The 72,089-nt window shown below is 35.5% G+C and overlaps 3 protein-coding genes across 5 annotated transcripts; 2 read left to right on the top strand and 1 right to left on the bottom strand.

Moving 5' to 3' along the window:
• Nucleotides 1-28,351: 28,351 nt before the first annotated feature.
• Nucleotides 28,352-31,080, top strand: Hat1 (histone acetyltransferase 1). Of its 2 annotated transcripts, none has more exons than XM_090163914.1 (11): nt 28,352-28,467; nt 28,722-28,793; nt 28,866-28,938; nt 29,002-29,125; nt 29,189-29,336; nt 29,398-29,554; nt 29,622-29,726; nt 29,787-29,893; nt 29,962-30,113; nt 30,686-30,802; nt 30,857-31,080. In XM_090163914.1, exons 1-11 carry the CDS (start codon nt 28,458-28,460, stop codon nt 31,031-31,033), a joined length of 1,242 nt encoding a protein of 413 aa, XP_090020040.1. In that variant the 5' UTR covers nt 28,352-28,457; the 3' UTR covers nt 31,034-31,080. The 2 variants fall into 2 exon arrangements, with proteins under 2 accessions (XP_090020040.1, XP_090020041.1); XM_090163915.1 differs by lacking the exon at nt 28,352-28,467 and adding an exon at nt 28,618-28,637.
• A 164-nt stretch (nt 31,081-31,244) lies between these two features.
• LOC149922248 (cytoplasmic dynein 1 light intermediate chain 2-like) lies at nt 31,245-32,531 on the bottom strand. The gene has a single exon (XM_090162272.1). It carries the CDS (start codon nt 32,529-32,531, stop codon nt 31,245-31,247), a length of 1,287 nt encoding a protein of 428 aa, XP_090018398.1.
• A 143-nt stretch (nt 32,532-32,674) lies between these two features.
• Nedd4 (E3 ubiquitin-protein ligase Nedd4) lies at nt 32,675-40,586 on the top strand. Of its 2 annotated transcripts, XM_090163912.1 has the most exons (23): nt 32,675-32,784; nt 33,618-33,719; nt 33,805-33,883; nt 33,958-34,037; nt 34,145-34,171; nt 34,261-34,342; nt 34,421-34,459; nt 34,592-34,645; nt 34,712-34,818; nt 34,893-34,992; nt 35,053-35,255; nt 35,319-35,448; nt 35,513-35,542; nt 35,747-35,797; nt 35,860-36,148; nt 36,589-36,647; nt 36,707-37,002; nt 37,070-37,191; nt 37,249-37,319; nt 37,383-37,552; nt 37,609-37,837; nt 37,899-38,068; nt 39,037-40,586. In XM_090163912.1, the coding sequence occupies exons 3-23, from the start codon at nt 33,818-33,820 to the stop codon at nt 39,137-39,139; spliced, it is 2,478 nt and encodes an 825-aa protein (XP_090020038.1). In that variant the 5' UTR covers nt 32,675-32,784; nt 33,618-33,719; nt 33,805-33,817; the 3' UTR covers nt 39,140-40,586. The 2 variants fall into 2 exon arrangements, with proteins under 2 accessions (XP_090020038.1, XP_090020039.1); XM_090163913.1 differs by lacking the exon at nt 34,145-34,171 and having other exon boundaries at nt 39,037-40,585.
• Nucleotides 40,587-72,089: the final 31,503 nt, after the last annotated feature.

Below are 72,089 nucleotides of genomic sequence, written 5' to 3'. Positions count from 1 at the left end.
GTATAAACAAGGACGGAAGAGGTTTCGGCGTATTCCTATGCTTTTTAAATGAAACTTCGTTAGTTGTCGGGTCAAAGGTTTAGCGTTTCCTCTCGGAATACGCGATGCCTTCTAGCTTCTGATCAAAGAGAATGGCAGAGTCAGTCAATGATTAGCGAAGCTTCTTTCAGCCCGCAAGTTCCCTCGAAAGTTAACTTCGTTCGCTCGCTGGCCCTACAGTCCCCTACCCACCAGTTGGGATCGCTGGTACATGCTAAGATTTATCCAAATCGCGTGCCCAAGAACTTTTACGACCCCATTTTCTTAAAGCTTTGTGTTGTATTGTGTTAAATTTGATTTCTTACTAAGGCGTGTTTGTGTGTTGATAAGGTCTTGTTTGACTCGACGCGGGTCTTAGAAATAGTGTTTGTTATGGTCCAAATTTCAACATGCCTTAGAAACGATAGAATCAGAATTATATTGGCCAAAACAATGGAACATCAATAGGTAATTTCGGAAAAGCTATCGCAATTTGTATTTGGATTATAATTTTTAATTAATTATAATTAATTAAATAAATTAAATCTGACTTCAAAACTACAAATACGTTAAATTGTTATAACCTAATTGAGATCTCTTGTTATCGATAAAGTGTAGAGATTATATTAAAATAGTCAAATTTATATTTATTATGATATTTTCAAATAGTGAACTCTACATATCGCTTCCGGACTTCCAAAGTCAAGATACGTAACTTTTGAAAAAATTCGAAATAAGTCTTCGAGGGTTTTTACATTAAATTGACTGAATAATGAATTTTTCTATTGATTTAACTTAATTTTTTAGCATGATGTAATAAATATTATTGAAATTATCATAGATATAAAACTAAAAGCTTGCTTTTCTTAAAATGGAGTGTTTTGACTTGCTTGACTTTTGCTCTTAGGTAGCGATATATAATACCACCTTAAATTTAAATGAAAATTGTTACATATGCCTAAAGTCTTAAGTTTCGAAGTAGGCGTGAACAAGATATTACTATTTTCAAATAGGTAAATAGTTATAATAAATTTAGACAACAAATATACACGTATAATTCCGTAAGAAAATATGATAGTTAATTGATTTAATCTTCCTAAGTGGATTTCTCAATCCAATTAAAGAGTGCGGCTCGTAAGGCACCATGACGGAGATGTTAATTAATTGTTAGAGTAGTTTGTAAGACGGACTTAACACCAGCGGGGTATCAGTGGCAGCCTGCCTATAATCATTGTTGTTGCTTCACCTTTTTCCTAACAAGGAGTTCCCGCTGGGCGGAAATCACTTTGAAGATTAGGCCTTCTACGAGAGCCGGGTCTTCCGCCGCACTTTCCCCTCTCGGTACCCCCCCCCCCTTTCAGGTTAATAAATGATAAGTACCCGCGTTCACTTCAAAGATTCCCTTCTATAAAAGCTACGCTATTCTTTGGCGTCCAGCGATATAGGTAAAAAAAAAGTTTACAAAAATGCTTCTAGGTGGCAGCACCTTACGGGGACGTAAAGGAAACGCGAGTTGACTATTGGCTTCCCGAAACCACGTGTTTAATAAGATAATAATCACGTGAATCCGAAAAGCCAATAAACGTGAGAAGCTCCCAATTTGCCACACCTTTTAGTCTAGATTTTGATTCTTACACTCGTTTTGATTAATACGCTAACGACATCTAGTGCGAGCGAATGCAACTAGACAGGAGCCGCCATTGGTTTTAAAGAGAGTATGAACTGCTGTATTTATAGTGGATTAACCAATTTCACGATTCTGCCAACATATTTAACGGAAGCTAAAGGTGATTGGCGCTAGTTACGTTAGTCGATTTTTCGACTTAGTTCACACTCCCTTTAAAATAAAAAGGCGGGAAAGATTTTATTATTAGGAAAATCTGGAAAAGGCACCCTCAGAAATCCTTAATTTATGACGTAAGGGACTATTAAGGACAAATATTTGAAAAATCCTCGTTTGTTTTCGGTGTTTGAAACTCGGAAATGGGAACAATTTCCGGGATTTAGAGAACCCCTTCTCTCGCTTTCGCGAAACTCAAACACCTTCCGAATATTAACAAAGTTTTAACGACTAATACCTTTGCCTTTTAATAACTTCGAAATGACGATTTAAGGATCAGGGCCGCGAAAGTCATCTCGGCTGCTGAGGGGAAAGTGGAGTCGCAACGGGAACAAATTCAAAGTACTGACGCCCATCCCCCAAATCATACCTTTCCGATTTAGCAGAAGTTTGTAATATAAGTCTAACGAGAGAAGTATGCAACGAGTCGGTTTTTAATGGACCCGATTTTCACACCAAACAGACGCACATTTTACAGCGTGTAAATGTAAAAATTCCACTTTAAGGGGGAAGACTACAGTGGCCATTGTCTAGTTTCGCGCTATTTCAAACTGACCTGTTTTATTTTTGTGTTTTAACTTATAAAATTAATTTTGATGTGTAGAACAGCTTCTTGTTTAATACTTAAAATAATTTTGACAATTTTAAATTTCAAAGTAATTTAATTATTACGTTTTAATTCGGACCCCCGTAGCTAAACAAGTTGGGCAAGCACCCAAACTACCCTTTAGTTATAGCCTTATATCTCGTTAGCTATTAATATTACAATTATCAGAATTATTTTAAGCTCTAGAGGGAGGTTCAGCCTATACAGTTAGAAAAAGGGTTTCCATGGGTTTTATTAGGGTTTGCTTTGGGTTTAAAAAAGGTTTAGGAAAAAATTATAAACCCTTAAGGTTTGTTTTGGCAACTTGCATGGTTTGAAAAGCGTTTAAATGTTTAAAGGAAACCCCTATAGGTCAATGGAAAACCCTTGTCTGTATTTACGGGGTTTTGTTGCAAACCCTAGGAAGTTTTTAAAGGGTTTCTAATGGTTCAATTTATAATCATAAAAGTGCTCATTTTTAAGCTTTGTGGGTTTGAGCATTTCCGTTAAAGGGTTTTGGAGGGTTTGAATTTGTGGAATTTTTCTTAAAGTGTTGGTTGAACGAAAAATCGATAGTAATAAAAACGAATGAATGCGGGCTTGTTATGAAGCCCAGGACGTTCTCTTTCCAAAAATTTCATTGTCGAAACAAATTTCCAAGCCTAAGTGTATTAACTTTGAGTCCGAAACTGACCTTTCTCGCTCCTCAAAATCCTGAAATTTTTGGCGAATTTTCTCCACCGTAGCACGAGCAATTTGGGGCAAATCAAAGCTGTAGTTTTATTCCTAAAATAGATAGAACAGAAGTGGAGGGAGTTTGTTTACTTGTAGAAGTTTTCCAACCAGAGGTTTTTAATCATAATATTAGGCTTATTATCGAAATAAAAAATATTTTTTTTACACGCGCGCTACGCGGGGCGCGACCCAACGTTTTAATAAGAATTTACAAGGAGCCTTCGGTTTCATATCGTTTTTCTACTACGTAGGCTTGTGTATGCCTATTTCAATTACTACTGCGTAGGACTTTTTCCTGGGTGTTAAATCAACCTGCTTTTAATTCCAGATGTAAAGAAATGTATTACAGACAATTAGCCAATTCGCATTTTCTGACGTCATGGGTGCCGAGAAGTCTGGAAATTCGCCGAAAAACTCGATTTCCACCATTTCGACTTCTTTTTATAATAATTCAAAGACCACGTAACCGATTTTGATGAAATTTTCTGTACTTGCTATAAAATGTTTGCTCTTTCTAATGAACCATTAATTAGCCATAGCTAAAATTTCGTGCAACCAACACTTTAAGAAGCTTGGGGGTTTATAATCAAACCCTTTTTTTCTAACTGTGTATTAATCAAAATATAATTCGAGTGTGTAATTGTTAAAACTAAAACGTTCAGCTTGAACGAAAAAGGTGTTTTTACTATTGTCTTCCCCCTTAATAACAAATTTCATCAAAACAATTTTTAGAAAATCACTTTTATAAGAAATTTCATCAGCACTATTTTTAGAAAATCACTTTAATAAGAAATTTCATCACCACTATTTTTAGAAAAGCACTTTAATAAGAAATTTCATCACCACTATTTTTAGAAAAGCACTTTAATAAGAAATTTCATGAGCACTATTTTTAGAAAATTACTTTTATAAGAAATTTCATCAGCACTATTTTTAGAATATCATTTAATAAAGAAATTTCATCAGCACTATTTTTAGAATATCATTTAATAAAGAAATTTCATCACCACTATTTTTAGAAAAGCACTTTAATAAGAAATTTCATCAGCACTATTTTAAGAAAATTACTTTAATAAGAAATTTCATCACCACTATTTTTAGAAAAGCACTTTAATAAGAAATTTCATGAGCACTATTTTTAGAAAATCACTTTTATAAGAAATTTCATCAGCACTATTTTTAGAATATCATTTAATAAAGAAATTTCATCAGCACTATTTTTAGAATATCATTTAATAAAGAAATTTCATCACCACTATTTTTAGAAAAGCACTTTAATAAGAAATTTCATCAGCACTATTTTTAGAAAATCACTTTTATAAGAAATTTCATCAGCACTATTTTTAGAAAAGCACTTTAATAAGAAATTTCATCACCACTATTTTTAGAAAATCACTTTTATAAGAAATTTCATCAGCACTATTTTTAGAAAATCACTTTAATAAGAAATTTCATCACCACTATTTTTAGAAAAGCACTTTAATAAGAAATTTCATCAGCACTATTTTTAGAAAATCACTTTTATAAGAAATTTCATCAGCACTATTTTTAGAAAAGCACTTTAATAAGAAATTTCATCACCACTATTTTTAGAAAAGCACTTTAATAAGAAATTTCATGAGCACTATTTTTAGAATATCATTTAATAAAGAAATTTCATCAGCACTATTTTGAGAAAAGCACTTTAATAAGAAATTTCATCAGCACTATTTTTAGAATATCATTTAATAAAGAAATTTCATCACCACTATTTTTAGAAAAGCACTAGAAATTTCATCAGCACTATTTTTAGAAAAGCACTTTAATAAGAAATTTCATCAGCACTATTTTTAGAAAAGCACTTTAATAAGAAATTTCATGAGCACTATTTTTAGAAAATCACTTTTATAAGAAATTTCATCAGCACTATTTTTAGAATATCATTTAATAAAGAAATTTCATCAGCACTATTTTGAGAAAAGCACTTTAATAAGAAATTTCATCAGCACTATTTTTAGAATATCATTTAATAAAGAAATTTCATCACCACTATTTTTAGAAAAGCACTTTAATAAGAAATTTCATCAGCACTATTTTTAGAAAAGCACTTTAATAAGAAATTTCATCAGCACTATTTTTAGAAAAGCACTTTAATAAGAAATTTCATGAGCACTATTTTTAGAAAATCACTTTTATAAGAAATTTCATCAGCACTATTTTTAGAATATCATTTAATAAAGAAATTTCATCAGCACTATTTTGAGAAAAGCACTTTAATAAGAAATTTCATCAGGACTATTTTGAGAAAAGCACTTTAATAAGAAATTTCATCAGCACTATTTTTAGAATATCATTTAATAAAGAAATTTCATCACCACTATTTTTAGAAAAGCACTTTAATAAGAAATTTCATCAGCACTATTTTGAGAAAATCACTTTAATAAGAAATTTCATCACCACTATTTTTAGAAAAGCACTTTAATAAGAAATTTCATGAGCACTATTTTTAGAAAATCACTTTTATAAGAAATTTCATCAGCACTATTTTTAGAATATCATTTAATAAAGAAATTTCATCAGCACTATTTTGAGAAAATCACTTTAATGAGAAATTTCCCCTGCTTATTAATTCCGCCCTATTTTGAGAAAATCACTTAAATATGAAATTTCATCACCACTATTTTTAGAAAATCACTTTAATAAGAAATTTCATCAGCACTATTTTTAGAATATCATTTAATAAAGAAATTTCATCACCACTATTTTTAGAAAAGCACTTTAATAAGAAATTTCATCAGCACTATTTTTAGAAAAGCACTTTAATAAGAAATTTCATCAGCACTATTTTTAGAAAAGCACTTTAATAAGAAATTTCATGAGCACTATTTTTAGAAAATCACTTTTATAAGAAATTTCATCAGCACTATTTTTAGAATATCATTTAATAAAGAAATTTCATCAGCACTATTTTGAGAAAAGCACTTTAATAAGAAATTTCATCAGGACTATTTTGAGAAAAGCACTTTAATAAGAAATTTCATCAGCACTATTTTTAGAATATCATTTAATAAAGAAATTTCATCACCACTATTTTTAGAAAAGCACTTTAATAAGAAATTTCATCAGCACTATTTTGAGAAAATCACTTTAATAAGAAATTTCATCACCACTATTTTTAGAAAAGCACTTTAATAAGAAATTTCATGAGCACTATTTTTAGAAAATCACTTTTATAAGAAATTTCATCAGCACTATTTTTAGAATATCATTTAATAAAGAAATTTCATCAGCACTATTTTGAGAAAATCACTTTAATGAGAAATTTCCCCTGCTTATTAATTCCGCCCTATTTTGAGAAAATCACTTAAATATGAAATTTCATCACCACTATTTTTAGAAAATCACTTTAATAAGAAATTTCATCAGCACTATTTTTAGAAAATCTTAGTGTTTGTTAATTTTCCGGAAAAATTCAATGCGGAAAAATTTTCAGAAAATTTTCAATCGGAAAAATAAAAAATTGAAACATAAATTACTTTTTAATGCTTTTTAATTTTTTTAACCTTTTATCGATATAAAATGTCTAATAACAGTAAACATACTACAAAACATTAATACTTTTACATTGTTAATCAGTTTAAAGCTAGTCTAAAGGTTTAGTTTTACTTTTAGATTCGAAAAAATGAGGCGATAATGCCGCTTTATTTAAATTTTGCAAATAATATTAGACTAATCATGGAATTAAATATTTTTCCGGAAAAATACGGGAAATTTTCCTGAAAAAGGGTCTCGGTCATTTTCCGGAAAATTTTCCGACTTACAACACTAGAAAATCCCTTTAATACAAAATTTTATCAGCACTATTTTTAGAATATCATTTAATAAAGAAATTTCATCACCACTATTTTTAGAAAAGCACTAGAAATTTCATCAGCACTATTTTTAGAAAAGCACTTTAATAAGAAATTTCATCAGCACTATTTTTAGAAAAGCACTTTAATAAGAAATTTCATGAGCACTATTTTTAGAAAATAACTTTTATAAGAAATTTCATCAGCACTATTTTTAGAATATCATTTAATAAAGAAATTTCATCAGCACTATTTTGAGAAAAGCACTTTAATAAGAAATTTCATCAGCACTATTTTTAGAATATCATTTAATAAAGAAATTTCATCACCACTATTTTTAGAAAAGCACTTTAATAAGAAATTTCATCAGCACTATTTTTAGAAAAGCACTTTAATAAGAAATTTCATCAGCACTATTTTTAGAAAAGCACTTTAATAAGAAATTTCATGAGCACTATTTTTAGAAAAGCACTTTAATAAGAAATTTCATCACCACTATTTTTAGAAAAGCACTTTAATAAGAAATTTCATGAGCACTATTTTTAGAATATCATTTAATAAAGAAATTTCATCAGGACTATTTTGAGAAAAGCACTTTAATAAGAAATTTCATCAGCACTATTTTTAGAATATCATTTAATAAAGAAATTTCATCACCACTATTTTTAGAAAAGCACTTTAATAAGAAATTTCATCAGCACTATTTTGAGAAAATCACTTTAATAAGAAATTTCATCACCACTATTTTTAGAAAAGCACTTTAATAAGAAATTTCATGAGCACTATTTTTAGAAAATCACTTTTATAAGAAATTTCATCAGCACTATTTTTAGAATATCATTTAATAAAGAAATTTCATCAGCACTATTTTGAGAAAATCACTTTAATGAGAAATTTCCCCTGCTTATTAATTCCGCCCTATTTTGAGAAAATCACTTAAATATGAAATTTCATCACCACTATTTTTAGAAAATCACTTTAATAAGAAATTTCATCAGCACTATTTTTAGAAAATCTTAGTGTTTGTTAATTTTCCGGAAAAATTCAATGCGGAAAAATTTTCAGAAAATTTTCAATCGGAAAAATAAAAAATTGAAACATAAATTACTTTTTAATGCTTTTTAATTTTTTTAACCTTTTATCGATATAAAATGTCTAATAACAGTAAACATACTACAAAACATTAATACTTTTACATTGTTAATCAGTTTAAAGCTAGTCTAAAGGTTTAGTTTTACTTTTAGATTCGAAAAAATGAGGCGATAATGCCGCTTTATTTAAATTTTGCAAATAATATTAGACTAATCATGGAATTAAATATTTTTCCGGAAAAATACGGGAAATTTTCCTGAAAAAGGGTCTCGGTCATTTTCCGGAAAATTTTCCGACTTACAACACTAGAAAATCCCTTTAATACAAAATTTTATCAGCACTATTTTTAGAATATCATTTAATAAAGAAATTTCATCACCACTATTTTTAGAAAAGCACTAGAAATTTCATCAGCACTATTTTTAGAAAAGCACTTTAATAAGAAATTTCATCAGCACTATTTTTAGAAAAGCACTTTAATAAGAAATTTCATGAGCACTATTTTTAGAAAATAACTTTTATAAGAAATTTCATCAGCACTATTTTTAGAATATCATTTAATAAAGAAATTTCATCAGCACTATTTTGAGAAAAGCACTTTAATAAGAAATTTCATCAGCACTATTTTTAGAATATCATTTAATAAAGAAATTTCATCACCACTATTTTTAGAAAAGCACTTTAATAAGAAATTTCATCAGCACTATTTTTAGAAAAGCACTTTAATAAGAAATTTCATCAGCACTATTTTTAGAAAAGCACTTTAATAAGAAATTTCATGAGCACTATTTTTAGAAAATCACTTTTATAAGAAATTTCATCAGCACTATTTTTAGAATATCATTTAATAAAGAAATTTCATCAGCACTATTTTGAGAAAAGCACTTTAAAAAGAAATTTCATCAGCACTATTTTGAGAAAAGCACTTTAATAAGAAATTTCATCCGCACTATTTTTAGAAAATAGCTTTAATAACCAATTTCCCTGGAACTATTATTCCGAAACATATTTTGAAAAATCAGCGGAATCAATTAGGAATATAGAAACTTGAATACCTCTCTTTTGGGAAACATATTCTACTTCTGAATTTAGACAGTAGTCAAATTCCGCGAAGCTAACAAAAACATATAGCGTTGAGTTTATGGGTTTATATTTGATAAATTTAAGAATAAACGTTCTTCGCCTTTCACAAGTAGATCACGTGGATGTAGAGAAAAATCGAGGATAAAATTTATAATTCAATAGGGGTCATAAATATAAACGAAAAACCGAAATTGTGAAATATAAAAGTACGTATGGTAAGTAAGTTGGAGGACTTCTTTCAAGAACTTTCCCATCCCCGTAGCGCGTAGCTTGTCGAACGCGAAATCTCAGAATGTGCCCTTTGAAATTTGGAATAATTTCCTCTACCCTGGAGAATCTCCCAACTTGTGGATGTCATCATCTGTCACGGTAACCCTTTACTTTGGCAAAGGGCGAGTTGTCGCGCTGTGATTCTAATCGGACGCTATGAGTGTCGATTGATGTAACGCTCCGCTTCACTTTTCCTTAACATATTCTTTGGCCACAGGCTAAAGTTGTGTCGCCGTCGGGGGATTGATGGAAAGCTCGTCGGCTGGTTTTTGCGTCGATTGGAAATAAGCTTTATCGCGGAATCAATAATCACAAATCGTCATTCCCGAGGCGTAGCCACGGATGAAGCGCAAGCCCAACTTTTTTTCACCCTCTAAAGGATTGGCAACTCTATGGAAAAAAAAAAGTTATATACTCCTACGGCGATGATAGCGTCATCTTCGTTTGAACTACTACTAATGTACCACAGATTATTTCGGACGTGTGTAATCTGCTCCGCGCCTTTGGCATTCGTTAACTTTACCGGGTCCAATAGTTTTGTTTTTCGTTTGTTTATCCATCTTCTTATCGCTGTTTGTATATACTTTAAATTTGTTGTCTAATTCTGTATGATGCACATGGTGTGAAGGCCTCCGCTGCCATATACACCAATAAAGTCTTTCTTATTTTTGAAAAAAAAAAGCTGGTTTTTGTTAAGCCTGTTTCTCATCGTAGTCACGGCCGGACTTAGAGATCCTGGGCCCATAGGCAGATAAGGAGTCTGGGCCCCCTTTTCACGCGCTGCATTTACTCTTATCCCTGGAAATAGGCTGTGCCTGAATTTCCCTGATTCAGCGTAGAAGTCTGAGCTCTACGGTTATAGCTCTTAACAATCGTTGACTAAATATGCGATAATTATGCAACATTGCGATTTAAGGCTGCGTCCGTAAACTGCCAGGCCCAAATTTTGGTAATTTTAAAAACAAAATCTTCTACCTAGGAATTTCTCCAATATAAATTACGATTGATATTATAGATTTATGCCTTCGAATACAGTAATTACGGTCACTAGAGGGCCCCTAGATAATATGGAATTCAGTTCTCTTTTTTTTTACATTATATATGAATTTCCATCTAGTGGCAGTGCTGCCCTAAGAAAATATCAGCATACATTTTTTACGTTGTTGTCAATCCTGTAGACGGGATTGAAATTTGAACTTTCGACCGTTGCGTAGGTAGACCGCTCTCATCGGATAGGCAACGTGCGTGTTTTCTTAAAGATGTCAAGATGTTTTTGTAACGATTCTTCCCTTTTACCCCCATCCCCTCCGCAGAATCTGATTCATAAGCAAAAACTAAACCTCTGATAAAACAATTTAGTTAATCGATTCTCAGCAAATTAAAGGTTTTGACATATATTTTTTGCTACCCTTTATCAGACAGTTTACTGGTTTTTTTTGGGATTTTTTTTCAGCTAAGCTAATACCCAAGGAACCACACAGGCCTAAGTCAACTAGTGACTTGTGAAAGTTAATAAAAACCACCTATGGACTATAAAATTAAAACGCGACACTCGTATACCAAATAGATCTTCGAAGATCTATTTGAGCCAAGTGTCGCGTTTTAATTTTAACCTCGAAGATTTATTTGGTCCTAGTGTCGCGTTTTAATTCTATCCTCGAAGATCTATTTGGTCTGAGTGTCGCGTTTTAATTTCAACCTCGAAGATGTATTTGGTCCGAGTGTTGCGTTTCAATTTTATCTTCCAAGATCTATTTGGTCCGAGTGTCGCGTTTTAATGTTATCCTCGAAGATCTATTTGGTTCGAGTGTCGCGTTTTAATTTCAACCTCGAAGATCTATTTGGTCTGAGTGTCGCGTTTTAATGTTATCCTCGAAGATCTATTTGGTTCGAGTGTCGCGTTTTAATTTCAACCTCGAAGATCTATTTGGTCTGAGTGTCGCGTTTTAATTTTATCTTCGTAGATCTATTTGGTCCGAGTGTCGCCTTTTAATTTTATCTTCGAAGATCTATTTGGTCTGAGTGTCGCGTTTTAATTTCAACCTCGAAGATCAATTTGGTCCGAGTGTCGCGTTTTAATTTGAACCTCGAAGGTCTATTTGGTTCGAGTACTGCGTTTTACTGTTATCCTCGAAGATCTATTTGGTTCGAGTGTCGCGTTTTAATTTGAACTCGAAGATCTATTTGGTCTGAGTGTCGCGTTTTAATTTCAACCTCGAAGATCAATTTGGTCCGAGTGTCGCGTTTTAATTTGAACCTCGAAGGTCTATTTGGTTCGAGTACTGCGTTTTACTGTTATCCTCGAAGATCTATTTGGTTCGAGTGTCGCGTTTTAATTTGAACTCGAAGATCTATTTGGTCTGAGTGTCGCGTTTTAATTTTATCTTCGAAGATCTATTTGGTCCGAGTGTCGCGTTTTAATTTTATCTTCGAAGATCTATTTGGTCTGAGTGTCGCGTTTTAATTTCAACCTCGAAGATCTATTTGGTTCGAGTACTGCGTTTTAATGTTATCCTCGAAGATCTATTTGGTTCGAGTGTTGCGTTTTAATTTGAACTCGAAGATCTATTTGGTCTGAGTGTCGCGTTTTAATTTCAACCTCGAAGATCTATTTGGTTCGAGTACTGCGTTTTAATGTTATCCTCGAAGATCTATTTGGTTCGAGTGTTGCGTTTTAATTTGAACTCGAAGATCTATTTGGTCTGAGTGTCGCGTTTTAATTTCAACCTCGAAGATCTATTTGGTCCGAGTGTCGCGTTTTAATTTTATCTTCGAAGATCTATTTGGTCCGAGTGTCGCGTTTCAATTTTATTTTCCAAGATCTATTTGGTCTGAGTGTCGCGTTTTAATGTTATCCTCGAAGATCTATTTGGTCTGAGTGTCGCGTTTCAATTTTATCTTCGAAGATCTATTTGGTCTGAGTGTCGCGTTTTAATTTCAACCTCGAAGATCTATTTGGTCCGAGTGTCGCGTTTTAATTTTATCTTCGAAGATCTATTTGGTCCGAGTGTCGCGTTTCAATTTTATTTTCCAAGATCTATTTGGTCCGAGTGTCGCGTTTTAATGTTATCCTCGAAGATCTATTTGGTTCGAGTGTCGCGTTTTAATTTGAACCTCGAAGATCTATTTGGTCTGAGTGTCGCGTTTCAATTTTATCTTCGAAGATCTATTTGGTCTGAGTGTCGCGTTTTAATTTCAACCTCGAAGATCTATTTATTTCGAGTACTGCGTTTTAATGTTATCCTCGAAGATCTATTTGGTTCGAGTGTCGCGTTTTAATTTGAACTCGAAGATCTATTTGGTCTGAGTGTCGCGTTTTAATTTTATCTTCGAAGATCTATTTGGTCCGAGTGTCACGTTTTAATTTTATCTTCGAAGATCTATTTGGTCTGAGTGTCGCGTTTTAATTTCAACCTCGAAGATCTATTTGGTTCGAATACTGCGTTTTAATGTTATCCTCGAAGATCTATTTGGTTCGAGTGTCGCGATTTAATTTTATCCTGGAAGACCTATAGGACCGAGTAATTCGTAAGTTTTATTATAGCTTTAAATTTGTTAGGGTTTAGCTTTTTACCCCCTTTTTTATTTCGTGCTCCCTATAGGGGGGGGGGGGGACGAAATATTGACAGAGGGATGTGGACGCCGCCGGCCGTGTAGCCAGATGGGCGGTTTCCTACCAAAATTGGGCTACTTTGGGAACGCTATTGCGAAAAAAAGCATTGGGCAATGTACGACGACAAGTAAAAAAATTTTACCTCTATCACATTTTTTTAAATTATGTGAAACTTATGGTGTATAATACGCTATTATGAACGATGATAAATATTCTTACTGTTATACACTCTTTTTCGCGCCTTTTCTATAGCTCTGCGTAACAGATAAATTAACTGACAAAATTTCGATTAATCGTAAAATATTTTGGTTAAATGTTTATTTATGGAAATTATCCATGGATAAACAACGATTTAATATGCACAAAAATAAATTATATTTTCGGATAATTGTAGGTTATGGATAAAAATAAAATAAGTGGTTAATTTTTATCCAAACCCCGAACTCTAGCATTTTCCGCCCTCGCAAAAAAAAGTTTATCCTTGGCTATATATACAGTAGGAATTTCCTAGTTCCGTTACGTGTCGTCTGCTTCTTCTAAGGTACTATCAAGAGGAGCGAGGGTCTTATGAAATGTGTGCTAGTTCGAACCTTTTCTATTTAAATTATTTTAGTAAATAGCCATAAAAATGTCTTAGGAATAAGGATTATGTTGTATTTTAGCATTGGTCCAACCATAGATATATGAAATAGTGTAGATCCACAATTCTACGAGGGACTTATACGAAAGTAACAGCTAGCAGACAACGCGTATTTTCTGGATGCGCTACGTTATAGCGCCATCTTTCCACCAAAAGCCAAAAAATGACACCTGACTTAAATCCACGTTACTCTAGGGCTATCAACATTATTAGGCCTAATCTATCACGTTATTTTTTCCAAATACTAATTTTGGTCATCGATAGATGGCATTATTACATAGCGCATCCAGAAAATATTTTCCAAATACTAATTTTGATTCAACATTGTCATTCTCTCCAAGTAGAAATAAATACTTGGTACTATAATAGAAAAAATCTACGAAATTTTAACATTTCAGGAATGGAAAAAGACGCTTTTCAATATCTATACACTCTGCTAGAAAAGAAAATGACCTGATATGGTATATTATACGGTTTCTTCTCTAAAAGGAGTGCATTCTGAATCGAAAAATCATACTGCCTGGTGGCAGAAATTGTGAGATTAAGAACTTTGTCCTTTTAAAGTTTTATCAATGCCGCTAATAAAGGCTCGAAAGGTTGCCAGTGCTGCATTATCCATAAGGCAGTGGCGTAGTGAGGTTATTTGGCGCCCAGGGCCAAAATCCGAAATTTGCCCCCCCCCCCCCCCATCAGGAAAATCTCGAAAAAATATTTGTGACAGATGCAGCAGGGTACACGACGAATTAAAAAAACGATACACAACACTAGGGTAGGCGTTTTAGAAGATCAGCAAAAATTCATTTAAACGTGCTCCACGTTCCAACTATAAGAAGCGGGAAAACGGTCAATATGTAAACTTTTTAATTTTTATTTACTAAAACATAACACCTGTCATCGCTGTCAAATTTACACGGTTTTTAGTTCCACATCGAGATATATATATATCGAAGTGGAACTATTGCTATGTACGGATTGTCGTTAAGTGTTGTGTGTGTGTTTGTTTGTTTGTTTGGTGTGGAAAGCAACGACATGGCAGATGGCGCTGCGAAAATAATTAGCAGTTTTGGCGAAACCGGGATTCGAACTCACAGTCAAAAACTCCGAATATTGACGCCTTTACGCTCTCGGCCACTGGAAGCTTCCCAAAATTTGTTCTGAACTTCTACTCTATTCTCGTAAGTTTTAGCGGCGCGGGGGGAGTTGGCTAGTTAAGTTGTCGAAATTCTCGTCCGTTTTTGCGCCTTATTTTACGTATATTTTCGAAATTTAAGGTCAAGTGAACCTCAAACTTCGCGTCAGGTGGTGGGTGGTGGGTGGTGGGCACACTCGCTTAAGATGCCTCGCTCGAAAGTGAGTACTCGAATAAACGAGCTCGAAAATTTTAAATGTTCGGGTGGTGAGCAGTGGTAGGTGGGCACACTCGCTTAAGATGCCTCGCTCGAAAGTGAGTACTCGAATAAACGAGCCCGGAAATTTTAAATGTTCGGGTGGTGAGCAGTGGTAGGTGGGCGTACTCGCTTAAGATGCCTCGCTCGAAAGTGAGTACTCGAATAAACGAGCTCGAAAATTTTAAATGCCCTCTTCCCCATATGTACTTATAAATGCTCTAAAAGCCCCACAATGATATACTTATTTTCTTATTTAAATAAATCAACAAGAGACATTAAAAAACTTCATCACTCGTTACACCAAACAAAAGGTTCAAGACAAACTACGAGTTCAATCCACACTGACGAACTTCCTTTTGGGTAATAAAAGCAATAGAACCATAGAGAAACAATTATAAATTGAAGTCACTATCGGGAGAAGGTATTATATTATTAAGAACACGCGTACGCTTAAAAAGTTAAAGCATTGAAGACTCTATTTCCCTTCACACACTTACGTACCGCCATTATTAATTATTGGACTCCCATACTCATCCAAAAACTAGTGGCATTCGGGCATATGTAGTTTTATATCTATGAAGGTAAATTTTTATTACGATAATCTTTGCCGTATACCATTCGCAAAACTTAGGTATATTAACTTACAAGTTCACGTAAAGACTACCCGTTTATAGCTCTACCACAAATAGATCGAAATTTAAAATATAGCTTTTTGTCAAATTACCTTGCAAGTTAAGTCAATAAATGACCTCAACAGCTTATGAATTGGTTTGCCCACCCATGTATCCTGAGGGTGGGCGGTGGCCTCTCTTTAACATAGGATGGTAAATAGTATATCTAACTATAGAAAATCACATGGGCTCAACAGTTTTTATATTAGTTTGCCCACCCGGGTCTCCTGATGGTGGGCGGCATCCACCCTTTCACTTAGGGTGTCAATTTATATATCCAACGATAAGAAATCACAAATCCTCAAAAGCTTTGTATTAGTTGGCCTACCTGTGTCTACTAAGGGTGTATGGCTTTGCCCATTCGAATACACTGATGTGGAACTAATATTACGGCCTGGGCCGACTTGTTACTATTCAAAGCGGCCTGTCGAATGACGTAAGGCGTTAAAAAACGTTTATTTTTACTATTTTACTAGATATAAAATAGTAAAAATAAATAAGTATTGCCTTTTTTGCAAATTAATTTTAAATTACTAAAAATTGACACATGTCATCGCTTTCAAATTTACATGGTTTATACTATTCCGGGGTAGGCGTTATAGAAAATCAGTAATAATTAATTTAAACGTACCCCACGTTCCAATTATAAGAAGCGGGAAAACGGTTAATATGTAAACTATTTAATATTAATATTTTATGGATTTTGTTTACTTTTATATTTTTTAGGCGCACAATAATATTTTTTAGGGGCACGCATTATTTTTGATGAGGCCATGCCCTGCCCCTCTTCAGTGGCTACAGGCCTCGTCGCATTTCAATTTAAATAAGTATTTACTATTTTTAATACTTATTCTGCTAAAAAAAGAACAAATCAGCGAAATCACCAGAGCTACCTATTGATTTGTGGCGCTGGATAATTTTAATATTAAATATTATATAACGTCAGGTAAGCTTGGCAAAAATAGAGCATCGTGTTCAAATTTTAAAATATTGAACTAACAAAGTTCACTTTAAACACGTAATAAAACTGTCAAAAAGATCACTTGATCTTGAAAAATGATTTTCCTAGAAAACCTGCTCTACTTTATATTTAACAAAATAATATCAACCTTCTATCAAATCGGCTTACTAGAAAACCTGGAACAAGTATTGTAGTTTAAGATCTAAAAAACGATTTTTTAAGCCCGTAAAACTGACTACCAACTGCGAGAAAATGCCACATTCGCAATGTTTACCCCTAAATTTTCAAGTTTCCGATATCCGCTTTAATACTTTAGGTGCCCCCCTGACCGTCGGCGCCCGGGGCGTATGCCACTCCTGACCCCCCCCCCCTCGATACGCCTCTGCCATAAGGCTGACTAAGCTGAAGCCTAGGCGTCCACCAATCCCATGCATCACAAGGGGGAGGGGATGTTGATGGGTTGAGGGGGCAACGAATCTCGAAGCCCTGCAATGGGTTAATTCGGTGCTGGGGTTGAAAAATATGTTTTAAAAAAAGTGGATTACTATAAATACTTCATTTATGAAGAAAGAGTTGAGAAAGTGGTATTTTGCACATTTCACCAAATAATATTTTTGAACTGCAGCTCTAAGCTTACCTGCAGCAACAGGCATTCCATCTTAGCAAAAGTGTAGTTCGAAATTGGCCGTAAACTGTTGGGAGGTAGCCCAAAAGTAATCGACAGTTTCTGAAACTCATGAAAATGATATTTGCGTGAACGTCATTTTCACGCGTTGTTTAAAATGTCTAATATCAAAAATACATCGCTAAAATACAGTATTTTTAAAATCAAAATAATAATAAGTTAATAAGAACCACCCATGGATTGGACTGTCCTTTCATTCTAATAATAATAATAACAATCAGCTAGGCTAATACCCAAGGCACCACCCTAAATTAACTTGAGACTTTGAATGTCTTTAATTCAGGTAGTCGGGTTATACTACGTATCACAGTGGTGGGAAGTCCTTCACGCAACGAGAGCCAACAGCTCCCTGCACTTAAACCCAAGTTCACACTATACAATTAATTGGGCCACATAATTGTATCCAACTAATTGTAAGCAAGAAAATTGTGATAACAGAAAAATTGTAACAATTGTTCCCACTTTTGCTGTTCACACTATGCTTACAATTAGTGGGATACAATTATGTGGCCCAATTAATTGAATAGTGTGAACTGGGTTTTACAATTACCGTTAACCTCAACAAGTTTTAATGGAAAGGGAAACCCAAAGAACTCAAGGGAAACCCCTTTAACCACTCAGGGAGAGAACTTGTAAACTTAACGCAGAAGGACACCTTCGAAAACTAAATTCTATTAGTGTTTAGCAGACAGAATCATAACGTCCTTTCATGGTAAGTAATTACGCGTATCAGAGGGTTATGATGGTAGAAATGAAAACTATAATACTTTGGATAATTATAATAATAATAATTAGCTAGGCTAATACCTAAGGCGCCACCTTAGGCCGAGGGGCTGATCACTACGCGTAATTGGTGTACAGGCTTCCAGAAAAGAGTACGTAATCTCAGTGTAATTAGCGTAATCCGCGTAATCTTCGCGTACTCCGCGTAATCTTTGCGTGATCTACGTAATATTCGGGGTATCCACGTTATCTTCGCGTACTCCGCGTAATCTTCGCGTAATCCCCGCGTAGTCTTAGCGTACTCCGCGTAATCTTCACGTACTCCGCGTAATCTTTGCGTTATCTACGTAATCTTCGCGTTATCCACGTAATCTTCGGGGTATCCACGTTATCTTCGCGTACTCCGCGTAATCTTCGCGTAATCCCCGCGTAGTCTTAGCGTACTTCGCGTAATCTTCACGTACTCCGCGTAATCTTTGCGTTATCTACGTAATCTTCGCGTTATCCACGTAATCTTCGCGTACTCCGCGTAATCTTTGCGTTATCTGCGTAATCTTTGCGTGATCTACGTAATCTTCGGGGTATCCACGTTATCTTCGCGTACTCCGCGTAATCTTCGCGTAATCCCCGCGTAGTCTTAGCGTACTCCGCGTAATCTTCACGTACTCCGCGTAATCTTTGCGTTATCTACGTAATCTTCGCGTTATCCACGTAATCTTCGCGTACTTCACGTAATCTTTGCGTTATATGCGTAATCTTTGCATTATCCGCGTAATGTTCGCGTCATCTACGTAATCTTCACGTTATCCACGTAATCTTCGCGTACTACGCGTAATCTTTGCGTTAACCGCGTAATCTTTGCGTTAACCGCGTAATCTTCGATATTTTTTCAGTTAATTTATCTGTTTTGGTGACCTCAAGATGAAGTTTATTGCGGTAAATTTTTTGGCAGCAGAAATACGGGTTTTATTGATGGATTTTTGGATTTGAAAATATGGCCAAAAAATTCGAAGGACACTTTTAAATATTTTCACCAACTATCCATTAAGAACTACTTAGACTTAGCGTGTCATAATCTGGTCAATATTAGAAATAGAAATGAGTATGGAATTGACATTTTAGATCCTGCTTTGTGAGTCAAGTACGATCTTTGGAAACGATAAGAAGGGAGGAAGATGGTCTGTACAAATGCCATAGGACAAACTGAAATAAAATCAACTTAACCGACTGGGAACATCGTGACCGACCAAAAAAATCGTCGTATGTGGCACAGGGACTTTTTAAATTTATAATTTAAATTACATCATTTCAGATTCGGTCAACTGGACTTCAGTTGGTAAGGGGTCTCGGGGCTGCCGTCGAGACTGGATTTGGTTACCATCCTAATCTTTAAGGGGCATGCCCGCACATGAACTTTGTGGTGGCATTTTAGGCGAAGTGCGCAGAAAAATAGCGTTAGCCGCCATGTCTCTGCCTTTTTTCATTTTAAAGATACCTCTCGCGTTACTTGATTTTTAACCAATATTTCCAAATTTACTCATTTGTTTTCGTCTCTCCCTTTATTTTTTTTTTATTTTTTTGGTTTTGCGTCTTTCTGTAGCGATGCTCAAACAAAAGCCCACCTGAGGCTTATTGAGCAATTATATAAATAAATAAATAAATAAATAAATAACTAAATTCAGGAGGGAATGGTAAATAGCAAATGCCTTTTTAACTTTCGCGTTTCATGCTAAAATAAACTTAATAACTATAAGAATGGCACTTGTAACCTTGGCCATGCATTAATTCTTACTACCACCATTCTTCTACACGGACAAATTTGTAGAAAGATTAGCAAATCTTTAATCGGTAAATTTAGTAGTCCACTAGTCCGTGTAGGCTCCATTTTTGCTATTGATCGGGCAAATCTAACTTCAGCCAATCGAATAATAATCAGAAAATGTAGGTTGTAAGAAATGAACATTTAATGACTCTCAATCAGTCTCTTAGAAACGCGTATCGCCAAGATCAACACCAGAAAATATACAAAAGTTGCAAAACTATCTCAACTTTTTAAAACCATTTCAACAGACAAGGCTTAGACGATAAGCCAGGGTACAAGGTATATACACGTTTTAACCATCCCTGTCCTCTTTTTATATATTCCGTGTTGAATAAGGTCCCATATTGTATTATTTGTTAGATTTTTCGGAATAAATCGAAATACAGAGCTGAATAAGATAATACAGTAGGGCTGTGCGAGTAGTGGTTTTAGGCAATCGAGTCGGGCACCGAGTATCTGAAAACTTTTCGTCGAGTGTCGAGTCGGGTAGTATTTTTGTCGAGTCGGGTAATCGAGTACTCGATTAAGCCAAAAATTTCTTTATTCGAGTAGTCGAGTAGTTAAGAAAAACGTTCGAGTACTCGATTGAGTTTTTTTCGGGTAATTTTCTTTAATTATTAATAATGGTATTCTTGATTATTCATAACTGTATTAAACTTGATAACGAATTTAAAGCTTACCTATTCATAGATAAGTTGACTTATTAAATCTATTATTAAACATTTAAACTACTAAATTGATACCTAAGTAACCGCCAATGCGTCATACGAATTCAAGGAGACGAAAAGAAATATAGTAATATCAGAGCGTCGCGTTGAAATTATTGTGGCGGTAACACAAAATTTTGTAAAATACTCGTCGAATAGTCGAGTATACCGAACCTGATGGGGAAAATAATAACCCGACGAATTCAGCAAGGTGGCTTATTCGAGTACCCGAATATGTAAATTTTCGATACTCGATAATCGACGAGTATTGCCTTTTTCTAAAAATATGTCGGGTACTCGATGATGATCGAGTACTCGCACAGCCCTATAATACAGTTTATTATGATGACGTACAAAAAGAGACTGACTCAGAGATTTTTTTAGAACTAAAAACAAAGAGACACGCAGCGTTGCCAGATGTAAATTTCTATGGATGTAAAAAAGGAAATTATGGTATACTAACTCAAAAATTATTGAATTTTTGGCAAATTGATTTCATTAGCATTGTGTAGGCCTGTTTCGAGAATTTGGTGAGTTTTTAAAAATTAAAAGTTAATTTTAAAGATCAAACCACCAAAAATTGCCGTTCACCACGTCAAAATTTCCTTTAAACAAAGGCGACTTATAACCTTTTTGGGTACTATATGGCACACTAGTTAAATTATGGTACGTTCCAAATTTCTAGCTTGAATTACGGATTTGTACCCATAGATATAGGAAACGTATATAAAGGTCTAGATAAAAGATTTCAAAGGGAGTGAATACGGAGGTGACAGCTAGCAGAAACGCGTAATTTCTGCAGGCTTTACACACATTTTGCCACCGAAATTTGGAGCCCCTTTAAGTCCTATCTGCTCACAATGTTCTTTAAGGTGTTGCGCTCCTATAGGCTTGGCCAGCATATCTGCCAGGTTCTTGTCGGAACGCCCATTTTGAAAAGAAATCTTCCCCTCGTCAACCATTTCACGTAGAAAGTCTTGGGAGTTGATATACACAGGAGCACACAATGTGGAATATGTTACGAGATTTTCAGAGTGCAGTGACTTTACCTTTGGTCACATCGATCTCGTAATGCATTTCAATTTACAAATGGAAAAACAAAGCATCCCTAAAGCGCTCTGAAATCGTAAATGGAATTTATCAAGCTATCTTTTAAGTAAGGTTTTCCAGTTGTCTTTGTGCACTCAAACATCTCACGAGGGAAAAGATCCTTCTAAGAGTAAACCATTATGAGGTCGATTTTTAAAAATTCAAAATATTACCAACAGTCTTGAAGCGTGGGAATTTTAAATAATCTAAAATGTATTAATAATCTCAGTGTATAATTGTACAGTTGGAAAGAGTAAAGGCTTAACAGGGATTTGGTGAATCTCAAAATTTGTTTTGCACGTGAAAATACGCCATGTTAGGGTAAAAAAGCAAGTAAATTGACCCGCTATACCCCATATAATGTAAAGGTAGTGTCGCGCTCAAAAACGTCATTTTGATATTCGGTCAATTCTATTTTGCAATCGATTTAATGGATTTAAGAGTGTGTATGTGTTGAAGATAAGAAATGATATCGGCTTTTTCCGTTCCGTTTTTTTAACATGTTAAAATGTTAAATGTAAATAAGATATTCTTTTTTAATTATTGCTAATCTTGTTTACTATTTTTTAACCTAGTTTATATATATCCGCTTATAGCGTTTAACGTGTCATTACATTCGGTCATACCATCTTGTACAGTATTCACTATTAATATGTTTTAATTAATAAACGTTTGGCATTTTAATTAATATATTATGACTTCTTACTATAGTCAGTTGCAGGCTACGAAAGACAAAATATATAGTACAATCGGCGCAAGGAAACCTCAGATCTCCAATCGGATATCCTTGCTCTCCAAAAAGCTCAAAATGCCTTCGCTAAGCTTCCCCACAAAATTTCGTCTCTCCCTGCCGATTTTTTTTATAATAACTTTACTTAAATGTAAATTTTTACGATTTCTTCTTTCTTAGTTCCTCCCAAACTCGGGGCCATGCATTCTCTTAAACTCTCCAAGCCCCTAGTTCGTACCGCTCAGCGTCTAAATCATTTTTCCTGTAGTGTGATTAATGATTGGAATTCCCTTCCCCAAGAGATTGTTTCTGTCCCCAATCGCCACATGTTTCGCCGCCACGTCTCTGCCTTTTTTCATTTTAAAGATACCTCTCGCGTTACTTAATTTTTAACCAATATTTCCAAATTTACTCATTTGTTTTCGTCTCTCCCTTTATTTAATTTTTTTTTAATTTTTTGGTTTTGCGTCTTTCTGTAGCGATGCTCAAACAAAAGCCCACCTGAGGCTTATTGAGCAATTATTTTTGTCACAAATAAATAAATAAACAAATTCCACCGCGCGAAATTTGAATTTGGCCATTTTACGGTCAAATTCGAATTTTGCTCTTTTCGTCTTTTAGCGCCATCTAGGAACCAAAATTGGAATCTTTTTTTAAAATTTAATAATTGTGGTGGCGAGAAAATTTAAACGATAAGGCATTCCTATCATTCTTAAATTTAAAATAGTATGTACAATTTTTTAATTTTGTAAATTTATTTCTACGTATTACCAGTTAAATTGGCAGTTTCTTTTAAAATAGTTACGACCCTGTCTTGGGGCTAACGTTGTCTTAATGAGCTATAAACGTTTAAAATTATGTTTTTATCTTTACTTGTTAACAATAAACCTTTATCGTTCTTATTATAGTAACCTCTTGGGCTATATTTAAAATATTTGGAACTTCCATTATCGAACTTAGCAAAATAATTCGGCTGTATTCAGTAATTAAACTCATGACAACATGAAATTAAAAAATAGATTCCAATTTCGGTTCCTAGATGGCGCGAAAAGACGATGAAAATCACGAAATTTTAAATTGACCATAAAGTGGTCAAATTCAAGCTTCGCGCGGTCAACTGGCCGGAAAAGGTCTGAGGTATACTTGCGCCGACTATACTATATATTTTGTCTTTCTTAGCCTGCAACTCACTATAGCTTGGAGTAGAGAAGTATTCTGGAGTGGAAAAGTCGGGCTCCACCTGCGGCTTTGTAAAATTCCCATCATGCACTTTTTTGTCGGACGTCATCAAGCCAGAATGATGGCAGATAAAGCTGACGTCCGACCAAAAACCGGGGTAGTCTGGGTAATTTTAACAGCAATAGGCGGGAAAGGACGTTCTTATTATCGCTATGGGATTTTCCACTCCAGAATACTTCTCTCCTCCAAGACTATACTTCGTCAGTTTAGTGTAGTGTAGGCTTTGCTGTTATCATTGGTGTTTAAAAACTCCAATAGTATGTGACTGAGCCAACGCGTAATACACAATTTTTAGCATATTACTGCTCAAAATACATAAATAATTTAAAAAGACAGTGTGTTAGTGTTCTTACATAAATTTTAAGATATTTCCAAGAAGTAACTTTTTCTATTTCTTTACAATTACAAGTAATTACAGTTTTACAACATTATATTTTATTATGCAGAAACACACCAGAAGTACCAAATTGTCCTTATCAGAAAACATAATTTGCTTTGTTTTTTCGACATTCAGACTCAAAAGATTATTATTCAACCATTGGCCTTATATACATTTTTTTTCGCATGTTTTATCAATAAGTACAAGAACAGCGTCAGGGCCGGATTAACCAATAGGCCGAATAGGCCTGGGCCTAGGGCACCAAGCCTACAAGGGCACCAAGAGGGTTCGAAAAAAACAAAAGTACAAAACTTTAATCATTTGCTTTTCACAAAATATTTTCCGGAGTTATTTTAGTAAATGCGTCCACCCTTATGAACCAAAAACGATTGATTGTCACATTCTTTGACGGTGTGACGGACTGCCGTCTAGCCCCTGACGTCTGACGACATACTAAATCTGGCAGCAAAATGAATTTTCCTTCCATTTCTCAATTATAAATTGAGGAAGCGCCTAGCTCGCTTCGCTCGCTATTGAAAGGGGGCTCCAAAATTAACTTGGGCCTAGGGCCCCATACAGTTTTAATCCGGCCCTGAACAGCATCATCTGCAAACGAACTGAGACGTTTTTTTTGTTGGCATAATTACCGTTTCTTTAAGAGAATCCGAAGGGCCAAATGAAGAAAATGGATATTAGAAAAAAAAGTGGCTAATCGTCTACTTTCTAGTTTTAATTATGAAACAACCCAAGTCCCGGATGAGGGCTACGACACCACTCCTTTCGAGAAATGTCTAAAGAATATTAGTGAAGAATGTTAGGAAGAATTCAGTGATCCTTGGGAAGAGAGAGACCCTGGTAATCAACAAGTGCTCCCGGAATTATTTAAAAGCCTTCTAAAAATGGCGAGCTTAATTCCTTTGTGGACATCTGTTATGAGGCCATTTTTAAACGCGGAACAATTGATGCAAACAGCGCTCCTGTAGAAAGTATAGTTTCAACGATTTGAAAAATTTTATGTTTGGCCACGATAATTTTACAATCAGATTTGATTCATTTTTACAAACTTATATATCAAGTTGATATTAGTAGTAGCAGATGATTTTAACGAAAATAGATAAATCTTTTGTGATGTAAGTACATTTTTGATATTAAAATTCGTACTCTATTTACATCTAATGTATCTTAAAAGAAAATAGAATGGGGTGCGCGGCTTGTTTACTTCATTTCAGATACCAAGATAAACTCTTCTTGTTTTGAGCGTGATAGTGGAAATTATGCTGACAATAGAGTAATGGCAGTGTGACGTCACGGCACGTCACCCATGCTTTTCCTATAGATAAAAAATCGCGACCAAAATGGCGACCATGGTCAAAGCTACGGAGTGCCATTACTCTATAGGCGCTTAAATAAATCATCCTCCCAGGAAATCGCAAAAAGTAATATTTCCGAGAGCCAGGACCCGAAAGGTATTGTTTATATAGTGCTTGTTGAAATATTGGAATCTTTTCACCGGTAAACAGAACGTCGTGTTTTTGCCAAGTCTTATTATGTCAAAAAAGCTACCTGGTTAAAAGGGAACGCCCGTTGCTGCCTCAAAGCTTAAAAATTTTGAAAACTTGTAACGTCACAGCTGTAGTGTTAACATAGACGTTAATAGTGACCACCATGACAGTTACCGTTTTTTTATCAATAGGCAAATTACAATGGCGACGTCGCAGGGTTTCAGACGACAACACTATAACCCCAATCTGGTTATAAACATAAAATACCCATAGAATTACTGTATTCACTGGAGGAAAAAAAACATTTTTGGCACACTTCAATTTTTAAAATTTCCCTGTACAGTGGCGCCAAACCTTTTTAAAGCCAAACGTTGGTGTTCCACACCAAATACCTGAGGTTATATTGCCTTTAAAATAGGTTACTATGTGGATAATTCATTAAATCAATGCCTACCTACCTAAGATCAATGCTGTCATTCAAAGGGAGATGGGGTGGTCAACTATAGCACTGAGCAGGGTGAGAAATAAGGATTTGTTTTAAACTGGACCTGTGGCCAGTTGAGCCTAGGTAGTTTAATTAAAAACTGGCCACTGGCCGCTTACCATTTTTAACCTTCAAAATCAGGCTTTCATAATTTATGGTCAAATTATCCATTCTTGACCATATGTGCTATAGATCCGACCCGAACAAGCCTACTGAAAGAGAGACTGTTTATATTCATTTTTGCTAACTGCTAAATTGGCTTCTTCTATACTGTGTGTAAAGTTAGACAGATTCCCGACACCCAGTCACCACCCATACACACAATTGACACAAGGCCAAGCACACAGCATAGAAGCCAAGACCAAACAATTTAAGGGATTAATAAAGTATTTACTTAATGAACTAAAATATTGAAGGGAAAAACTGAATTAATTAAGTGATCACTTGGGCCACTATAACACCCCAAGCATTTAATTTTTAAACTGGCCCAGCTAATTTTTAAACTAGCGATTGGCATGTGATAGTGCCTTATTTCTCACTCTGGCACTGAGGGAATATCGTAGTAAAATCACGTACATTGGGAGATTCAAGTTTATGGAAACCCCGAGACTGATTTAGCAATGTACGTTTATTCGCACAAATGGGTATGAGTTGACCGCATATATGGGTTAGGAACAAAAAAGGCCAGTTCATAGTTCGCTACTTCCCTATGGCGCAATCAAGTCTGCAAGCAGAAACCTAAGATCGAAGGGTACTACAATTATAGTTATAGCAGTGGCCTGATATTGCAGGCCCGTACAGGTTCACTCTTAACAGAAGTGAGACAGTAACAGTTGAGTCCTTTAGCTCGGTTACAAACTATGTAGCGGATAAAATTAAGATATAGGTCATATTCTGTTGGATTGTCCATTCCGTCGTATGTTTATTGGGGATATTTTAAAGTGGAGGGAAAAGAATCGTAGAAAACTAATACTTCAAGATAATAAAGTAATAAAATAATCGAGTCATTGCAAAAGTAAATATTTACTTTTGGTCAGTGTTAATGACCTGGAAAAAACATAAACAAGAATGGAGGAAAAATAATGTAATGATCTCTTTATAAACATTTGTTTAACATCGCGTTTGTTGTGTAATTATCTCAGTTTAATATTTCAGTTGAATATTCTAGTGATATTTTAGGGACGTTAGCATTGGAAAATTAGTAGTGTATGTTTGAAATTTTTGTAACCTGCAGTTACCTGCTGCCCCAGTATCAGAGAGTGTATAGTCTCTGGCAGTAGGGCTGTGCAAATAGTGTTTTTTTAGGTACTTGGCGAATACCAAATACTTCTGTTTTTGGCCAGGTTTTTAAAAATCGTGCATGCACTACTGGGTTTTTGGGAACCATCTGTCGAATTTCGAAGATGACCAAATAGCGCGACGTTTAAAGGGGCTCCAAAGTTCGGTGGAAAAAAAAAAGAAAATTGAGCATGCTTTTCATTCCCCCCAAACCCTTGGCAGAGGCGGGCAGAGTCAACCGTAAATTTCGCACTTTACTGACTTTACACACATTTTGCCTCCAAACTTTGGAGCCCCTTTAAAAATTTGGACCAAATTCATTTTTTTATCATATTATTCTATCAAATACCAAATTTTTTAGTGTATTAAAGGATTTAAAGGGAATAGTATTACCGTTGCGTATGATTTAGTAGGTTTTACCAAGCTTTAAAAAAAACGTTGCTTCTGCCTTTCGCTAATATCGCTAATGAGTAAATCCATTACAATACAGCTTCAGAAAATAAGACACTTCCTGATTTTTCCCCACAAACAACCACATGCCAGTAGCAGCTTACCTAGTACTCTAGTATCTCCTCTCCAGGAGCCGCTTTGTTTTAAAAGAGTACGGCCATGGACGAATAAAAACCACGGCCTTTAATTTAACCCATTGAGTTGGGAATATTAATCTAGAGATCCAATCAAATCTGCTCCCCGCGAAACAAGTTTTTGAAAATAACGAATGTGTCGTCTCCTCTAAAATGACGAGAAAACGTTATCATATGACCCGAGGCGTCATCCATTATTTTTGAAAAACAAAATCTTTTTGCCAGAAAACACGTCTTATTTGAACGAACCATCGAGAGATAGACGGCGCCACGGGTAGATTAATAACGTTTTCTCGCCATTTGGGAGCTGACGACAGTATTCTTATTTTTTTTAAACTTGTTTCGCGAAATACTAAAATCCGGCGTTTCGATTGGACCTCTAGATTAATATTCCCAACTCAATGAATTTAACCTATATTTAATTTAGCAGACGACAAAACCGAGTAATTCTTTTTTCTCCTTTTGAATGATTTGAATTTCGATATAAATTTCCAACTTTTAATTTTTAATGGCCGACGGTAATTATGTTTGATATTATATTAGAAATAGTTTAAGTTTATTTTAAATTTCACCTGTCTCCCACATAATAGCATTATATTTTATAAAGAGTTTTAACCAAGGCCCATGCTGATTTTTTTTTTCGCAAATTCCCGCCAAAGATTTATATTCTTTGTTCTCCTCATTTAAAGTGTTTATCTTTAAGTTAAATTGTTGTTATCCAATAGTTTTTTTCTAAATATTCATGTTGATTATAAAACTTTTGGTGTTCCAGGAATGTCGTTGTCACGAGGCAGTCTAGATGCCTACGTTTGCTCCGCAAATTCTGCGATTACAATGAAATTAGGTAAGCCATTAAATTGACAGGCTTTTTACTGAGTCATTGGTATGTAAATACTAAAGGGAAGTAATTTTTCAGTTTCTCACGAAGAAGATTTACATGATGACATTGAATTTTATCCAGAATTTACACATCAGTTCTTTGGTGATGGGTAAATTACCCAGTAATCGGGTAATTATCATTTGGTTCATTATTAACTCCATGGATATTTTAGGGAAAGCATATTTGGGTATAGAAATCTTAAAATAATGCTGTATAACACTGCGGCTCAGTTAAATACGTACCTTTCAGTTTCTTACACTGACAAAATAACTGAAGAAAAAAGTGGTGGTGTTAAAGTATGTATCAATTATTAAATTTATCTCTTTTATCTAGAATTTTGAGCAAAAATTTTTTGATAGCCTGATGATATAATGAAAATTATTGGTGAAAAGTATTTAGGAGGGTTTGAAACCAATATCGATACATTTGTTTCCTTGTTGAAGAAAGAGTCTAGCTTCCGACCATTTGGTGAAAAACTGCATAGTGTAGATGTAGCACTCAAAGAAGGTTTGGGAATTGAGTAAAAATGCACTAAATTATCATTAAGTACCATTTAATTATTATCTAGAAGGAGATTTGAAGCGTACTTTTGAAATATACAAATGTGACACGAGTTGTCAAAATTTTACCAAATACCACGAGCGTATGCAAACATTTATTATGTGGTTTATTGATGCAGCTTCTTACATTGATGTAGATGATGATAGATGGGATTTCTTTATTGTGTAAGTTTTGTAAACTTATTTTGGCTGCATATTGGTAAAATTTATTAAACAAGGCATATGATTTCAGTTACGAGAAATATGAAGAAGATGGCTGTTTGAGATATGCTTTTGTTGGTTATACCACTGTGTATCGTTACTACGCGTATCCTGCCAAACAGAGACCCCGAATAAGGTTCTTATCTACACTTGAGTTTATAACATTTTCCTCTTTTACGTTTGTTTAATTTTTCAGTCAAATGTTGATACTACCTCCTTTTCAAAAACGTGGTTTGGGAGCTGAGTTATTACAAACTATTTATAAGTGGTATATTAAAGACTTAGACACTATTGATATTACAGGTGAGAAATGAACTGTAAATATTAACTTAAAGAGTAATAATTTTACCTGTTTCTGTACACACATTTAGTGGAAGATCCTTCTGAGAATTTCTCAAATTTAAGAGACTTTGTGGATGCTAAGAACTGCTCAAAATTACCTTCATTTCAACCGTCCAAATTATTGAAAGGTTTTAGTGAAGAAATGAAGCAAGAGGCATTGTTAAAGCTTAAAATGAATAAAGTATGAAATTTCTTTCTATAAAGTAACATTGGCCTTCTTGTTTTGATGTTGCTGCTGAGTCACAGGTGACGTATCGATGACGTTTTACGAAGACATGAGTAAATTCAATGGGGCACCCTGTTTTTAAGCATAAACTGGGGTACGTTCCGCAGCGCTCATCGGACTCATCGATTAGTAATCGCTGACATCGGTTTCCTAATGTACGCTTTCTCACGTTTCCATTTTTGATATGACGATGGTCAATGGCTGCTCACTGTAGTCATTGTATGGAAGGGCGACTCTTTCCAATGACTGACATGAAACTACTATAAATTCAATGCCATTTTTAAAAAATACCAATGACTGAATAAAAGCATTCAACAAATTACGACGTCATTATGACGAAAAAGCTCATCGGTTGAAAATACAAAACCATCCCGAGTTTTTTTCCTTTGACTGTTACTGAATGTACCCCTGAACTTTACGTATTTTGTGACGAATGAGCTACATAAAAACAAATTCAGCAAGCGAATATTTATAGAAAGGCCTATTGCTACTGAATGTTTTATATTAACTTATTAAAATGGTTTTAGAAGCAAGCACGTAGAGTTTATGAAATTTTGCGTCTTAAAGCGACGGATACCAGAAATAAACAAGCGTATAAAGCCTATCGTCTTGATGTGAAAAATCGTTTGAATGCTCCTTATCAAGTATGGGTTTTAAAAATTTAAGTATAATCAAAAATTGATTGATTGAAATTACAGAGGCAAAAGAATGATTTAGCTAAGCTGGAACACACTTTAAGTGTGGAAGAATTTACGAAAATGATGCAAAATGAAGGTCGCGAGCAACGTTTTGAGCAACTAGAGAAGCAGTATCGGGATCTGGAAGATGAGTACCGACATACTTTGGAAAGATTAGCGGCAGCCCCCAGAAGTTAATGTACTTTTTTTTTGTTTTTAATAAAGAATTGTCTGTGTTTTGTCAATATTTATATATTTCTTAATAAAAAATAACAAGGTCCTTGAAATATCAAGATTAGAGTAACATGAACAAAAAATTTATAAACAAGATTAACAGTTCAATTAAGAGCTAAGAGCAAAAAAAATTAACAATTACTAAATTTATTAAACATGATGTGGAAAATTGGAGCTAGGATGATCTCTCTAGGTTCCTCAGTTTGGCTTTCACAGTTTCTTTTCGGACTGTGGGAGTCAGTTGTCCTTGATTAGTGACTGATTTTGATGTTGGAGTACTACGCATTCCTGGAGAACTTTTGCGATCAATTAAGCCAGTGAAAAAATGCTTAAGCGTTGTATCACTTTTTTCCAGATGTGTTTTGAGTAAAGGGTTCTTCCTGGATGGAGTTTCAGGAATTGGAATTCTGACATCAAATTTCTTGGCTTCGTAAGGATCTAGTGGCAATTTGAGGTTTTCATTCATTCTTGAGAGAAATTCTTGATCATCTTCCGCTTCTACCAACGGTTCCACTAAATGATAATTTTCTCTTTGGGTCAATATCGCGTGTTCCAAGTCGTAATCAGGCAATGGAGCTTGGGAGCTTTCTTGCCACTCTTTGATATTTTTCTCGTGGTCCCATCCTGATGGAATAAAAAGCTTATCACGGTTATAAAGCATAACTGATTTCTCAAATTTGAAGCCATAAATCTTGTGCAAGAAATATTCATGTAGCAAATGGCAGTTTTGGTTTTCTTTGACTGATGTGTAAATTAAGGCTGCTCCACACTGAAGACAGAATTTTCGTACCTCCACTTGTATAGAATCAAAATGATCCTCTTTGAAATGTTGATCAGTTTCTAGCTTGGTTACGTAATCGGATTTTGTAATGACTACTATAATGTCCAGACCAAGATTTTTTTTTAAGGTATTAACTCCAAGTGGCGTCATAGTTTTCAGATTTGACTTGAGGGATGCCTCTATCTGGTGTTCCGGATCTAGGTAATGTCTGAATTTGAAAAGGATTCTTTTCTGATGTTGATGGAAATCTTGATCGCTGATTTCAAGACTCTGTATATGCTCATCCAAAACTGTAAACCATTTGTTTAGAGATTCCAAGATATGCCATGGATGATCCATTGACGCTACAAGAATAACAGTGCAGAGTGGAAACGATTCCTTATTCAAAGGAAATTTTAAAAGAGGCTTGAAAGATAAGTCTCCATCCATGATCCAGACATTTAATTGACTATTTTCATCCCTCTTTTCATCTTTAACTCGCATGGTTCGGTAGTATAAACCATACTCTTTTGTGGAATTTGGTTCGTCATTGGAAAATTTTTGGATTAAACTTTTCTTTCCACTTTTGGAATCGCCAAGAACCAGTAGCACCTTGTTAGATAGTTCAGTTTTGCTTCGGTAACTTTCCCCAACTTGTTCCATTATAGAACACCAAATTTTTTCGTCTTCAGCATGAGCCATATTGTTATCCTTTGAAACGCCGTTAGAAAATTAAAAGTAACTCTCCATTACTTTCCTTTATATACCTTTGAAATTTGGCGGCTGTACATTGCAACTTGTCCGCTAGGGGCACGATGTATCATGTGTGGCAGCTCTGCTGTGCTGCTAAAGAGTTGTTGTAAACCTGGTTGTAGGCGCTGTCGTTTTTACGGTTCTTCCCCTTCTCAACAAAATTTTACCTTGGAATTATAACTACAATCATTAATTTTGCAAGGTATAAAATTCAGTATTAACATACCTTTATATATACGTATATTTTTAATTTATTGTAAAACTCTTATACTTCTTACGTTAGCTATAACTTAGTTAACTACACAAATCCTTCGATTTATTCTTATGTAAGCCTTGGGATCTCTTTAGGCGTTATTCTTCATGGCGTTTTCCGAAATTCCTTTACAGTTAACAGTTTGAGTTTACAGGTATTTAGACCTTTGGAAATGACTAAAGCAATTTCTTAACAAAGGATTTCTTTTGATATACACTGAATATATGTTCTTGATTTACTGTAATATTATGTAATATTTAAGTTGCATGTGATCTAGGAAATATGCAATGATGTTAGTCTAGACTGTTATGATATCATAATGGTGAGGGACCTATGTTAGTATGTTAGACAGAATTCTTTTTCAATTTGAAAGTAACTCTATTAACTCAAAATAAAAAAGTGCGTGTGAAATTTACTGGACCATTTTACCTATCAGTTTGCATACTAAAGCATGGAATAAAAATTTCATGAGACATTTTGCATTGATTTTACATAGCCTTGGTAAAGAAAAATTCCCCTAATAGTAGTTGCAAAACAACAGTGATACTGATTAGGTAAGTGGTCTATTTACATTGAGATTTTAGAAAATTATACAGTTTTTCACTCGTTTTTTTTTATATATACTAGTAGGTTAAGCCATTAACCTTCAATTAGATAGATATGAACAGCATAAATGCTGTAATATTATATTGACTTTCATTTTTATTTATGACTTTATTACTAATTTTTAAAAAGTTATTAAAAAATCACCAATTTCTATCATTTCATAATTCATTTTTCAGTTGAAGGCTGTAAAACAAGTGAGATGTGATCTGGCCTGAGCTGTTTTAACACCAAAGAGTTGTTGAGTTGTGTTTAAAAGATCCTCTGTTTATTTGTACAAAGTATAGTAGTAATATTTTAGTATACTTCTATTTTCACAAAAAATTTTAATTGTAGCTATCAGTGATTAAACTTTTGGGAATATAGATTCTAGGCCTATATGGCTGATCCTGTAACTATTCATGGATATGTGGAAGGTCGTACGACAATAGAGAATGAAACTCAGGCAAGACATTTTTATATTTTAATTAAATCAGCTGAGCCTGTTTTCTCTTGACCATTTTAACTGTCCACGTAAAGGATAATGAACCATGCCGTCTATTAAGGATTCGCATTGTAGCTGGACATAAATTAGCTAAAAAGGACATATTTGGAGCCAGGTAAGACGTTGTTTTGGGCATGTGTTTTTTCGATTTGATCCGTAGCTAGGTTGTTGCGCATTTTTCCCAATTTGCTTATTTAAAAAAAAGAAAACGTTTGATCCTAGATTTAAGCCTGGAATAATTACTAACAAGTATGGAAGCCAAATAAACTATTTGTCACTATAAAGTCTCAGCACTTTTTAAGGTGATCGGAAGATTTGAATAAATTTTTCTTTGGCAGTGATCCCTATGTAAGGATAGATTTATTGAATAAAGAAAATGATACTGTTATTGATGCAGTTTATACAACAACCAAGAAAAAGGCAAGTTTTTATATACCAACATCTACAATTATGTTTAAGTTAAGTTACTTCTAGTCTAAAATTTATTTTTCATTTTAGACTCTAGATCCGCAGTGGAATGAAGAGTTTATATTTAGGGTAAACCTTTTTAAATAGTTTGAGATTTAATCCCAGGCTAAAAGTGATTTTTAATTAGTAGTTTAGATTAAAATATTAAAAAAATTCTTTTGTTTTGGCAATTACTAATTAGAAAAAACATTGCTTTAATAGGTAAAACCTGATATGCACAAAATTGTGATGGAAGTGTTTGATGAAAATAGATTGGTATGATTTTAAATTTAAGTAATATGACAAATTATGATTCATACTCTTTTTTTTTTTTTTTGATAGACAAGAGATGATTTTCTGGGAATGATTGAACTCCCACTTCAACCAATTCAATCTGAAAAGCCAGGTCGAACCATAACAGACAAATTTTACATTCTAAGACCAAGGAGGTTAGTAGTAAAGCTTTTGTTTTTTTTCATTAATAAAGCTTTATATTAAGAATAATTTAAATTAATCACATTAGCGCAAGATCAAGAGTTAAAGGTCATTTGCAGATCTATCATGGATATTTACCAGCTGAAGATACTGATTCTGATGAGACTACATCGCATAATGAATCTGAAGTAAATCCATTAGTTTTATACTTATAATAATATATAATAATTTGTCTTTATTGCCATCAGGTGGGTTGGGAGATGGTAGATAATTCAACTAACAATGGGGTTCGTGAAGAAACACCAGCCCCTACTGTTTTGGTTCCCGCTAATACAGCTACAACCACCACAACTGCATTACCACCGGGCTGGGAAGAGAAACAGGATGCAAATGGTCGAACGTATTATGTTAACCATATTTCAAGAACAACCCAATGGGAGCGACCGACTTTGTACGTATCCTTGTTAAACTTGGCTCAAAATCTTTAATTTATATTTGATTTATTTCTTAAAAGAGCAAACATACTCGATGATCACGCTCAACAACGTAGTTTGGATTCTGCCAGGGAATTTCGTAGACGGGTTCACATTAGTATGGATCAAAGTGAAAATGAAGTTCATGACAATGAAGAAACACTGAACCATGTAATTCCCCATAAATTTAGTTAGTTATGAGTATTAATAATGAAGGTTATATAAAATTATTCAGGAGCCTTCTAGGAGCGACGAATCAGTTGATGTAGGCCCCGTTTGTTCTTAGCTAGCTTAATTTTAACCATCTATTGCTCTATATATTATTATGAAGCTGCTTTACTACTATTACATAACGACAGACTGCGAAGTTTCCTTTATTTTAGCATTGTGGCTGTGGTGTTTGGATATTTTTACAGTTTCTTATATATGTTAACTGGTGCGATTATACTAAGAATTATATGCCATTTAGATAATGAATATTCAAAGATGTGAAACTCTTCACGAAAGGAGAGAATCGGAGGTAAATATTTTCTAATATTTTAAAAACTTCAATTCTAACTACAAACGTTCATTTATCACTAGGCTAGTCTAAATTTACCAGAGCAAATAGCAAATGTTCAAATATCATCCGAAGGGCTACCTGCTGGCTGGACGCAACAAGTCGCTCCGAATGGAAGAATGTTCTTCATAGATCACACTACAAAAACCACTACGTGGGTTGACCCACGTACTGGGAAACCTAGTTCCGTTCCAAACCAAGAGAATGTTGCAAATAAACCTCAGCCAAACAGTGTGGATGACTTAGGTCCATTACCTGAAGGTTGGGAGGAAAGAGTCCATACGGATGGCCGGATATTTTTCATTGATCATAGTAGGTTTTTTAAATTTTGACACGCTTTATTTAGGCACCATATTTCGGGTAAAGCCACTTTCTCAAAAATAAGTCATGATACGCAGTGAAACCATAAAAAAATATTCTTTATTTTAAATTAATGTCTAATACTATGCTGAAAACTATAAATGGTCACCAAAAATAAGTAAATTTCGCTTTAAGTCAATGCATAATACAAAAGCAAAAAAACATTGCTAATTCGTTTTAAAAAAGTTTTGATGTGGCTTACATGAAAAAAAAGCCAACATGAAGGATAGAATAAGAAAAATCCGCTCAATCCCGAGTTAGTTCTCCAGATATTTCCTCCCTAGAGCAGAATATGTTATAGGTCAGGGTATATGATCCCAAACTGTGATTTTCTTATTTTTAGAACCATATAAGACTTATATAACCCCTCTTTTTCTATCTTACCAAATTAGATACGAGAACAACTCAATGGGAAGATCCTAGGCTTAACAATCCAAACATAGCTGGACCAGTAATAATCATTAACTTAGGAAAATGTGGATTTTTGAAGAGTAATCATTTCTCTTTTAGGCTGTGCCATATTCGAGGGATTACCGTAGAAAGTACGAGTATTTGAAGTCCAAATTACCTAAACCGGCCAATGTAGCAAACAAATTTGAGATCAAAATAAATCGCGCTAATATATTGGAAGACTCTTTCCGTATTATCTTAAATGTTCCGCGTATTGATGTGTTGAAGACCAAGTTGTGGGTAGAATTTGAAGGAGAGGAAGTATTAGACTATGGTGGTGCGTCCCGTGAATGGTTTTTCTTACTTTCGAGAGAAATGTTTAACCCTTATTACGGATTATTTGAATATTCGGCAGTGTAAGTCTTTCAATTACATTCAGTTCCTTAAAATTACCTACCTAAAAATTACAATTTTTTTCCACAGAGATAATTATACTCTTCAAATTAATCCTGCTTCTGGTATGTGCAACGAAGACCACTTGTCCTACTTCAAATTTATTGGACGTGTAGCTGGCATGGCTGTTTATCATGGCAAATTACTGGATGGTAAATTTTAATTAAGTTTTGTGTTCTGAACTTGCTTAACCTAATTTTACATTTCAGCCTTTTTTATCCGACCATTTTACAAGATGATGTTAAGTAAAGCTATTGTTTTGCGAGACATGGAGTCTGTGGTATGTATACTGTTTATGAAAAGTCACTAATAAGACATTAAACAATAAACTTATTTTTTATAGGATTTTGAGTATTATCATTCATTGCTGTGGATAATGGAGAATGATCCGGCTGATTTAGATCTACGATTTTCTGTGGATGAAGATTTTTTTGGCCAGATGCAACAAAGAGATCTCAAAGAAGATGGTGCAAATGTTTCTGTGACCCAGGAAAACAAAATGGAATATATAGAGTAGGTTTATTTTACAAATGTTGCTATTCTATTCTTAACCTGCATTATTTACGCAGATTAGTGATTCAGTGGCGTTTTGTGTCTCGGGTTCAGCCTCAAATGAATGCGTTCTTAGAAGGTTTTAATGACATGGTTCCTTTACACCTTATAAAAGTTTTCGATGAAAATGAACTCGAATTGCTCATGTGTGGAATAGGAAAAATAGATGTTAGAGATTGGAAACAGAATACAGTTTATAAAGGAGGCTATCATCCGAACCATATTGTCATTCAGTGGTTTTGGAGGGTATGTTGCATTTTATGAAGTACTTTGACTTTTTCATCAAATTAAACTCTGCTTTTTGCAGGTTGTTTTATCATTTAGTAATGAAATGAGATCTCGGCTATTGCAATTTGTCACTGGAACATCACGGGTGCCCATGAATGGTTTTAAGGAATTGTACGGAAGTAATGGACCCCAACTATTTACTATTGAGAAATGGGGCTCTCCTAGTAATTTACCGCGATCACATACATGGTAAGTATCTTTTTTGTTCAAATTTGGTTGTGATATATCCAGCTTAGCTTAGTTTGGTTTTATTATAAAAGAGGAAGTGCCAAGGTATTACCTTATTTGTCAGTTATAAGTTGACCCTAAGCGGTTTTAGCCTTAGCTATGGCTAATCACAAAACCCTTGGAGCCAGAGGAGAAATCATCATGGGTCTAAGATTCATTCTGGCACAGGCTCGGGAATGTATTGTCTTACTAGCAATCTCGGTTTTTATGAAAGCATCGGTGTCTATGCTAGCTTTTTTCAGGCTGATATTGCCAAGTTTGCTTCTGTGTTGTAGTCAAGCAGCCCTCAAGGCCCTCAAACAGTTTAAGATTTTTCTTCACTGGTCCATTGCTGTTTGAATCTCCTCTCTGAGCTAGCCACCAACAATGTTCAGCTCTATTGGGTTCCTGGCCATCTGGGGGATCTAGGGTAATGAGAAGGTTGATGTTTTGGCCAAGAAAGGGGCAGAGGCTGGATTCTTTGATCTTGAACCTGCCTTTACTATCCCCTCTAGCATAGTGCACTGCTTTATCTCAAATTCTATGACTGACCGTCAACTCAAACTTTGGCTTGAAATGGATGGCCAAAGGCAGGCTAATGAGTTTATCTCAAGCCCCTCCAGGTGGAGAGCGAAAGAGGTGCTCTCGCACGAATGGGCATATCTCTCGTCCTTCTCCCCACTCAATAATAATAATATTAATGGGACTCTGGAGTTATTATTATTATTATTATCATCATCGAAAGGGGTGGAAAGCCGTGCACTTCGACCTTAGGTCCATTGTGCAACCTCCAACCTATTACTTTAGGTGTAAAAATGGTTAAACTTTTGCGTTTCCTCTTTTTATTTATTGCAAAAAGATTTAGAAAAAAACTTAATTTTGTTTAAATTGAGTTGATTTGAGAAAATATTTTAAGGTTGAAGTATAATTAACAAAAAACACTTTTCTAGCTTTAACAGAATCGACCTACCACCGTATGAAAGTTATCAAGATTTAAGGGATAAGTTAATGAAAGCCATTGAAGGATCTGAATCTTTTGGTGGAGTTGATTAGTAAATAATAATGTTAAAAAAAATTGAAAGTATATATAAATATAAATAATGTACCAAAGGAATGTAAAAGCTTAGTTTTTAAACGTAATGGGGATACTTAATTGTTTTTGGCAACTAATGAAAGATTTTGAACTTGAATATAGCGCAATACCTTTATTTATCTAAGAAATAAAACAGTTTCTATTATCCATATATAATTCAACAGTCAGTGGAGGCGATTTTAAGATTTCACTTTTTAAAACCTTAATACCTGTTTTAATTCACAATATTCACTGTTTATTTATTATATACACTGTAGCATAAGACCCAAAAGTGTGTCATCTGTACCGTCGCGCATATTAAAATTTCTAGTAAGACCTATTTGCACTATAGACTACATAACGTACTAGTTGGAATAGTACTAGAAACACTATATTTAGTCTATAGTCTGGCGTGATTTTCTCTCTTCGATTTACTCGCCTGTAGACATACGTTCTAAAACGACTCGCTCGGTGGCCCTGGTGTACCTCGAGTTTGATGACGTACTTTCCGACCCACTTCGTTTCCCCTTTTTGCTTTGCGACAAACTCATTAACTACTATACCGTTCTGACACACTTTTGGGTCTTATACTACTTTTGACTGTAGTAAATTGATTACTTAAAACATTTTTGTCAAAGGAACTGACTGAAAAGGGGAAGTGGTGAATGAGAGTGCCTTTGTAATCGCTTTTTTAAGTCTGAAGTGACATAGGTAAACTTAGGTATTACGCATTTTCAATTCAAAAACATTTTCCTCAACCATACAGCAGCTTAGGATAATTAATTCAAAACGTTTTGCCTCTTAAACTTATTACCGAAGTAAATTAGCTAGAGCCAAGGGTTTTTAATACATATTGAAGTCTGGTAAAGTATACTGTAATATGGGGGAAAATTTTTACGATATTTGCATACGGTATTCTATTAATCTAAATTTATTAATTTTACGTAAAATATAAATTGAAGGTTATTGTAAAAATTAATTTCATGGTGCCAATTACATAGAGTCAGATCTTTTATATATTTTTATTTTAGTTATGGCACAACAAAATTATCTTTTAAGTTAATATTAAATAAATTTATTTATGAACTTGTTATGGGTTTAAAGTTTTTAACTGTGTACTATTTTGGTACTGTTTAACCTTGTTTTAAGAGGATAAGGTTGATTTGTGAAAACGATTGGTGTACAGTTATGGTAAAAACATTGTTGCGGGTAAGGACTTTAATTTACCATATATAATTAATGTAAACACTTGCTTAACGCTTTTACTGACTGTACATTAACTTTGATTGTGAATGAAAACATATGCTCTAGGTACTTATTCGTATTCTACGGAAATACCTATTCCTTTAAATCAAATGGTGAATTTTGAAATATTAACCTGTATATATTTAAAAAAAAACATTCCTTTATTGTATATATCAGATATCTCTATAATTAAAATCAGATTTCATAATATTTTGACAGATAATAATTTATTAGCATTTTTAATTTTCTGCTCCAGGGAACTCTTGAAGGAATTTCATCTCCACTTTTAACTGCAATTCATGGGTACGTTCAGCAGAGCTCATCGTATTCACCGATTAGTAATCGGTGACATCGGTTTCCTACTGTATGCTGTGTCGCGTTTCCGGTTTTGACGTCACGATAGTCATCGGTTACTCACCGAAGTCATCGGCTGGAAGAGTCGGTTTTTCCGATGACTGACGTCATTTCTGACGTAAAACTACTATAAAAGCTACGGCATTTTAAAAAACACCGATGACTGAATAAAAGCGTTCAGCAACTTACGACGTCATTATGACGAAAAAGCTCATCGGTGGAAAATATCAAATCCATCGGGTTTTTTTCCGTTGACTGCTGCTGAACGTAGCCCATGTGTGTCACTTAGTTCAAATAATTACAAAATGTGTAGGCAATGCTAATTACAGTTATATTTTATAATGCAAAGCCATGATGACCACAAAGCAAACTGGGGTGTCCGTTCAGTAACAGTCAACGGAAAAAAAACCCGATGGATTTGATATTTTCAACCGATGAGCTTTTTCGTCATAATGACGTCGTAAGTTGCTGAACGCTTTTATTCAGTCATCAGTGTTTTTTTAAAATGGCGTAGCATTTATAGTAGTTTTACGTCAGTAATGACGTCAGTCATCGGAAAACCCGACTCTCCCAGCCGATGACAAAACCGGAAACGCTAAAAAGCGTACAGTAGGAAACCGATGTCAGCGATTACTAATCGGTGAGTCCGATGAGCGCTGCTGAACGTACCCCGGGTGTCATTGACCACGGCTACCATAGATATAAGAAATGTCATAAGTGGTATTACTCTAAGTACCCAACTTCGAACGGGTTCTATGGGGGCCATGCTTGTCCGTGTGCCAAACTATCTCTCTCTAAAATAGTACTATCTATACCTGCTACTAAAATGAATGCTAACCATTGCCGCGGTAGGCTTACGCTTAAGTGCTTGGTTACTAGAAAACCGAAGGGGAAGAAAAAAACGAATGTCTCTCGAGTTTCCTCTCGATTCCCGAGGCTCGGCTCGATTCACGGAAAGGGGGTTAGTTTTGAATATTCTTTCCCCCAAAATCTTCTATACAACAGAAACGACCTAACCCTGCCTAACCCTCCGCCCCGTTAATTCCCGTTTGGCACACTAGTGGGCGCCACTACCAGAAATAAAATTCAAATCGTTCTCTCTTCGATTCTCTCGAGGATTTTTCGCGCTCGCAACAGCCCCCTGAACCACCTCACGTGCTGACGTCACGAAAAGGGGGCGAACATGTCCCAGAGAACAGCGCGTCTTGGGTACTTAGAGTAATACCACTTATGGAAATGTATATAAAGGTCTAGATAAATTTCGGGGCGTCTAAGCCTAACATAAAACAAGGAATTGACACCTAGCAGACACCGAGGAAGGCACGTGACCAAGAGCTCTCTTAGCATTTTATGGCGTTTTCCATTGGAGTCCTCTGAGCGCTCCTGGAGTGCTCCTAAATATAAAACGTTATAACAAATTTTGTTTCTCAACTCTTTCTCACTTGGGCTACGGCTACGTTCAGTAGCTAGCTTGCAAAAAATTAAACGTTGCCGGATTTCGGAACCGGTTTTCTACTGTACGCTTTTTTTCATTTCCGGTGTGACGTAGCGTTGCTGAACCGTTGCTGAAACATATGGACAAAGTTACGGAGTCTACGCGCGGCTTACTATACTAAAATAAAAGTAACAAGATGGCACAGCCACAATAGTAGCCTCTTCCTACTAGCACTCTTTGATTAGAAACAGCGGCTCAGCACTGGCAATCTGGCATAGGTAGTAGGGTGGCTTAGTGGTTAGCACTGCGAGGCTTTTCCAGGGCAGCTGGCTCGAAATGGATATTTGTAGAGGTTGGTTACAAGCCATAAAAAATGAACCCACCATAGCACTTTGCACAGCTTGCAATATGAAAATAACCTGCGGATAAAATGAATTGGAGAGGCATGCGAAAACGGTTAAACACATACAAAGCGCCAAATGTGTTCCTAATAATCGAAGCCTGTTTTCGTGTATGAAGAAGTCAGAGAAATTAGAGCAAGATATGATTTGGTAAAATCCGCAGAACTTAAACTAACCCAGTTTTTCGTGGAACACAATGCGCCTTTACATGTTGTTGATAATTTAGTTCCAGTTCTTAAAAATTCGTTCGGTGACTCTAAAATTGCTCAAAAAATTACGTTAGGTCGTACAAAATGTGCTGCGATTCTAAAACACAAACTGAAAAGACTGTAGAAACCCTTCGACAGACTCGATTTTCGATATTATTGGATGAGAGCACTGATATATCCGAAAATAAAAATCTTTGCGTCTTAGTGAGATATGTCGATGTTAAACAGGTCGTGCCAAAACGGAACTGTTAGAACTAATTAAGTTAGACGCCGAAGATTGTTCTGCCGATAAACTTTTTGATGCTTTTGAAAAACATGAAGTAGATATAACCAATGTGGTTGCTCTTGCGTCAGATCAGAGATCCTGGCAGTTATATAGAGATGCGAAACTCCGCCGAAAACCTGACAAAAAAATGCAAGCATCAGCGCCGCCCTTCGGCCGGAAGGAAGCGCCCGTTTCAAGCCGAGAGACGCAAAAATTGAAAACAACGGTAACAATCCTAGGATCTCTGCGATTACTCCCCACGTACAGGCGTCGCTGCGATCGGCAAAAATTTTAAAAAAACTGGTTTGCTTAGGGTATAGGGAGTTTCGCATCTCTATAACTGCCTGGATCTCTGGTCAGATCGTAGAAATCTCATGGGTCAGATGGTGCTAGCGTTATGGTTGGGGCCCATAATTCATTTTTAAGTCGATTAAAGGCTAAGGTACCGGGACTTATTTTGTTGAAATGTATCTGTCATACATCAGCTTTAGTGTCCAGTAAAGCTTGTTCTAAACTCCCCAGGTTTTGTGAAGAACTCATAAGGCGAGTGTCCACATTCTGGTAGTGCAAAGCGTTGTGCAATCCTGTCAGAGTTCCAAGAATATTTTGGCACGGAATCTAAAAAAATTCTTAAACTGGCCAATACCAGATGGCTTTGTATGCATGCTTGTGTTGAGCGCGTACTAGCTAACTGGACAGCACTTGAAAACTACTTTCAAATAGCTGTTGTCGAAGACAAACTAAAAAGTGCCGAAACTATTCTCAATAATTTAAGAAATCAATACGTGAAAGCGTATTTTTATTTCTTAAAGTATGCATTGAATTATTTCAATTCGTTCAATGCTTTATTTCAGTCAAGAAAAATTCTAATAGTCTTAGTCGATAGCTACGCCGCAAAATTTTCGTTTTGAAAACGAAAACATTTGAGAGAGTTGGCCGTTTTGGTGTATCGAAATCTGGCAGCCTTGTCTGCCTTATTGCCTGTATCACCATACCGAAAATGGCCGACGATTACGCCGCCGAAAATAGTTTACTAACTTATCGGTGGCGTTTTTGACCGTTATTTTGAATTATCGACTAAGACTATTCATCGCCTATCGGACTGTTCGGAGCAGTTAGTAAGAGAAATAGAGCAAAACGTTTTAAAGGCTGAACTATTAACGGGAGATTTAAAAACCATTTTACCAGGTAATCCTAGAAATCAGCTCCCACTTGATAGTGTATATTTAGGTCCCGATTGCGAAAACTTCCTGACTTCATTACCATTAGAAACTAAGGCTGAAGAAGGATCGATACGGATGAAATGTTTGGAATTTTATATAACGGTGATGACAGAAATGCAAAGCAGGCTCCCTTTAAACGATAGACTGGTGAAAACGTTTAAATTTGTTGACCTCAATATTGCGTTAGAGGCTAAAGGCAGGGACACCTTTAAGGATTTAAGCGAACTTTCCGACAGTGTAGGTGGAATGGTGGATTTGATATAAATCCGTTGGTAGTTGAATGGCGAAACTTGCCATTTGCTTTTAGACAAATTGAGAAAAAAGAATTGATTGATTTGGATATTGATGTTTTTTGGCATAAAATATCCTATGTTAAAGATTTTGAGGATAGTCTAAAATTTAAAAACTTACGTAAACTGACAAAAATAGTGATATCAATGCCTTTCTCAAATGCCGAAGCTGAAAGGATATTTTCCCAGGTAACCGACTTAAAAACTAAAAAAAAGCAATAAAATGGAAAACGAGAGTTTAAATGCATTTAATTTTGAGATCTAGCTTTGAGGCCAATAATATCAATTGCACTAACTTTAAGCCAGTACCCCGACATTTCGAACTCCACAATTCAAAAATGTATAATGAATAAAATGGTAGAGTTGCTACCTATGGTTAAGCAAGGAGGATAAAGTAAACTAGTTCTTTAAATATGACATTAATAGTTTTATACAAAAAAAAAGTAATTTAATTCGGTCCCAAAAACATTGTGCCTGTTTTCCGAGGAGTTTTCGTGAATGTATAGGGATTGTGGCTTTTGGGCGGTTTTTTCCCGAAACTGTGGGATTTTTAACTTCCGAACATTGGCAACACTGCTTTAGCCAGGCTTTTTCAGCTTTCTTATGGCACCTAGGAGCAACAAACACAACACCCCACACAAGGAAAACGCAATCCGTCAAAAGTCGTGGATTTTCTTGTGTACGTTTTTCATTGGCTAGACGCTTTAGCGCCTGCTGCCGTCGGAAGGGGAAAATTCAGAAATTGTCTCCCCCCCCCCCCGCCCGTAAAACGTTCAGCGTAAAGGATCGTGACGCTCGTCCAATGAAATTCGTACACAACCCGTCGTTAGCGTGTTTAAAGGCTAGTTGCGTTCTCCTTGTGTTTGTTGCTCCTAGATGGCACTCACTGTGGCATTCCTGATTCCTCTATGCTGTCTTGGAGGAGAGAAGGGGTTCTATGCCTCCACTATCGAAATTTCATTCCCCTATCGGGTCCCCTCCCCATGTAGTCAATTTATGGATTCCGCCACGAATATTCTCCGTAGTTTGTATAAGACATGTAAATACGGGCAAATAATAAATTATGTTTATTATATTATTACTAAATCCCTTTAGTACTTAATTAACCTAAGATAAACATTACGAGACAAAGTCTAACTTATTCATTGTGAGTTACCGGTTTACATTACTGTCGTCGTACTGTAACCAAGTAGTTGAATAACCCTTAGAATAGCGAAAGTCTGCGAATCAGGGCCAGAGTTGCCAACATTCGGAGAGCCTATCCCGCGGCCAACGGGGAAAAACCCGCGGAAATCAAATGTAACCCGCGGAAATCAAATATAACCCGCGGAAATCCAATATAACCAGCGGCATTTTAAATTACAAAATAAATGGCGAAAGATGTATGAATAAATGAACAGGGCCGTGCTTAGAGGTCTCGCGGCCCCGGGCGAAATGCATGGGCGAAACTGACAATTGTAATTTTAGCGGCCCTCCGGTATGTACATCCCTATAGGAAAATTTTAGCGGCCCTGGCAGGGCAGGAAATAATAAATTAAAGTTATCGGACATTTGTCCAGTGACCCCCCCCCCTCATTTCAAAAATGTTATCGGACATTGTCCAATGACGTCCCCCCCCCTTAAAAAAATAGTGAAAAAAAGTTTTGATAAATATAGGAACTAATTTTTACAGGCAACATAATTACCCATAAGTATGCCACTGTACTTGATTCCATTCAAAAATCTTCACTAACGGTTTGTTTCACCACGAACCAGTAAAAAGGTGGACTACGTTAGATTTTAACCTTTTAATTCTAGTAATTTTGGGAGTCACACTCATAGATATAGGAAACGTATATAAAGGTCTAGATAAAATATTTCAAAGGGAGTGAATACGGGGGGGACAGCTAGCAGACACGCGTAATTTCTGCAGGCTATCCTTATAAGGCGCTATCTATCGGTAAGAAAGCTCGTGCTATCATCGCTAGAGCCATTGTCTCTTGCTTAATAATGATACTAAAAGTCACCAACAGATGGTGTCTAAAGACTACGGCCTGTGGAAAACAATGAATAGAATAAATAGAATAAAACCGATATGCTGGAGATGCTGAGTGTGCCAGGTAGGACAATACTTATTCTATTTATTCTAAATGCGAGAATGACCATTCTTTTTGGCAGCTAGCTACGAAATTAATCATTAAACCATGATTATGATTTTATGATTAAACTATAACCTAAAATTTACCTCCATAAAGGTAAATAAAATGTAGATATGCGATTTTGTCGTTTATTATATTCTATTATATTTGTGTTGATATCGCGGGAATCTCGACTAATTTATTTTAATTTGAACCTATAATAAAGATAATAATTCTGATAATGATGATAACTATAATAAAAACTAAAATTATTTATTGTAGAGTGTAAAAAATGTCAAAAATAAATAAACCAACGCCATTCGAAAGACGCGTCAGAATAAATAACGAAACGCGATTGAAACTTATTCTATCACGATTTCCTTACTTCCCTTTCGAATACCGGAATTATTTTTACGCCGTCACGAAGAGCGTGAAGAGGGGTATATTTCGTGATAGTTTCGTTAATTTCCACGCCATCGTGTTAAAAATATAGCGAAATTATTCTATTTAGGCAGTGCGTTTTTCCAATGGCGTTTTGTCGTAGCTGCGGTTTTTCGTATTGAAACTTATTCTATCACGTTTTCCTTACTTCAAATTCGAATACCGGAATTATTTTTACGCTATCACGAAGAGCGTGAAAAGGGGTATATTTCGTGGTAGTTTCGTTAATTTCCACGCCACCATTTTAGAGATATAGCGAAATTATTCTATTTATTCTAAGTACCTACCCAAAAGGATATCCTTTTGGGTAGGAAATATGGCGTCTCGGCGATTTACCGTGTTTCACATTTATTCTATCGATTTTTCTCTACTTCCCATTCGAATACCGGAATTATTTTTACGCCATCACGAAGAGCGTGAAGAGGGGTATATTTCGTGGTAGTTTCGTTAATTTCCCTCCACAGGTTTAAAAATTATATCCAAATTATTCTATTTATTCTAACGCGTTTTCGGTATGCTTTTTGTCGTCAATGTGTTATTTAGCTACTGAAACTTATTCTATCACGTTTTCTATACTTCCGTTTCGAATATCGGAATTATTTTTACGTCATCACGAAGAGCGTAAAAAGGGGTATATTTCGTGATAGTTTCGTTAATTTCCACGCCACCGTTTTAAAAATATAGCGAAATTATTCTATTTATTCTAAATCCTTTTGGGTAGGAAATATCGCGTCTCGGCGATTTACCGTGTTTCAAATTTATTCTATCGATTCTACTTCCCATTCGAATACCGGAATTATTTTTACGCCATCACGAAGAGCGTGAAAAGGGGTATATTTAGTGGTAGTTTCGTTAATTTCCACGCCATCATTTTAGAAATATAGCGAAATTATTCTATTTATTATAAATCCTTTTGGGTAGGAAATATAGCGTTTCCGAGTTTTTTCGTGCTTCACATTTATTCTATTGATTTTTCTCTACTGCCCATTCGAATACCGGAATTATTTTTACGCCATCACGAAGAGCGTGAAGAGGGGTATATTTCGTGGTAGTTTAGTTAATTTCCACGCCACCGTTTTAAAAATATAGCGAAATTATTCTATCTATTCTAAATCCTTTTGGGTAGGAAATATGGCGTCTCGGCGATTTACCGTGTTTCACATTTATTCTATCGATTTTTCTTTACTTCCCATTCGAATACCGGAATTATATTTACGCCATCACGAAGAGCGTGAAGAGGGGTATATTTCGTGGTAGTTTCGTTAATTTCCACTCCACCGTTTTAAAAAAATAGCGAAATTATTCTATTTAGGCCGTGCGTTTTTCCAATGGCGTTTTGTCGTAGCTGCGGTTTTTCGTATTGAAACTTATTCTATCACGTTTTCCTTACTTCAAATTCGAATACCGGAATTATTTTTACGCTATCACGAAGAGCGTGAAAAGGGGTATATTTCGTGGTAGTTTCGTTAATTTCCACGCCACCGTTTTAAAAATATAGCGAAATTATTCTATCTATTCTAAATCCTTTTGGGTAGGAAATATGGCGTCTCGGCGATTTACCGTGTTTCACATTTATTCTATCGATTTTTCTCTACTTCCCATTCGAATACCGGAATTATTTTTACGCCATCACGAAGAGCGTGAAGAGGGGTATATTTCGTGGTAGTTTCGTTAATTTCCCTCCACAGGTTTAAAAATTATATCCAAATTATTCTATTTATTCTAACGCGTTTTCGGTATGCTTTTTGTCGTCAATGTGTTATTTAGCTACTGAAACGTATTCTATCACGTTTTCTATACTTCCGTTTCGAATATCGGAATTATTTTTACGTCATCACGAAGAGCGTAAAAAGGGGTATATTTCGTGATAGTTTCGTTAATTTCCACGCCACCGTTTTAAAAATATAGCGAAATTATTCTATTTATTCTAAATCCTTTTGGGTAGGAAATATGGCGTCTCGGCGATTTACCGTGTTTCACATTTATTCTATCAATTTTTCTCTACTGCCCATTCGAATACCGGAATTATTTTTACGCCATCACGAAGAGCGTGAAAAGGGGTATATTTAGTGGTAGTTTCGTTAATTTCCACGCCACCATTTTAGAAATATAGCGAAATTATTCTATTTATTCTAAATCCTTTTGGGTAGGAAATATAGCGTTTCCGAGTTTTTTCGTGCTTCACATTTATTCTATTGATTTTTCTCTACTGCCCATTCGAATACCGGAATTATTTTTACGCCATCACGAAGAGCGTGAAGAGGGGTATATTTCGTGGTAGTTTAGTTAATTTCCACGCCACCGTTTTAAAAATATAGCGAAATTATTCTATCTATTCTAAATCCTTTTGGGTAGGAAATATGGCGTCTCGGCGATTTACCGTGTTTCACATTTATTCTATCAATTTTTCTCTACTGCCCATTCGAATACCGGAATTATTTTTACGCCATCACGAAGAGCGTGAAAAGGGGTATATTTAGTGGTAGTTTCGTTAATTTCCACGCCATCATTTTAGAAATATAGCGAAATTATTTTATTTATTATAAATCCTTTTGGGTAGGAAATATAGCGTCTCCGCGTTTTTTGGTGCTTCACATTTATTCTATTGATTTTTCTCTACTGCCCATTCGAATACCGGAATTATTTTTACGCCATCACGAAGAGCGTGAAGAGGGGTATATTTCGTGATATTTTAGTTAATTTCCACGCCACCGTTTTAAAAATATAGCGAAATTATTCTATCTATTCTAAATCCTTTTGGGTAGGAAATATGGCGTCTCGGCGATTTACCGTGTTTCACATTTATTCTATCGATTTTTCTTTACTTCCCATTCGAATACCGGAATTACTTTTACGCCATCACGAAGAGCGTGAAGAGGGGTATATTTCGTGGTAGTTTCGTTAATTTCCACGCCACCGTTTTAAAAATATAGCGAAATTATTCTATTTATTCTAAATCCTTTTGGGTAGGAAATATGGCGTCTCGGCGATTTACCGTGCTTCACATTTATTCTATTGATTTTTCTCTACTGCCCATTCGAATACCGGAATTATTTTTACGCCATCACGAAGAGCGTGAAGAGGGGTATATTTCGTGATATTTTAGTTAATTTCCACGCCACCGTTTTAAAAATATAGCGAAATTATTCTATCTATTCTAAATCCTTTTGGGTAGGAAATATGGCGTCTCGGCGATTTACCGTGTTTCACATTTATTCTATCGATTTTTCTTTACTTCCCATTCGAATACCGGAATTATTTTTACGCCATCACGAAGAGCGTGAAGAGGGGTATATTTCGTGGTAGTTTCGTTAATTTCCACGCCACCGTTTTAAAAATATAGCGAAATTATTCTATTTATTCTAAATCCTTTTGGGTAGGAAATATGGCGTCTCGGCGATTTACCGTGTTTCACATTTATTCTATCGATTTTTCTTTACTTCCCATTCGAATACCGGAATTATTTTTACGCCATCACGAACAGCGTGAAAAGGGGTATATTTAGTGGTAGTTTCGTTAATTTCCACGCCACCATTTTAGAAATATAGCGAAATTATTCTATTTATTCTAAATCCTTTTGGGTAGGAAATATAGCGTTTCCGAGTTTTTTCGTGCTTCACATTTATTCTATTGATTTTTCTCTACTGCCCATTCGAATACCGGAATTATTTTTACGCCATCACGAAGAGCGTGAAGAGGGGTATATTTCGTGGTAGTTTAGTTAATTTCCACGCCACCGTTTTAAAAATATAGCGAAATTATTCTATCTATTCTAAATCCTTTTGGGTAGGAAATATGGCGTCTCGGCGATTTACCGTGTTTCACATTTATTCTATCGATTTTTCTTTACTTCCCATTCGAATACCGGAATTATTTTTACGCCATCACGAAGAGCGTGAAGAGGGGTATATTTCGTGGTAGTTTCGTTAATTTCCACTCCACCGTTTTAAAAAAATAGCGAAATTATTCTATTTAGGCCGTGCGTTTTTCCAATGGCGTTTTGTCGTAGCTGCGGTTTTTCGTATTGAAACTTATTCTATCACGTTTTCCTTACTTCAAATTCGAATACCGGAATTATTTTTACGCTATCACGAAGAGCGTGAAAAGGGGTATATTTCGTGGTAGTTTCGTTAATTTCCACGCCACCGTTTTAAAAATATAGCGAAATTATTCTATCTATTCTAAATCCTTTTGGGTAGGAAATATGGCGTCTCGGCGATTTACCGTGTTTCACATTTATTCTATCGATTTTTCTCTACTTCCCATTCGAATACCGGAATTATTTTTACGCCATCACGAAGAGCGTGAAGAGGGGTACATTTCGAGGTAGTTTCGTTAATTTCTACGCCACCGTTTTAAAAATATAGCGAAATTATTCTATTTATTCTAAATCCTTTTGGGTAGGAAATATGGCGTCTCGGCGATTTACCGTGTTTCACATTTATTCTATCGATTTTTCTCTACTTCCCATTCGAATACCGGAATGATTTTTACGCCATCACGAAGAGCGTGAAGAGGGGTATATTTCGTGGTAGTTTCGTTAATTTCCACTTCACCGTTTTAAAAACAATAGCGAAATTATTCTATTTAGGCAGTGCGTTTTTCCAATGGCGTTTTGTCATAGCTGCGGTTTTTCGTATTTAAACTTATTCTATCTCGTTTTCCTTACTTCAAATTCGAATAATGGAATTATTTTTACGCCATAAAACGGTGGCGTGGAAATTAACGAAACTACCACTAAATATACCCCTCTTCACGCTCTTCGTGATGGCGTAAAAATAATTCCGGTATTCAAATGGGCAGTAGAGAAAAATCAATAGAATAAATTTGAAGCACGAAAAAACGCGGAGACGCTATATTTCCTACCCAAAAGGATTTAGAATAAATAGAATAATTTCGCTATATTTTTAAAACGGTGGCGTGGAAATTAACGAAACTATCACGAAATATACCCCTTTTCACGCTCTTCGTGATGGCGTAAAAATAATTCCGGTATTCGAATTTGAAGTTAGTAAAACGTGATAGAATAAATTTAAATACGAAAAACCGCAGCTACGACAAAACGCCATTGGAAAACCACCACGAAATATACCCCTCTTCACGCTCTTCGTGATGGCGTAAAAATAATTCCGGTATTCGAATGGGAAGTAGAGAAAAATCGATAGAATAAATTTGAAACACGGTAAATCGCCGAGACGCCATATTTCCTACCCAAAAGGATTTAGAATAAATAGAATAATTTCGCTATATTTTTAAAACGGTGGCGTAGAAATTAAGGAAACTACCACGAAATATACCCCTTTTCACGCTCTTCGTGATGGCGTAAAAATAATTCCGGTATTCAAATGGGCAGTAGAGAAAAATCAATAGAATAAATGTGAAGCACGAAAAAACGCGGAGACGCTATATTTCCTACCCAAAAGGATTTATAATAAATAGAATAATTTCGCTATATTTTTAAAACGGTGGCGTGGAAATTAACGAAACTATCACGAAATATACCCCTTTTCACGCTCTTCGTGATGGCGTAAAAATAATTCCGGTATTCGAATTTGAAGTAAGTAAAACGTGATAGAATAAGTTTAAATACGAAAAACCGCAGCTACGACAAAACGCCATTGGAAAACCACCACGAAATATACCCCTCTTCACGCTCTTCGTGATGGCGTAAAAATAATTCCGGTATTCGAATGGGCAGTAGAGAAAAATCAAAAGAATAAATGTGAAGCACGAAAAAACGCGGAGACGCTATATTTCCTACCCAAAAGGATTTAGAATAAACAGAATAATTTCGCTATATTTCTAAAACGGTGCTGTGGAAATTAACGAAACTACCACGAAATATACCCCTTTTCACGCTCTTCGTGATAGCGTTAAAATAATTCCGGTATTCAAATTTGAAGTAAGGAAAACGTGATAGAATAAGTTTCAATACGAAAAACCGCAGCTACGACAAAACGCCATTGGAAAAACGCACTGCCTAAATAGAATAATTTCGCTATTTTTTTAAAACGGTGGAGTGGAAATTAACGAAACTACCACGAAATATACTGCTCTTCACGCTCTTCGTGATGGCGTAAAAATAATTCCGGTATTCGAATGGGCAGTAGAGAAAAATCAATAGAATAAATGTGAAGCACGAAAAAACGCGGAGACGCTATATTTCCTACCCAAAAGGATTTAGAATAAATAGAATAATTTCGCTATATTTCTAAAATGGTGGCGTGGAAATTAACGAAACTATCACGAAATATACCCCTCTTCACGTTCTTCGTGACGGCGTAAAAATAATTCCGATATTCGAAAGGGAAGTAACGAAATCGTGATAGAATAAGTTTCAACTTTGGTTTCAATCGCGTTTCGTTATTTATTCTGACGCGTCTTTCGAATGGCGTTGGTTTATTTATTTTTGACATTTTTTACACTCTAGAATAAATAATTTTAGTTTTTATTATAGTTATCATCATTATCAGAATTATTATCATTATTATAGGTTCAAATTAAAATAAATTAGTCGAGATTCCCGCGATATCAACACAAAGAAATGGCCTAGAATATAATAAACGACAAAATCGCATATATACATTTTATTTACCTTTATGGAGGTACATTTTAGGTTTTAGTTTAATCATAAAATCATAATCATGGATTAATGATTAATTTCGTAGCTACCAGGCAAAATAATGGTCATTCTCGCATTTAGAATAAATAGAATAAGTATCGTCCTACCTGGCACACTCAGCATCTCCAGCATATCGGTTTTATTCTATTTATTCTATTCATTCTTTTTAGGCAGGCCCGTTTTAAAATGGGAAGTAACTCTTTCTGGCGCTAGGTTTTCCATGGCCATCAAAAGTTTCGTATTAGATCATTTAGATGGCAATCCTTCTAGGACCTCCTTATAGGCAGTTTCAAAAAATGCCACAAATTTTTCTTTCAAATTTGATACTATGGCGACGTTTAATTCCTTGCTTACTTCTTGAAATTCATAACCATAATTGCAGGGGTTACGATTTTCGATAGCAAATTATAAATGAAGTGTTGTAAAACTACAAATTGTTTGCAATGTGTTGCCTTTTCTGACTGAAATAGCAAATTTGTTTGATGAAAGTCATACAGGGCGTATTTCATAAATATTATACTGACTTTGTTTAACCACGGGGCCATGGTTTGACGAATCTTTAAACAAAGCAGCTAATAGGCTCGCGGTATAACAACGTTCTTTATCGGCAACTAGCTAACTGAAAGTGTAAAGAAAGTTCGTCCCACTGATCCAAAACACGCGTCATGGCAGGATAAAGAGAGAGCCAACGAGTGCGGCTGTTAAATAAAAATGAAAAATAATGCATATTCAGAGATAAAATAAGAGAGTAAACACGTTAAAAAATTACAACCGAAAATATCAAACAACCTTAATTTTTTTTACAAATCTTTGATTTTACGAAATCCCGCGGCCCGCGGTCCGAACTTTTTTACCCGCGAATTAAATTGGACTTTGCTAAGGCATTTGATTCCATTCCTCACTCTTGTCTCGTTGAATCCCTAAAAGCAGCGGGTATTGTTGGCGATGCTCTGGCCTGGATTGAAAATTATTTGAGTGGTCGCAGGCAGAGGGTTGTTCTGGGTGGTGTGACGTCGGGCTGGGGGGATATTGGTAGGGGTGTTCCGCAGGGTTCTGTCCTCGGACCTCTCCTCTTCAATGTCCTTATCAATTCTTTACCGGAAGCCTTGCTCATTGCGATCATTCTCCTCTTTGCTGACGACTCAAAGTTCTCTCATCGCCTTCGGACTATTTCTGATTGTCATGACCTTCAGTTGGACCTTGATAGGGTTGCCCTCTGGGCTAGGTCGCGCGGCCTTTCCTTTAATGAGGCAAAGTGCTCTGTCCTCCACCTGGGCCACAAGAACCTTAATTTTGTTTACACCTTAAATGGTACCCCACTTAATACTACTCTTTCGGAGCGGGATCTGGGTGTGCAGGTCGACCCTACCCTAAAATTCTCCAGTCATGCTAACAAAGTTGCCAAACGTGTCCGGGCGGTCTCTGGTTTAGTGCGGCGGAATCTATATTTTCGGTCGCCCCTTCTTGTTAAATCGCTTTATAACTCTTTGATCTTTCCAATTTTTGACTATTGCTCCCCAATTTGGACCCCGCATCTGACCACCGACCAGTTGGCACTGGAAAAGGCTCAAAATAAATTCACTAAATTAGCTACCAAATTTTCATCGCGACCTGCTCTTGCCCGATTAAAAGCCCTTAAATTACATCCTGTTTCAGCGCGTCACAAACTTAATAATCTGTGTCTGCTCCATAAATTTTTTAACAACAAATTAGATCTAGGTTTCTCTGATTATTTTTCGCTAGACACAGATAACCGCACTAGAGGTCATTCCCTTAAACTTAAGAAACCTCGTGCCAACACGGCTTTACGCCTTAATTGTTTTGCCCACTCAGTAATTAACGATTGGAATAAGCTCCCGCAGGATATTGTTGCAATAAACGACTATCATAAATTTAGAACTGCTGTAACAGACCACCTCGCACCCCATCCCTAGTCTGTATGTCTAACGTACCTGTAATTTGTTTTTTTTTTTGTTTTTTTTTTATTATTTCATTTTTTATATAATTGTATGTATTTTCTTTTTTATTTTGTTACATTATTGATAATTTACTATACTGTTTCTTTCTGTCAATGCCTGCGCATAAGCCGGATTCGGCTTGGTTGGCAAAGTTCCTTTCTAAATAAATAAATAAATAAATAAATAAATAAACCGGCGGAAAACCGCGGTGTTGGCAACTCTGATCAGGGCTATGGTTGAGAAAAAGCAGCGGGCTTTACAAAATAATACACAACGTGAATCATCTAATAATATTCAATTTAATTGTGTTTATCACTTTAATCCCTCGTCACGATCGAATGTAGTTACTAACGTGTTTTCTCTTGATATAAAAATGAAATTTGCTCAATGACAAAATTAACAACCAAACGGGCCCACTGACTAGACGGAACTTTAATAAGGGCCTTCTGGCCTCGGCAAAGAAGAGGTTTTATATTCTTTGGCCCGAGTCCCTGTTCGAAGATTGGCTTTTGCTCTTGCTTTTCACCACCACCACAACCACCCTACTTACCGAAGCCCTAGTCTTAAAGGTTTACATACAGTTGTTGAGATCGCTACATCTTTCTAATTTAATAAGATTTCGATTTAAATTTTCTTATTCAGAAAATATATCCCTCAAACCTATATAGTTTCCTGCTCCAATCAATTCCCGTACTCGTGGCCATTCTTTAAAATTGTGTAAACCCACGGCCAACTCGCGCCATAGCGGCCAGCCCATATTCGCTGAAGTTTCTATGTTAACCTACGAACAAAAATATCTGGGTGGGGCTCATTTCCCCAACTTTTCATATCTCCAACAGTTCATATATCCAACTTTTCATTTGACCAACTGGTCATTTCCCCAACTGTTCATATCTCCAACCGTTCATTTCGCCAACTACTCATTTCGCCAACTAGTTTTTTTTACGGAGTTGGTGAAATGAAGAGTTGGGGAAATGAATAGGTCACTTCCCCAACTGTCCATTTCGCCAACTGTTCATTTCACCAACCGTTCGTTTCTCCAAATACTAGATAGGGTTGGCGAAATGGACAGTTGGGGAAATGTGCACTTCATTTCCCCAACTCTTCATTTCGCCAACTGTTCATTTCGCCAACCGTTCGTTTACCCAAATGCTGGATAGGGTTGGGGAAATGAGGTTCCCCAATTGTTCATTTCGCCAACTCCCAAAAAAGTAGCTCGGCAATTCCTACTTCTAGTAGAAAATTACAGAGGTAAAACGACTGCAGAGGAAATATATAAAGTATTATCTTTTCGAGCGGTAGATTTGAAAAACACTTAACCCGGAAATTATAAATGTATACACTGGGAATGTCTAAAGGGGAGTTCCGACTATACAATTTTATTGGGCCATTTAGTTTGGCCAATGAACTTAGGCCAACTAATTGGAAAGTGTGAACAGAAAAAATTGTAAAGGTGCTACAATTTTTTCTTTTCGCACTTTCTAATTAGTTAGCCAAAGTCCGTCTGCTTTAACAACTATTCCAGCCTTTCATTAGATACTCTTACGTATATACGAAAGTGACCACGAACGCGTGAAAATATTTTTATCCCGTCCGAATAGCTGTGAAGCAGACGATATTTTGTTCGATGGTTCATAATGATTTTTGACGTCGTACGTGTAGGCCACGTTACGCGTTCCCGTTCCCGTATACGTTTAACCTCTCTATTGACATTAAACCTAATGACGTTCGAACGGTGAGAAAAATATTATTACGCGTTCGTTTCCAGTTTGCCGTTCAGTTACGCATTGGGTACGGCTTCTTAACCTCTATATTAATTCAGTTTACGGACAAAACAATCATTTTAATTTCCGGAAACATGGCTGGAATAATGTCAAAATATATACAAGAGCTCTATTTATATCAAAACAATGAGTGCGTGTGAGAAAAATGCTAGGGGGTAGTCATTCGGAAATATTTTGTACGCCTGATTACTGAAGTGACTACCCCCTTGTGAAAATGTGACTATCTCGTACCAGCCATGACAATAAAAAGTAATAGGACACTGGTTCACATCACACCATTATCAGACGCTCAATTATCTTTTCGCGATAAACATTGCGCGTGAAAATCCTTTATTTACATATGATTCGCGTTGCTTTAAAAGAAAAACGATGAAGTGTTAAAAACTTAAAAGTGTAAGAAAGTCACCCTGAGAATGGAGGTAAGTTTTCATTATCACATATACCAGTGTTTCGCTTATGTTTTAATTTATAATTTCATCACGTGTTAAAGTTATTTGTCGAGAGCACCTGCACAAAAACACATGGCGATTTTTTGACGTTTGGCACTCACCTAAGCCGTTGCCCAACGAGCCCACCTTTGGTTTTGGCAAGCTATGTTGTATCTTCTCAACAATCGGGAAAACGCAGTAGCCGAGCGGCCAGGAGATTAGAGTGATAACAAGTGCGTCAAGTTGCCAAGATATTTTCCTCATGGACCTTTTCGAAGTAAAGACGCGTGTTAAATTGAAGAAGCGCGTGTTGCACCTGCGCATTTCAAAGAATGTTTCGGATTTTTAGAAAAAGATATTTTTAAGGAAAATCTTACAACAAGACAAAATAAAGTCAAATTGGAAAGCGAGGGGGTAATCTTCGTGTAGTACGTGTACACTTTGGTTTGTTATTCGAAATATATGTAATATGCGTGTAATACGATGTAGTACGATATACTGTGTAGTATCGTTTAATAAGGTGTTTATTATTTAATTATTCAATGAACAATGTGCATTTTTTTTCAGGGGGGGGAATTCATTATGTACAAAATAGATGGGGGTAGGATTATGTATTAATATTTGAAAGGTTAAGGGCCACTTAAATTTTTAGGTGTCTCTTATTGATCGGATAAGGCATCTGCAGAATGGGCATCGGGGTCTCTCTTCATTTATTCTTGAGATTCCTTGAACCCTTTCAAGACACGTACGGCAAGCCGTATGCCCACACGGAACCACCATTGTTATAGGAACATTCGAATAACATATGCGGCATATATGTTCCTATAAAAATAATATTTTTATAGATTTTTATTTCCAAAGAAAAAATAAATAATTTTACTTCTATTTCTTCATTTTCTGGAATAACGGGTTCGGCAATAATTGGCGCTCGTAGGATTGGCGCACGTAGGATTGGCGCACGTAGAATTGGCGTACGTAGAGCTGCTGGCGCACCTACAGTTTCTGTTGTCCCTAAAGCTGCTGGCGTACCTAGAGCTGCTGGAGCAAGTAGAGCTGCTGGCGCATGTAGAATTGGCGCAGGTACAGCTGCTGGTGATAGTAGAGCTGCTGGCGCATGTAGAATTGGCGCCGGTACAGCTGCTGGAGCACCTAGAGCTGCTGGTGCTAGTAGAGCTGCTGGCGCATGTAGAATTGGCGCACCTAGAGCTGCTGGCGCACGAATAATTGCTGCACGTAGCATTGGTTCGTTGTTATGTTGCTATAAATCACTAGTTAGTAAAATTACAAAATAATGTAATATTTAGAAATGTATTACCTGTTGAGGAGCGCCTAAAAGTTCTAATCTCAACCCATTTGGCGCCCGCACTAGGCGAAATTGTGCAGGGGGCTGTGCAGCGGCCGGTTGATCAATGTTTCGGTCGTTAACATGTCCCGCAACCAGCAGCGCACCTTCTAATTAAATATTCACATAATCAACACGTTTCGTTTCGGATTAAAACGCTTTAGGACTAAATATTACCGTGTGCAGCATCCGGTGGTGCTATGTTTGGACCATGTAGTTGTTGCCGACGGACGGCAACGGCTATCAGTCTCTGACCTATTAAGAAATTTAAAATATTCGATTGCAAATAATGAAAGCATTTTCTTTTCGGATGAAACCATTTGAGGCTAATATTACCGTGTTCAGCGGCCGGTTGTGCCATGTTTTGACCGTTTCCGTCGGCGGGTGGTGGGTCTCCGTCACGAGCCGCAACATGGAGCGCACCTTCTAATTTAATTTACAAATTAAAGCGTTTTATTTTAGGATTAAAAATGAAAACTTAAATTACCGATTGCACCTCCTGGATTAACGCAGTGCTTTGCAGCATCCAAAAATTGCTCCACATTAATTTCCTGCCTTTCCAGTTTACCAGAAAGGCTTAGGATGCGGCTATAAAATAAAAATTATAAATATTATAGGCTTAAACATTTTTCGGTCGCTTGAATTTGTGCACGCTCGTGATCCGAAACTCGTTTAAAGGGTGATTCAAGGAAATCGTGAAGTTACATATTCTCCCTTCTCCCGAAGGGGATTTATTATAAAATTCTAGTTACGTAGGTAGTCAAATGCCAAATATTTAAAGTAAAAAACTCACGCGTTGTTTTGGTGATATTTTCTGTTATATCCTGATCGTATATTTTGACCCGTGATAGATAATGCGTGGTCCCTTCTCTGGGCATCTTCGATAAGTATCAAATTTTCTAAATATATACAATTATTTCTTAATTTTTATTATTATTAGTAAATTGTAATTTTTATACCTATGTATTGCCATTCGCTTATTGTATTATTGTTTGTAGAAATCCTTTTTAGCGACGCATTGAATGATTCGTTATCGTTATTCGTTCTTTTCGAACAGCCCCACACGGAAAGGACGTTGGCAGAAACCGTCCCGATCCAGTAATCTTGAACATACTGGGCCAGTCCGTTAAGGGCAACCAACTGCATTGGTTCCAGCTTAATAATTTGTTATATAAATTAATTTAACACGCGTATTAGAGTTTCAACAAACCTAGCATAGAACTGAACGTCTGAGCTTCTAAGTGATTTTCTAGGCTTTCATTTCAACAAACAAAAAAGCTCAAACGAATTTTAATAGAAAAATTTTATGTACGACTTACATAGGCCATTCCCGCAATTTTCAGGCGAATTATATTAAATCCCTCTTGAATAGACTGTGGCGGTAACAGGGGGAGAACCATGATCATTTTCAAAGCGTCTCTCGCTTGACCCATTACTTCGTACACACGCGTGAGGCCTGAAGATTGAATTCTTCTATATATTGCCTATATTTTTATTAATGTAATTATAAAAGCACATTTAAATATACATAGTAAAGCGAAGAATGTATTCAAGGGCGTATTTAAGGGGGGGTTTGGGGGTTCAATATTATTATCCGGGACCGGGTGAGTGTGGCCTTTGTTGTTTGTAAGCTCTAAGCGGTCTTTTCCTACGCGTAACACCGCTCTTTGCATACATTGAAATTCATCTCGAAAATAACATCGCATGTATTCGTTTCCATTCTTAGTATTATCTCTGAGATAAATATGCCCATCATGTTGATATACCCGACTTCCATTTTTTTGGCCCGTAAATACATCCATGATTTCAAGACGAGAGTAAAGCACGTAAGTGATGTATGAAACAAAATTTTAAAGATCTGGGACTGTGAGCGGAAGAGGATGTTCACAGTGAAACCGAAATGTTCATCACTCCCTTATCGCACTTTTTTGAACAAAATTATAAAATTTCACTAGATAAAAGATATTGAAGGGAAACTATTTACAATCGAAAAACACGGGAGAGAAATTCATATGATCTGGAAAACACGAACGAAGACTCTATTTTGAAGACAATTCTGTAATTTCGCTGGGTTGGGTCTAAAAGGGTTTCTTCGGGGTAAAACGGAAAAGCATTCTTTTCCAACAGAGGACAAGTCTGAATTCTTGGAACGTCGAAATTGGTAAGGGCGGCAACTATAAAGCTTATAGCCAGTCCTATCAAGCCCAAGGGACATCGTAAATTTTAATATGTTGAAGGTTGAAGGTCGCTTCTCCCAGGACGGTTTCAGTTGAAAATGGTCAAGGTTCTTACAAGCGGCACATATGGAAAATGGTCATCCCAACGAAGAAGACGAAAATGACATTGACCTTCAGAGAGGACGAAGAAAAAGCAATACGATAATTATTTGAGGTTAAAGGTTGGGACTTCGAGGTTGCCAAAGGTAATTACGAATTCACGATTGTTTATTTTTTTGCTAGTTTATTAACTGAAAAGTTTTCAACCATTTGAATAAAGTATTTTTTATAGGAACTAGTAGAGCGCGGAAACATAAAATGTAGTCCAGATCCCAGATAGGTGGCACGGGGTAAAAAATTTACATAGAGATGCGATCAAAATCGGAAAGGGAACTAAAATTAATCGAGGGAAAACGTGGCACCCACAGTTAGAGGATAAAAATAAATTAATCAAAAACCACGTATACTGGGCTTTGGACAATTGTGATTCCTGTCCCGCGAAACTAAAAAGACTTATAGACAACTGCGTCGATCATTTTCAGGGATTACATAAAAAATGTGCTGAAGAATCGCACTGCAAAGATCCAGAATACATTCCAAGTTACATTGTTGTAAATGACCCAGTAGTAATATTAATTTTATCAAAATATTTGAAAAGCATGACCCTCTATAAATACCGAGGGGCTAACCACTCTTAGAAAGTCTGTACACCGGATTACGCTTAGATTACCACTGCCAAAGGCAGGGACTTCAAAGATTACGCGTAATCCCATTAGTACAGTCAAAGGTACGGCTCTGTACACCGATTACGCGGAGTGATCAGCCCCTCGATAAATACGCCGAGGATTTTGTGGGATGCCGTAATACTTGCTTCACCGAGAGCTACAACAATACCGCTCTGATGTATTTAGATCAGCGGTTCCCAAAAGGTGTTCCGCGGAACCCCAGGGTTCCGCGGAAGGGTCACAGGGGTTCCGAGAATTCGCAGCGCGGCCATCTTTGTTTGTGTCAAGACTCTTTTAAGATAAGTTAAAAAAATGAGTTGGGGTTCCGCCAGAATTAGGTGGGTAATTTAGGGTTCCATAGCAAAAAAAATTGGGAACCGCTGATTTAGATAAACGGATACATTACAACATCCGAATGTACGTCAAAATCGAACGTGTGAATAGGCCGTTTTCATCCCGAACCCTCACCCAGAAAGCCAAAAAAGCAACCGAAAATTGGGAAAAAAGAACTACACAGCTAAAACATACAAGTGAGTAATAAAAAATGGCACACTACTTTATTTTATACATTTTCTCCAATTTAGCTTTGTGAACAAAATTTGGTCGTCTCCGCCTTGTGAAGAGAATTCGACGGTTGAAGATTCAGAAGGAGATACGGAAGATAGTGATTTCGATTAGTTTGTTCTTTGTTATATTGATATTTACATATTTTTATATATTGTAAATTTTCATATTATGGTTTTATTCTTATCAATATATGACAATTGTCGTGCACAATAAATTAAATTTCCAACTACGTATTTTTAATTTTTCCATTATGTTGTATAGAATATGGCACGCCAAACAGGACAAAATTGAGTTCATTTCTTGTGAGAAACTTTTTTGTCTTGGGAGAATCATTTTTTGTCTTGGGAGAAACATATTTTGTCTTGTGAGAAACTTTTTTGTCTTGGGAGAAACATTTTTTGTCTTGGGAGAAACACTTTATGGTCTTGGGAGAAACTTTTTTGGGTCTTGTGAGAAACATTTTTTTGGTCTTGGGAGAAACTTTTTTGTCTTGGGAGAAACATTTTTTGTCTTGGGAGAAACACTTTATGGTCTTGGGAGAAACATTTTTTGGTCTTGTGAGAAACATTTTTTGGTCTTGGGAGAAACTTTTTTGTCTTGGGAGAAACATTTTTTGTCTTGGGAGAAACACTTTATGGTCTTGGGAGAAACTTTTTTGGGTCTTGTGAGAAACATTTTTTGGTCTTGTGAGAAACAATTTTTGTCTTGGGAGAAACATTTTTTGTCTTGGGAGAAACACTTTATGGTCTTGGGAGAAACTTTTTTGGGTCTTGTGAGAAACATTTTTTTGGTCTTGGGAGAAACTTTTTTGTCTTGGGAGAAACATTTTTTGTCTTGGGAGAAACACTTTATGGTCTTGGGAGAAACATTTTTTGGTCTTGTGAGAAACATTTTTTGGTCTTGGGAGAAACTTTTTTGTCTTGGGAGAAACATTTTTTGTCTTGGGAGAAACACTTTATGGTCTTGGGAGAAACTTTTTTGGGTCTTGTGAGAAACATTTTTTGGTCTTGTGAGAAACAATTTTTGTCTTGGGAGAAACATTTTTTGTCTTGGGAGAAACACTTTATGGTCTTGGGAGAAACATTTTTGGGTCTTGTGAGAAACATTTTTTTGGTCTTGGGAGAAACTTTTTTGTCTTGGGAGAAACATTTTTTGTCTTGGGAGAAACACTTTATGGTCTTGGGAGAAACTTTTTTGGGTCTTGTGAGAAACATTTTTTTGGTCTTGGGAGAAACTTTTTTGTCTTGGGAGAAACATTTTTTGGTCTTGGGAGAAACTTTTTTGTCTTGGGAGAATCATTTTTTGTCTTGGGAGAAACATATTTTGTCTTGTGAGAAATTTTTTGTCTTGGGAGAAACATTTTTTGTCTTGGGAGAAACACTTTATGGTCTTGGGAGAAACTTTTTTGGGTCTTGTGAGAAACATTTTTTTGGTCTTGGGAGAAACTTTTTTGTCTTGGGAGAAACATTTTTTGTCTTGGGAGAAACACTTTATGGTCTTGGGAGAAACTTTTTTGGGTCTTGTGAGAAACATTTTTTGGTCTTGGGAGAAACATTTTTTGGTCTTGTGAGAAACATTTTTTGGTCTTGGGAGAAACATTTTTTGTCTTGGGAGAAACACTTTATGGTCTTGGGAGAAACATTTTTTGGTCTTGTGAGAAACTTTTTTGTCTTGGGAGAAACATTTTTTGTCTTGGGAGAAACACTTTATGGTCTTGGGAGAAACATTATTTGGTCTTGTGAGAAACATTTTGTCTTGGGAGAAACATTTTTTGTCTTGGGAGAAACACTTTATGGTCTTGGGAGAAACATTTTTTGGTCTTGTGAGAAACATTTTTTTGGTCTTGGGAGAAACTTTTTTGTCTTGGGAGAAACATTTTTTGTCTTGGGAGAAACACTTTATGGTCTTGGGAGAAACTTTTTTGGGTCTTGTGAGAAACATTTTTTGGTCTTGGGAGAAACATTTTTTGGTCTTGTGAGAAACATTTTTTGGTCTTGGGAGAAACATTTTTTGTCTTGGGAGAAACACTTTATGGTCTTGGGAGAAACATTTTTTGGTCTTGTGAGAAACTTTTTTGTCTTGGGAGAAACATTTTTTGTCTTGGGAGAAACACTTTATGGTCTTGGGAGAAACTTTTTTGGGTCTTGTGAGAAACATTTTTTTGGTCTTGTGAGAAACTTTTTTGTCTTGGGAGAAACATTTTTTGTCTTGGGAGAAACACTTTATGGTCTTGGGAGAAACTTTTTTGGGTCTTGTGAGAAACATTTTTTTGGTCTTGGGAGAAACTTTTTTGTCTTGGGAGAAACATTTTTTGTCTTGGGAGAAACACTTTATGGTCTTGGGAGAAACATTATTTGGTCTTGTGAGAAACATTTTTTGGTCTTGGGAGAAACTTTTTTGTCTTGGGAGAAACATTTTTTGTCTTGGGAGAAACACTTTATGGTCTTGGGAGAAACTTTTTTGGGTCTTGTGAGAAACTTTTTTTGGTCTTGTGAGAAACTTTTTTGTCTTGGGAGAAACATTTTTTGTCTTGGGAGAAACACTTTATGGTCTTGGGAGAAACTTTTTTGGGTCTTGTGAGAAACATTTTTTTGGTCTTGGGAGAAACTTTTTTGTCTTGGGAGAAACATTTTTTGTCTTGGGAGAAACACTTTATGGTCTTGGGAGAAACATTTTTTGGTCTTGTGAGAAACATTTTTTGGTCTTGGGAGAAACTTTTTTTCGTCATGGGAGAAACTTTTTTTCGTCTTAGGAGATAACTTGAATTTGCTGGGATAAAATCATTTCGGGCCGCACGGAGAAAGAGAGGGAAGCCGCGTGGAGAGAAAGTTAGTAGCCGCACGGGGCGAGAAAGCGTAGCGCATGCGTTGAAACATTTATCTCCTCTTGGAGAACTTTTTGGCGTCGCGTCTTGTAAAACCTTTTCGCCTCTTGGATAACTTTTTAAGGCCTCTCCCCTCCCCTCTCTCGAAAATAAGGCGGTAAATTTGAATTTTAGGATTTCTCTTATCGTACTAAATATTATTCACGTTATATTATTAGTAATTAAAATATTTAAATCCATAGCAAATAATTAATGTTACTAAGTTCGGGTTAAATATTGAATTAATTTAAACGATTAAATATAGTTCTTATAATCAAATCGCTATTAATTGTAAAAGTTTCAATAAATAATTACAAAAAGTACACAAGACCACACCGAAGGTAAGTTAATTTCGATGATTAAGTTTGCACACTTGGTCGGTTAAAAACGATTAAATCATGATTAAAATGATTAAATGAACTAAATCGTGACAAAATCAAGTTAGTTATTCAATTGTTTAAATCTCGATTAAGAGGATTACATTTCGATTAAGCCGATTAAATCTCGATTAAACCGATTAAATCTGATTAACTTACGATTAATTATATTGCTATACTCCGGCCATTTTGAATAGACAGCTATGGGCCTGTTGCAAAAGCCCTAGCGAAAGTGCTAACCAATAGAATTTAACATATGCGATTCTAGCAAAGCAGACTGTTGCAACCATTGAGTTGGGAATAATACTATCTAGAGCCCCAGCTCAAATTTTCCCCATAGGCTTTAACACAGCATTAGTGAAGATAGGAACGAAAATCATGGGAGGGTTATCAACTACGACAAAAGCCACCTATGAGCGAAAAATGCAAATATTTAAATGAAAAATTCTTCGATGGCCCCTGCCGCCACCTATTAGCGACTTTGTGAACTATTATTATTTAAAGCTAAAAAACCAAACAACGAAGGTTCTTGGTAAATCATATTTAATTTTGAAATAATTTAGAGTATTTTAAAAGATTAAATTGCACTAAAACAAAAAAGTATGTATAAAATGAATACAAATAAATAATAAGGAATATAAATAAATAAATAATGAATATAAATAAATAAATAATGAATATAAATAAATAATGAATATAAATAAATAAAGAATATAAACAAAAGTGGATATAAAACTTTTGATATAAATAAATAATGAATATAAATAAATAATGAATATAAATAAATAATGAATATAAATAAATAATGAATATAAATAAATAATGAATATAAATAAATAATGAATATAAATAAATAATGGATATAAATAAATAATGAATATAAATAAATAATGAATATAAATAAATAATGAATATAAATAAATAATGAATATAAATAAATAATGAATGTAAATAAATAATGAATGTAAATAAATAATGAATATAAATAAGTAATAAAGAATCCAGTACATCTTGAATCATCAGTAAGTGAAACATCAGATGTGGTGTCCTTTTGTAAAATATTATTGGAACTTTCGCATAAATTAGGAATTGATGTATCATCAAGGGCTAAAATATTTGCCATGAAAGACCTCTTATAGGCAGACTTAAACTGAGCTACTGTGGGGTTATTGTTATAGCCTCCCTGCTGTCGATAAACACTAAATGTAAGTTCTAAGTGATCTTGTGATAACTTGTAGGTAGGGAGATATCTGTATAAAGTGAAATTCTTAAAATTTGATTCTTACAACTCAACTTTAAACCTAATCAGTACTTCAATGGTCTTTCAGGCGTAACTTGAATATATAACTTGAGTATCTACCAGATGTAGAATACCAGTGATGGAAACTGCAAAACTCAGAGGTCCAGTTTTTCTAGTTGATTCTGAAATCAAGTTTCCTTCCTAATCACACAAATTTAACATTTCAGGAGGCTTGTCCTTGCTCTCTCTTTGTTATAGCTATTGATTGGAGCCATGTACCCTTTAGCGTATGGATTTCGTGAATTGAGGATATCAAAAGCTCTGAGGTAAGCAAAACAAACTTAATATCTTAACATGTGCTAATGATTACACCCTATCTCTACCTATCCACAATTTCAATGAAGTTAACTGTTGGATCACATTTCTGAAACTCTTTGACCTTAATTGCCTTCAGAATTTTCATGGCACTCGCTACTGAGGCACTCATTGTTTGTACTGCTAATTTTACTATCATCTTTTGTGTATGAAACTTAATGTGAAAGCGTGTAAGTTTGTTGGCCAGACTAAGACCCTCTACAGCTTGGATGCTCTCGAGTAATTCTACCAAAGACCATAATATTTCCTATTATTTGTCAAGATGTTAATAATTTTATATTTTTTTTCCAGAAGTTAAAATAAAATTTGCTTTACTTCGTTATAATCATTTCGCTGATCAAAGATAACCTTGAAAAATCCCCACAAGTTTCTTAGAAGTTTGAACATATAACATATATCCAAAATGAATACTACTTGTTTCTCTGGGTTTGCTCAATTTATAAATTTTAAGTTAAAATTTCTATTTCTAATAATTACGAATTTTACCAGGCTTAGGAAAAACTGATTTTATTTCTTTGGATGTCATAACTACTACTAGTCGCTGGGCCATTGCAATATTGGAAGAAATTCCATCACCTACCATTCAGCACCAGTGGCTTTGATGTGATGAAAAGCTTCCCGAACCAGCTTGTCCAACAACCAGGCTGGTGTTCCGTGAACAAAAAAAACACAATTGGAATTTTCCAACTGCCATTAATGGCAACAAAAAAAAAACAAAGCCAGAAGTTGTTATGGTGTTGCTGTCAAGAGATGTCTCTAGACGAAATTGCGCATTTCCTACCCATTATGCTTAAAATTTCACTCAAAATCTATTAAATAATAGTAAAGAACTCGCAAAAGAAACCTTATTGTGTGAATAAAGAGTTTTCAGATATACATGACTTTAATTTAAAAAAACGCGTTTTCAAATTTTTTCTTAAAAACGCGTCGCTTTCCCACATCAATTCAAAAGTTAAAATTATAATAGTTCACAAAGTCGCTAATAGGTGGCGGCAGGGGCCATCGAAGAATTTTTCATTTAAATAGTTGCATTTTTCGCTCATAGGTGTCTTTTGTCGTAGTTGATAACCCTCCCATGATTTTCGTTCCTATCTTCACTAATGCTGTGTTAAAGCCTATGGGGAAATTTTGAACTGGGGCTCTAGATAGTATTATTCCCAACTCAATGGTTGCAACAGGTCCTAAGCATCAGAATCTTTTCACAGACGTTATTCCGCCGCAAGGTGGGCGGAATGGTTTTCAAAAACAAAATTAATTTTTAGATGGAGGAGAACTCGCGACGGAACGATCTAAATTATAAACTATACTAAATAATATCCAAACGCTTCTAGATAGCGAAAAAACACGAAAACATCAAATTATATCTTAAAACCAAAATCAATAAGTAGTAAAATTAGTTGGTGGAATTTAAAATTATTAGCATAATACGCATTTAAACCAAACTTTCATATTTTGATAAAATAGTGGGATATATAAAATAAGTGATTTATCAAAATACATATCTTAATCTACATTAATAAGTGTAATCAGAAGCCTATAATAAGAGAAACCTCTAACTCCCTATACCACCAACGTAAAACTTTTGAAACGTCTTGTTTTCGACAATGAGCAAAGAAGGTTAACGCGGCCTAGGATTAGCAAATCTCGTGAACGCTACATTTAGTCTTTGTAGCGAAAAAGTAGGTTGCTCTCCAAATCTGAAACGTATCCTTGGTTTAAAATTTTAAACGCAAAAGACGGGCAAGGCTTAACGTTTTTCAAAGCGTATTGATAAAATTATAGGGTGATATCGCCTTCAGAATTACGACTATTGTTAATTAGTATGAATATTTATTATTGCAAATAATAGTTCTAACATTTATTACCTTTATAATGGATAAATTACCAAGTTCAATCAAAACGAGGCGAGTCTCAACATTTAAAATCCCTAGCAAAATCCTATTAACTTCAGATTTCAAGTGATTTCAATATTTATTTGATTAAAGTTACTAATGCTACTAAATTTACGTGATTTCTAGTGATTTCACTGTTGATTGCACAACCGAAGTCCCTCGGTATGAATATATCGAAAGGACTATATTTTCTGGCCACATATCGGCTTAAAAAATCTGTATCCCTCCGAATACCTCTAGTTCGAAAACGAGAATTTTGAGTTAGAGGCTTCTCTTATTATAGGCTTCTGGTGTAATTGACCTGGGGGTGGCTATAATCATTGAGGTATATGCATTTCAATATCGAAACATTTATACAAAACGTTCATACTTCGATTCGCAGAATACGTATGATTAAAACATCAAGAAATTAACATTTCAATCTACTTTAATAAGCGTAATTAACAAGATAAAAATTGGCCGGGGGGGTACCTATATTTAATGAAATATATGCATTTCAAATATCGAAAAATGTGTTGGTTATTTCTGTTAGAGATCGCTGTATCCTAGGATTTTTATTTTATATTTTCTAGCAGTCCTGCCTTTGCATCTCATGCTAATAAACGCATATTCTATTGTTCCTAACTTGATTAGACTTTTACTTCTTATTTCCAGTTATAATAATTTCCCTTGCAACAAAATGGGGGGGGCTACACTGATATTAGAAAAGGTTCATTTGAAAGTTCAATTTAAAAAAAGTTTCAGTATTGAACAAATTAAGATCCATATTATACATACAACAGGGCCGTCTTTCCCATTGGGCAAAAAGGACACAACCTTAGGCAGGAGCGGATCCAGGCCATCAAGTAAGGAGGGGCGATCATGGGCATTCAAAAGTCCTCTGCTATTTCTTCACAAATTTAGTTGGCAGGTATTAAACTAGATGGCGCTATCGTTTCTAAGCTCGAAGCCTATATGGAGCGTGAAAATGTAACGTGGAGCTCTCAATTTCGTTTGCTTAAACGAAGTACTTTCTACAACTAGAAAGTCCAGTATACTCTAGTATCTATAAATATATTTCAATAACTTCAAAAATTGTTATGTTTTTTCAAGTATTCTAAGGGGGGGGGGGGGGCGATCGCCCAAAAGCCGTCCACTATCTGCTCGAAATATGACCGTCGGCCGACTGCACGTTTAATAGTCCAGATTTAGCCGTCCGCGGTGTACTACCCTAGTAGCAAAAAAGTGCTAGCTCAGCGCTGTCGAAAAGGCACCGGAGATTACTGCCGGCCAACTGTGAATTAGAGTGGGAGGCATGAAGTACCCGGCCAACACCACGTTTTAGTGATAGCTAACTTTAGGCGGCCCAGCACTCATCCGATCTGTAGCCACCATTAATAGGACCAGTTTGCCTACACAATTTCACATGCCACGCTTTATAAGCACGCGTAGGTTAAAAATAACTAAAACACTAAACTAACAAGGAGACGACCCGAGGTGTAACACACCGATTTCGTTCAAACTCGGGAGTTTGGTAGACCTTCATGTAACTTGAAAAACCCTAAAGGGAAATCTCTCCATAGGCAACCGTTTCGCCATGGCAACCAGAAATGTTTTTGACAACACAAAATGGCAATTTTCCCATTGAAAATAACATGGGAATCTGACCAAATTTAAGGGTACCCCCTGTCACAATTTTGAAAAAATAAAAAAAAATTGAAAATGCTAAAAAATAAAAAATTTAAATAAAAAATAATGAAAAGTTCGAAATTTATCAAAATTGTGACAGGGGGTATCCTCAAAATTGGTCAAATTCCCATGTCATTTTCAATGGGAAAATTTCCATTTTGTGTTGGCAAAACGGTTGCCTATGGAGACATTTCCCTTTAGAGTTTTTCAAGTTACATGAAGGTCTACCAAACCCCCGAGTTTGAACCAAATCGGTGTGTTACACCTCGGGTCGTCTCCTTTGTAAGTGTCGCGATGATAAAAGAGTAAGAAAAACACTATAATCCCCGTTACGTGGTTTTCCCTGGACACTTCACAGGCTGCTTTTCATTTTACGCTTTTGTTCCGTAGCAACTATAATTCGCCATTATCTCATAAGCGCGCCCTGCCTTCGACTTCAGGGGCAAATAAAATGTCACGTGACCACGGAATCTCCACGTGTATTTAAACAAGCCAGCGTGCGTTTTTCTAACGGTCTATTAGCGATTTAACAAACAGTAAGTATTTAAAAACCCTTTATTCAGAGCATAATATAAAATGTATAAATATTTCTCGAGAGAGCAAACAATATTTTTATTTTTAATAGTTCCAAAAATCGCGAAAAAGAGGGCAACCGTGTTTCGCGAGTCATCACTTGTCTTGCCCCCAAAGAGTAAATTTTTACCCCCGAACGTGGGTCTTCTCCCTAGTTCAGTAATTCGTCCATGGTGAAACCCATTGAGAAAAGATTCGTAAATAATTCACAAACTATTTACTTAATAAATAAATATAAAAAATGTAAACCAAAAAAAATATACTGTATATCATACAATTAACAATCCCTATAAATAAATTTAAGTTCGTTTTTGGAAATTT

This window comes from Leiobunum rupestre, chromosome 11 (assembly GCF_980474605.1).
Source record: "Leiobunum rupestre chromosome 11, qqLeiRupe1.1.hap1, whole genome shotgun sequence".
Taxonomy (NCBI): Eukaryota; Metazoa; Arthropoda; class Arachnida; order Opiliones; family Sclerosomatidae; genus Leiobunum; species Leiobunum rupestre.
Note: the sequence above shows the minus strand (reverse complement) of the source record. Positions and strands in the feature narration are given on the sequence as shown.

What these genes read in the sequence shown, in the direction of transcription:
- LOC149922248 (XM_090162272.1), bottom strand. Translation starts at nt 32,531, where the DNA reads ATGGCTCATGCTGAAGACGAAAAAATTTGGTGTTCTATAATGGAACAA.
- Hat1 (XM_090163914.1), top strand. An exon ending in AGACACTATTGATATTACAG is followed by an intron (nt 29,894 to 29,961) that starts GTGAGAAATGAA and finishes ACACACATTTAG; the next exon opens with TGGAAGATCCTTCTGAGAAT. An exon ending in GTTTGAATGCTCCTTATCAA is followed by an intron (nt 30,803 to 30,856) that starts GTATGGGTTTTA and finishes TTGAAATTACAG; the next exon opens with AGGCAAAAGAATGATTTAGC.
- Nedd4 (XM_090163912.1), top strand. Translation starts at nt 33,818, where the DNA reads ATGGCTGATCCTGTAACTATTCATGGATATGTGGAAGGTCGTACGACA. An exon ending in TACATTCTAAGACCAAGGAG is followed by an intron (nt 34,819 to 34,892) that starts GTTAGTAGTAAA and finishes TAATCACATTAG; the next exon opens with CGCAAGATCAAGAGTTAAAG. An exon ending in ACGAAAGGAGAGAATCGGAG is followed by an intron (nt 35,798 to 35,859) that starts GTAAATATTTTC and finishes ATTTATCACTAG; the next exon opens with GCTAGTCTAAATTTACCAGA.